Below are 72,089 nucleotides of genomic sequence, written 5' to 3' on the forward strand. Positions count from 1 at the left end.
TGGTGGCTTCTCCTGTTGTGGAGCACAGGCTGTAGGCGCACAGGCTCACTAGCTGTGGCACATGGGCTCGGTAGTGGTGGCTCATAGGCTCTAGAGCGCAGGCCCAGTAGTTGTGGCACACAGTCTTAGTTGCTCCGTGGCAATGTGGGATCTTCCCAGACCAGGGCTCGAACCCATGTCTCCTGCGTTGGCAGGCAGATTCTTAACCACTGCGCCACCAGGGAAGCCCTAGAACATTTTTTAAAAGACATAAAATAAGCTATGGTATTTCAAGTGTGGAAGAAATCCCAAATGTTGGAAACCAGTCACTCACTGAGCACTTACCTGGATATTACTCTGTGTTCAGGCCTGTGTTGGGTATTGTGGCTGACAGAAAAGGAGTTTGCAGCTAACTTCACTGTAACAACTAATGTCATCATTGTAATAACTAATAATTCCTAACATCAATTGAGCATTTATTTTGTGTCAGGCATATAATAGAGTGCCTTAGCCTTTATTAAATCATTTAATCCTCATGGCAATGCCATGAACAGGCCAACCAGAATTTCCAGACAGAAGGAAAAATATGGATCTTATTACAGCAGAAAGTCAAAAATGTTTATACAAAGCTGTTATTTTTGGATGACTTCTGAGGACTCTGTATAATTCAGGTCAGTGAACAATTTATCCCTTAAGGTTATTAAATTTTTCAAAATATCCTAGGGGGAAACACAATTGCTGTACATTAGATTTTCATGTGCACCTGAGTCTATTGCAGGATTTTTAAATTCTGCTCTCTTGAACGCAGACAACACCAAATGCTGGTTAGAATGTGGAACAACAGGAACAGGAATTCATTGCTGATGGGAATGCAAATTGTACAGTCACTTTGGAAGACAGCTTGGAGATTTATTACAAAACTAAATATACTCTTGTAGGATTCAGCAACGCCACTCCTTGGTATTTACCCAAAAGAGTTGAAAACTTAGTCCATACCAACACCAGTACACGGATGTTTATAGCGGATTTAGTCAAAGTTGCCAAAACTTGTAAGTGACCAAGACATCCTTCAGTAGGTGAACAGCTAAATAAACTGGTACACCCAGACAGTGGAATATTATTCAGCACTAAAAAAGAAAATGAGCTATCGAGCCATGAAAAGACATGGAGGAAACTTAAATGCATGTTACTAAGTGAGAGAAGCCAATACAAAAAGGCTACATACTCTATGATTTCTACTATATGACATTCTAGAAAAGGCATGGAGTCAATAAAAAGATCAGTGCTTTCCAGGGGTAGGGGGGTGGGAAACGATGAATAGAGCACAGAGGATTTTTAGGGCAGTGAAAACATTCTGTATGATACCATAATGATGGATACATGTCACTATACATTTGTCCAAATCCATGGAATGTAAAACACAAAGAGTGAACTCTAATATAAACTATGGACTTTGGGTGATTATTATGTGTCAGTGTAGGCTCATTAATTGTAACAAATGTACCACTCTAGTGGGGGATGTTGATAATGGGGGCCATGCATGTGTGGGGGCAGGAAATATATAGAAAATGTGTACCTTCCCCTCAATTTTACTGTGAACCTAAAACTGCTCCAAAAATAAGGTCTTAATTTAAAAACAACAACCTTAGAAATATCTTCAAGACCTTGAGGTAGACACAGATTTCTTAAATAGGACACAAAATGTACTAACATAAAAGAAAATATTGATAAATTGAATGTCATTAAAATTTTAAAAGTCTGTTAATTAAAAGACAAGATTAAGAAAGTGAAAAGGCATACCACAATCTGGGAGGATGTATGTGCAATACATACACCAGAAAAAAAAAAATCTTTTATCCAGAATATATAAAGAACTCCCACAAATTAATAAGAAAAAGACAGAAAACCCAATTTTGAAAAACAAAAGAAAATATTCAAATGACCAATAAGCATATGGAAAGATGCTCACCATATCTTGTCATCAGGAAAATGCAAATTTAAATCATGAGACACTGCTGTAGATCAACCAGAATGGCTAAAATTAAAAGGACTGACAATACCCGCTGATAGGGAGGATGTGGAGCAACTGGAACATTCATACCTTTTTAAAAAAAAAATTTAATTAATTAATTAATTTATTTCTGGCTGTGTTGGGTCTTTGTTGCTGCACATGGGTTTCCTCTGGTTGCTGCAAGCAGGGGATACTCTTCGTTGCAGTGCCCGGGCTTCTCATTGCAGTGGCTTCTCTTGTTGTGGAGCAGGGGCTCTAGGTACACGGACTTCAATTGTTGCGGCATGAAGTCTCAGTAGTTGTGGTGTGTAGGCTCAGTAGTTGTGGTGCACGGGCTTAGTCACTCCGTGGCATGTGGTATCTTCCCGGACCAGGGATCGAACCCGTGTCCCCTGCATTGGCAGGCGGATCCTCAACCACTGCACCACCAGAGAAGCCAACATTCATACCTTCTTTTTTTTTTTTTTAATTTTATTTATTTTTTTAATTTATTTTTGACTGTGTTGGGTCTTCGTTTCTGTGTGAGGGCTTTCTCTAGTTGCAGCAAGTGGGGGCCACTCCTCATCGCGGTGTGTGGGCCTCTCACTATCGCGGCCTCTCTTTTTGCGGAGCACAGGCTCCAGACACGCAGGCTCAGTAATTGTGGCTCATGGGGCCAGCTGCTCCGCGGTATGTGGGATCTTCCCAGACCAGGGCTCGAACCCATGTCCCCTGCATTGGCAGGCAGATTCTCAACCACTGTGCCACCAGGGAAGCCCCCATACCTTCTTGATGGAAGTATAAACTGGTTCAGCCACTTTGGAAAGCTATTTGATAATGTCTACTGAATCTAGACATATATATACTCTGTGACTGAGAAATTCTAATGCTGGGTACCAAACAGAAATGCTTGCTTATGTCCATAAAAGACATGTACAGAAATGTTCTTAGCAATGTCATTTATAATTGCCCTAAACTAGAAACAACTCAATCATCAACAGTAGATGGGGACTTTCCGGGTGGTGCAGCGGTTAAGAATCCACCTGCCAATGCAGGGGACACGGGTTTGACCCCTGGTCTGGGAAGATCCCACATGCTGCAGAGCAACTAAGCCCGTGCGCCACAACTACTGAGCCTGCGCTCTACAGCCCGCGAGCCACAACTACTGAAGCCTGCGCACTCTAGGGCCCGCGTGCTGCAACTACTGAGCCTGCGTGCTGCAACTACAGAAGCCTGAGCGCCTAGAGCCCATGCTCCGCAACAAGAGAAGCCACCGCACCACAACGAAGAATAGCCCCTGCGTGACACAACTAGAGAAAGCCCGCGCGCAAAGACTCAACGCAGCCAAAAAAAAAAAAAGAAGGGGTTTAGTTTGTTAACCTGCAGTTTGGGTAGAACCATTGCAGAAGCAGCAAGCAATTCTGTGCCTGGCCCAGAATCTCTGACCATGAACGAATCACAGTCCTGAGTTTAGATAGAATATCTCACCTTGGTGGGATAAGTGTCAGAATACACACAGAGACTATGGGAAGTGAATCAAATTAATAATATCAGTAATCCATGTCAAACACAGGAATAAGTTTGATTATTGTGATATTTTGTTATTTAAGATATTTGAAATAGTTAACTCATTTAGAGGATTAGAGGATATGGTACTTTGAATTTAATTTGAAATGCTTAAAGGAATTTGAAATTAGGTCTGCAATTTTAGTTTTAAAATGCTAAGAAAATCTAACTAAGTTTGTAAACAACGTTTGATTGATTAAATCTATGAGTTTAGACTTCGAATGTTAGTATTTGAATGCTTAGGAAGATTTCAGCAGATTTTAGGCCTTTCACATTAGCTATTGGAAGTGTTTGTGCAAATCAGACAGATTAAATACGTGGTTTACTTTGAAATTGTCTAAGGAAACTAGATTAAGTATGTGAGCAGTGTTTATGGTTTAACCCATTAAGTTTTGAATTAATTGAGCATCGAAGATTAACCAAAATAAATGTTCAAATTTACATACAAAACCAACCAGTTTGTAGTTATAACAAGATTTGTAGCCACAAGACAAAATAGATTTTTAAACATACAGCTTTTTCCTTTTTTTTATATAAATAAATTTATTTATTTATTCATTTATGGCTGCTTTGGGTCTTCGTTGCTGCGTGCAGGCTTTCTCTAGTTGCAGTGAGCGGGGGCTACTCTTTGTTGCGGTGCATGGGTTTCTCAATGCGGTGGCTTCTCGTTGCAGAGCACGGGCTCTAGGCACACGGGCCAAGTAGTTGTGGCTCAAGGGCTTAGTTGCTCCACGGCATGTGGGATCTTCCTGGACCAGTGCTCGAAGCCGTGTCCCCTGCATTGGCAGGCAGATTCTTAACCACTGTGCCACCAGGGAAATCCCAAAACGTACAGCTTTAATAACTAAGATATTATATAAAACACCCAGAACTCCAAGAATCCCTTTTAGAGCACAAAAGCCCTGGTTACTTGCTAAAATCCAGTGGACAGCATCTGTTTATGTCAGTCTGAGACCAGAAACTCCAAGCACCTGGCCACTAAAGGACACAAGGGCCTTGCCACACACTGTAAGGCAGAGATTGTTCTTCACCCCTCCCTGCTGATGGAAATGGGGATATATAGGAATGAGGTGAGGGGTTGTGCCTAGAGAATCACCCCTTAGCTGGGAGCAAAGATGGAAGACTGCCCAAATGACTGGGGTGCTCAGCTAGCAGATGGAGGACTGCTGAATCCCAGCTCAGTGGTTATATCCAAAGACATCGTTAAAAGAGCCAGTGGCAGGCAGATGAAGCTCCTGCTAATCTGAGAGTGAAGTTCAAAGGGGACTGTGTTGGGACCCTGATGTTATTGTTATTTTTTAAAATTTATTTTTAAACTTAAATACAGGAAAATGTACTCTTTTTGGTATAGTTTTTTTTAAATAAATTTATTTATTTATTATCTATTTTTGGCTGTGTTGGGTCTTCATTGATGCACTCCGGCTTTCTATAGTTGCAGCGAGTACGGGCTACTCTTTGCCGCGGTGTGAGGGCTTCTCATTGCGGTGGCTTCTCTTGTTGCAGAGCACAGGCTCTAGGCGCTTGGGCTTCAGTAGTTGTGGCACACGGGCTCAGTAGTTGTGGCACTCAGGCTCAGTAATTGTGGCTCGCGGGCTCTAGAGTGCAGCATCAGTAGTTGTGGCGCATGGGCTTAGTTGCTCTGCAGCATGTGGGATCTTCCCAGACCAGGGCTCGAACCCGTGTTCCCTACATTGGCAGGCGGATTCTTAACCACTGCGCCACTAGGGAAGTCCCTTTGGTATAGTTTTGAGAAAGGTACCAAGTCATATAACCATTGCCACATTTAGGATACAGAACAGCTCCATCACCCCCAAATTCCCTTATGCTATCCCTTTGTAGTCAAACCCCCCACCCCCCAACCTTAACCCTTGACAACTACGGGTCTGTTCTCTATCCCCATAGCTTTGCCTTTTCCTGAATGTCATATAAATAGGATCATCCAGCCTTTTGAGACTGGCTTCTTCACTTAGCACAATGCACTTGAGATGCACGTTATTTTAAAAGTCTGTAGAATATTCTGCAAAGAGTTGCTCATCCATTCCAACACCCAGACCATTCAGGCCAGGGATATTTTAAAACATTTACCAGCCCTCTGCATGGTTACTTTTGAAGGCATCCCCATAGCATTTCAAACATTAAAAGGCAGCCATTTTTCATATTTAAGATAACTTTTTTTCCCTGTAATTTTTTTGGAATTCTCAGTTCACAGGATCGGAGAGACATTTACTTACATTTATTAAATTTTTATTTTGCAACTTTCTTATGTTAGAGCCAACACCCTTTTTTCAAGTCTCAAATATTCTGTAGGTCCCTGGAAAGCTCATAGACCTTGGACACCATGCCCCAAGTGCCTGTCAGAGCCCCACAAGAATTCCATAGCTAAAGGCATCATGGTGCCAACCTACACCAGTGAGAGAAAGCAATGGAAGACTACTTTCTCTGAATTTCAACAATGCCCTTGCTAAAAAAAGGAAAAAAGAAAAAAAACGTATGGCACAGTAATTCTTTTTTTGAAAAGATTTTATCTCACAAACATACAGACTGTGTAAGAATGTATGTGCAAATTTGTTCATTGCAACAATACTGGTAAGCATCTATCCATAAGGGATTGCTTCAACTGTGGTACATTACACAATGGAATGCTATACAGCCATGAAAAGTGGTGTGAGGTAGATCTATACATGATAACAGTAAAATTTTCCCAACTAAGTGAAAGCACAAGTTGCAGAAAAAGAATGTAAAATCTGACTACCTGTCAAATAAAAATCATTATAATTTTAAAATGTTAGTAAATGCATAGAAAATAGTCGAAAAATACATGCCAAATTTAACTGTGGTTTCCTCCAAGGGAGGAAAGAGTTTTTGGATGTGTGGGTATGTGGTTAGAGTGAGGCTGTCATTATTTATTTTTATGTAACATTTGAATTTTTTGCCATGAACATATATATTACTTTGGTAATCAAGAAAAGTCAATAAATATTACTTTAAACAATCCCAATACAAGCAGGACTACTGAAAGATGTGAATTGATGTTCTGAATTTCCAAGCACATTGTGGATGAGCTTCAGACTGTTCTTGGTTTAGGGGGTTCCTTGTCTCCTTCTCTCAAGGCCAAAACCACCTAAGCAAAAACTCTTCCTTCACCTTCTACCTACAACTGAGCACTCTCCTACCCAACAATTATCATCCACAAAACCCAAGTTTATCTTGGTTGAGAGGTTTCTGGAAAATAAGACTTTCCCACTGGTTGAGAAGGGAAATTGGATAAAGCTAGCGTTTCAGTTCTGCATGGCATCTAAAGAACTCCCAAGCCAATCGACCGTGTATGTGCTCTGAAGAGACCCTCCCTGTCGGGGAAGGCCTTCGAACGCCAGTGGGTCAACATGGTGATAACATACTATGTAGATTAACACACACATATGAAGTACCACGTTCCTAAGAGTTTCAGGGACATGCTCATTAAAACAAGGTATTGAGATGCTGTCTCAGACACGTGGGAGACCAAAAGAAGTTTACAGAGCCTTGGGTCAAAATGGGCCTCATGAGAGAGACCGCTTGAGAATACGAGGCCGGTGATGGAGCTGGAAAGGACCAAGTCCATACGTTCGGTGTCCTGTCACCTGGTTGGGGGCCTGCGGGCCCTCACTCGCTGGTGTCTTGGGGCAGGCACAGTCTTGAGCTCCCACACCTGAGGAATGGCTTGGATACAACAGGAGCTGGTCCAAGGGACACTGACGCCACAGTGGCCCTGAGGGACCTCGTTGCTTTCCCCCTATAATTGCTTCAAAAACTGTGAGCGTCCACACCTGGGTTCCCATAGTCACCTGTTCAGGACAAGCAGCAGAGAAGACAGGAGAAGGGATGTTGGGCAGACCAGTGGCTTTTGTGGAGAACTAGCGGGTGCCCCGTCTAGCTGCCCAGGTATCGGGTCTGCCCACCGCTTCTGCTTTACAGGCGGTGGGAGGACGCAGGCCTCAGCCAGACACAAGGCTGGGCAGCCACCAGGTTGTTGCTTTCACCTCCCTGTGGCACAGCTGTCCTGGGAGAGGACTGAGGGCGCCAGGGAATCTCATTTGTAAAACAGGTTTCGTTTTCTCACTTAACAGACACACCAGGTGCTTCTATTCCACCTTCTTTCACCTGTGAGTGGGCTGCTTCTCCTCCCATTCACGGGAGCTTCGGGATAATCTGAACCCCAGACCCAACCCCTTCCCCTGCCTCGGGGCAGCAGACTCAACCAGCCTCCAACGTAAGATGCTTTTTCGGAAGGGGGCGTGGTGGTGTGGTGAGCAGTATTGGGAGGTGGAATGGAACACGGTGATGCGCAAAGGGAAAGCAAAGAATGGGCTAAGGCAGCTTCCTGAGTTCACTAGAGGTGACATTTACCTACCACCTAAATGTCTGGTTGACTCACCTGCTTTGGAAGGAGGGGTCCAGGGAGACGGACGCGTTCAAGGCGAGGCCGAGGCCTGGCTTTCCTGGCTCACCAAGTCTGCTGGAATCACCTGCGGTCCCCCGTTGCCAGGACTGGTTCACATACCTCTTCAACTTCTCATCTCTGTCAAGAGCGTGCTGGAAATGGCCCTCCTCACCTCTGGGACTGGCCCTCTTCCCTCTGGCTCTAGAACCTGGCTCAAATGTCCTTCTCTCTCTCTGTCCTCTGTGGCCACAGGTCTCGTTTAATGGCCCCTTCCGCACTGAAAACTCTCCATACATTTCTTTTAAAACCTTTTATTCAATAATATATACTTTTAAAATTATAATATGTAACCGCCCATCATGCCATATACGCCCCGTGCCCCCACTGGAGTCTGTGGTCAGGTAGTTAACATGGTCTGCTGGAAAAAACAGGCGGCCACAGGGACGAGCCAGGGGCGCGGGGGAGCAACAGTAACCACCATTTCGCATACCCTTCACATTTCCCATGCTTTCTGGGTCAGGAGGAAGTCAACAGGAAGCCAAAGGCGTGTGAACCTTTTACATTCAGAAGTGAGGTTTGATATACGGTGGTGGGCTGCCCTTCGGTTGGTCTAGTTCGTGCTCGCCAAACCTGCCACCGTTTTGTGTCTGCTCACGGAACGTGATCTCTCTACACACGTTAAGACGTTTGATTTGGTTCTTGTTCTGCTTATGGAAAAGTGGGAGGAACCGCAACAGACCTGGGGAGAGAGATGGGAGGAGGGGAAAGACGGCATTAATCATTCTGACCCGAATGAGGACAGGCCTCCACTGGCGTGTGGCTCCCTTCTCTTGGGGAGCACTGGGAGTGGTATACAAGCCTGACTTTCCCATGGCACTTCGTGGAAAACCAGGTAAGAACTGAGCGGTTTCAGGTTTCAAATAGCACCCTTTTTCTTCCTCTTCTGATCACTCACAGAGGCAGTCTTGGTCCCAGCCTTACTGTGACCGAGTCCCTCCCCTTTTCTCGGGTCCAGGACGCTAATCTAGAAGCACCAAAGCCTCTTGTCTATTCTGTGTAAGCCAAGCTACAGGTTCGGCAGCCCAGCTCCAGATACCCATCAGACCTGAACCAACTTACTTATGTCTTGGGACCAAGAATCAGATGACTGTATTTACAGAGGGAAAGGGCCCAGTTCACTAATAAAGAACAAAAATGGAGCTCAAATATTTTTAACTCCCCCCTGGAAGGAGCTGTCTGGCATGGCCTGAAAACCTCGTTCCTCCTTCCATGTCCAGCACAGCGGAGTGGGTTGTGAGATTCCAGCAGAACTCTAGAAGCAGCAGCTCAGAATGGTGCCACAGCAGGGTACCGAGAGAAAGGACAATGTATCTGGGAAGCTGTCACACAGAAACATTTCATGACCCAAACTTTCTTTGGGTACGGGAAGGGTTCTACCGCTTAGTATTTGAGAAAGGCTGCATGGTACGTAAGGTTAAGAAATGACTCTTCAGCAGATGATTTTCAAGCATCCCACTCCACAGAGGGATCAGTGAGAAGCAAGCGCACTGATGAAAGACTCCACCATCTGCCAAACAATGGCGTGTGCCCACTTGTGTTGCAAGAAATGGGGCTGGGGAGATGTTTTCATAAGTGCAGAACACGCTCCCACAAGGTAAAGTTGTGCAATGAAATGGTCAATCCCAAGCAGGACTGGCAGGTTCTGAGTGATACAATTCAGAAGCAAGTACCAAGAAACAATCCCCACACCACCCTAGTCCCACCACTTCTGCTAAAGTCAAGTCTTCACACCAAGGTGATTAACTGCAACCACCCACCCACACAACTTCACAGTTCAAGGTTTATTCCTCCTCTCCCCCAAGAGACAGGAAATACAAGTTTAAGGTCCTCATAGCAGTGGCTTGTCTCCCACTTGGGAAGGCTGGTGATTCTCAACATGCTGGTGATTATCAACATTTTTATTTATGAAAACAGGATTTAACATGGCATTTTTCTTTCCTCTAAAGGGCAGCAGCACAAAAATCATACATCAGTCATCCAGTGATACAAAGAGGTGGTCAATTGTGTCTGAAGTAGTCATTAGTAAAGGATCACAACCCAGGCAGTGTTGCTTTTCTGCAAACAGAAGAAAATAGTCGGCTCCATGGTTCTTGAAGACTTATCCAAGCTTTCCACTGGGTGTCAAGATTTCTGTCCCAACCTCTTAGTCACCATTTACAGCAAGAAAAGCCAGCAAGTGAAAAACTGTTAATTTATTGATTCAATGAATTTAAAAAAAAAAAAAAACAATCCCCAATACATGCAGTTCAGGATTAAGTATCACATTTGTAGCACATTGTTGATTCTCTACAAAAAAGTATGCATCACCTGTATAATCCCATAACATCACTTCCCCCTGCCTCTACAATACCTGGTTGGGGTCATTTTCACTGACACATCCACATAGCTCCAAAGCATATGTTATTACTGGTTTTCTTAAGCCAGATGTTTCCTCGCCACCTCCCCTCCCCTCATCCCCACCCTGGGGTTAGTTTTAATGGCAAGATGTCACTCAGTCTTAGATTTATTAAGCTCACTGACAAACTTTGGCTTCTTGTGTGCTCATATGGACCCTGCTTTTGCTTTCGGGTTTATACCTCAATGGCCTTGACTCTGATCAGTGACTATCCACTCCTGTTAATTTGTAGGAGGGAAGATTGCTTTTTCCTGTGTGTGCTCATGCAGTAACACAGGTTCCTAAACGAATCATTAATCTGAACTGGCATTAAAGGAGACTGTCAACGGGGCTCTCTCAAATCCATTTCAATGCATATGTAAAAATTCTTCCAATTGTTTGTGTCCCAAAATAATTTTGCTTCCATCCTCATCAAAGCAGCACCTGGGAGAAGCTAAGTCATTTCCCTGAGTAGACGCAGACTGAGATCCACGGCCATGGGCTGGCTCTCTCTGGGACTCAGCATCTGCCTCAAGAGCACCACCTTGCAGTCCCACTGGAACCAATCCTGGGGGCGTTCCAGAACTCAGGGCACGTTCCAGAACTTGAACTTTGTGCTCCCTTGCTTTCTTCCCTCAAGAAGTCACGTTCCCCCACCTCAAGATCTACCTTTCAACTGTTTTTACTGATTCCCTTTCTTCTTTTAACAGCCCCCTCTCCTGTCCTCTCTCCCTGCCCCCAAGGATTATAAGCTCTTCCGTCTCCTCTAATCAATCAGTTGGAAAGCACCTTCCTTCTTTGCAAGGGAATACATATGCTTTGAGCCTCGTGAGTACCAATGTGCTGGAGAATGCCTGTGAGGAGACCCAGCAGTGACTGATGTTCACGTGCCTCACAGAAGTGGCTCTGGCACTCCTCTAAGTGGTAAGATGACCCGGGAATGCTTCGTCTGCGTTATACACTCATTGGCTTCTCCCACCTGGTCACTTACCACGGGGCTAGGATAGGACAGGGGCAGGCCAGATGACAGGATTACGGGGAGAGTGAACTGCAAGCAAACCTGATGAAAATATTTGCACTTCATCAGTTCTGCTCTCGCCATGGGATTTCTCAGCTGAAGCAAAACCTTGCAGTTATGCTCACCTGTGGCCAATAACCTCTGATACACCAATCTGTATTTGGCACGGGAACCTTCCGTTCTCACCATACTGGGTCTATGTTCTTGAACACAGGCAGTACCTGAGATGACAGTGTAACACTACCCTGTTCCCCACATTTTTTTGCTTTTCTTTAGGAAATAATAGGTCCTTATCATAGGCACTTTTAACCTGTTACAAGGTAATGAAGCAAACAAAATGTCTAATGAAAATTACTGAGATGAATTTAAGAAATAATATGCTAACCGAAAAGGATATTGGGTGGGTAAATCTACCGCAGCTTTGTCTAAATATAAGATTAGACTCACTCACACACAAGCACGCTCTCATCCCTCTTTTGGAACTCTCCAAGACTGCCTCCTAACCCAGGTAAATACTCTAAAATCTCAGGGGAGCTAGGTCCATCTGGACACAAAATGGTTTTGGAGATAGGTAAAAGAGGAAAGGTCTGGACGAGACTCAGTTCAGTTTGGGAAAGAACCACCACAGTCAGTCAGCCAGAAGTTGGGTGTCAAGAACAGACTCAGAAAGGAGCATTTTAAACTCAGTTATTCTATATGTCTAAGGCATGAAGAGAGGTAAAAAGTATAGGTGGTGGAAAAGTAAACTGTACGCATAAAATGGAAGAATTACTCCTTTGCCAAGCTGCAGTCACAGAACCCAAGGACAGGCAGGTGAGCTGTGTTTGCACCTACTACATCATGACCAGAGGAGAGACAGAAGTCAGTCACCTGACTCTTCTCCAGCTGCTTTTACTGCCTCTGGGGAGACCCAAGAGAAAGAAACGGGGTTACTACTTCACCAAGACCCTCCAGTAGGCTTCCTCTGCCTGGTCCAGACCGGCAATTTAAAAAAAAAAAAAAAAAAAAAAGAAGGGTGGGGGGAGGGAATGGGTGACAAAGGAGGAAATGGGTGGGGCAGGAAAGACACACAGTGGCACATCTCCCTGATAAATAATAACCAACAGTTCGGTGTTGCCTAGAAGGGCACATTAGAAGGCTTTTGATAATCCCAAACACTGAGTTTTGCTGCCTGACATATCAATATAGGTTCACTCAAGAGCTCCTGTCTTGTTTTTGATTTTCAGGTAGAACAAATGTATACATTAATATACAGAATGTGCAATGAAGGCAGGTAGCATTGGTATGAGAACCTTAACTGAATGCATTTCCTGGCTTTGGGATCTTGTTTTATTTGAAGTTCCCACTGACCAAACGACAAAAATAGAATCTACATTTAGTGATAGGACCCGCTACCAATACCAATACGATTTTATTGGGATATGGAATGTAAACAGATGTTTTCAAACACCCTAACCTTATAAAAATGTACGGCATTATTAAATAGTAATAAAGGAGTCCTGAAGTGTGACGTGGTGGTAGACACCTTGAGCTCCAGCCTAGTGTGAGAGGTCCCCACAGCTGTAGCATGGCCCTGCAGCTGGGGTCAGGGGACTGCTTGCAAACCATGTTGATGACAAGTCCCCAGTGATATCAGCTCTATTTTTTTAAATTTTCTTAAACAAAATATAGCTTCCTTTGCTAACGTGAAGGCTAGCACAATGGATCCCAAGCTTTGATACTTGCCCCAGCAGCTCCACTCCTTTCCCCAAGTCCCTTGTATGCTACTCTCTCCAATCGCTCGGGTTATCGGTGGGTGGCCCTGCCCACACAACTCCAGTCCCTGCACGTGAGAAAGACTTCTCTCTGCCAACACATTCATGTATTACCTATCAGAGCTCAAAAACGCAGATTACCCTGATTACAGAGGGAAACTGTTTCTCATGGGGATAAAAAGGGGTAAAGCATGGGAGGGGAGTACTTGTTTTCTTCCCACCCAATCCGTCTTTCCTGAATAAATTCTAATAAGGATGCTTTTCTTTCTCCCTCCCTGACCTCCCTGAAGACTAACTTTCCAGCTTTATTTATGGTTGTGAACAAAAAGTCTTTGTTTCAGAGACGTGCGTTAAAATAGGTGCACACACAGGGATGTGCTGGGAAATGAAGTTTTCCTTAAGAGGCTGGAAAAAAAAGCTACATGAAAAAAATAGCAACAAGATTTTATGGTTAGGCAAATCAACGAAGGTTACACTGAGCTCCAAGTTATGCACTTAGCATCCAACTTTTGATGAGACAGATGGACCTGTCCATGGCATCAGAAGGTTTAAAGTGATGCCTCCTGACATCAAAGGGGACTCCTGTGAGAGTGACTGCAGTTTGCTCCCAAATGAATCACTTAGAAGAAAACTGCAGGGATGAGGTACATTTCCCAGAGAGCTCATGTCATTAAAAAAAAAAAAATACATAAAACATGAATTTGTAAAAGAGCTTAGAAAAAAAATACTGTCACTGTTTTAGTATCTCCTTTTCGTGAATGAGGCTGGTGTGTCACTATAGACTGCTGACATTTTGCTAAAACTTGAGCCTGAATCTCACCAAAGGAAACCCAGACCACAGTGGAATAGATAGGAAGTCAGATATTCAGAGCTTGTTGACTTGAACAGGTTAATTCAACAGTGGTCTCCTGTTAAATAAAGGTAAATGTACAACAACTCCGAGTCTCTCATCTCCCATGCATTCCAAAGGGAAAGTCCCCTCAGATACCCAACTATGTGCATCGTCAGGCTGCCAAACAGCAGTTCCCTGTAGACTAGTGCTGGGGAGTTTCTTTCTTTTTGACAGACTTTTAGGTCTTTACTCTTCTTTGCGTTTAGAAGGAATGGCTAGAATTTCTTTTTATCACACTGTAGTTTTCCTTCAAGGTTTGTGTTTGGTTGGTTGGTTTTATTGGCAAGCATCAATGCCGCATTACCCGTCGCTTTCCAGTCTTCATCGGGCTGCCGTGAGACCACTGGAAAGTACAGCATTATCTGCACAAGGCTGGGACTGCTCCTTCACCACGGGGTCTGCAAGAAAACAGGAGGACAGTCAGCAGAGGCAGGGCTGGCCAGCGCCAGGGGAGAACACCATAACAGACCCAACCTTCTTCCACAGTGACATAGACACAGGCTACCAGGAAGTCAGGGTCAGGAGGGCAACCAAAATTACAGACACTGAGAAATGATCAGGGGGAAATGCTCTCACAATCAACTTGTATACCTCTTCAGAGTACAAGTTCAACTGCTAAGACTCAGGGAAAAGAGAGGCACAGAAACACCCATTTCCCACTGTTCAAAATTTCTACTGATTTTCTTATGTGTTGTCTTTCCTTGAATACTAACATCATCTCCAACTCCCATTTCTTCAAAGTATGTGCAATAGATAGTAAACACTTCGGAGGAAAGGGTGAATAAAAAGAGCTACTAGAAGAACTATCGATTTTAAGCAACAGTGTAAAAATTTTTTTATAGAAGTATAATATGTATTCAGAAAAGTAGACAGATCATGATTTGCATAATATAAACATCAGTGTTCTTAATTCAGTCAAACTCAGAGTGTAAAAATAGCTTTCTGTGACAGAAAGACAACCATTTCCACTTGTCTGAGGTCTGGAAGAATGAAGGGCAACACCTTTTAAATTTGCTGTCTACTAATGCTTATGGGTGACCAGGCTCAAGACCACAGAGCAATGTATTCTTCAGGCAAGATTTAGTTAATCTCCAGAGAGGAAAAAAAGGAGAAGGAAAGAGCATATTGGTCAAGCAAGAGATAGGCTGAAAGTTCTCATCTCACTTCAGACAGAAAATTGAGACAGATCACTTAATATCCCTCACTCTCAGTCTCCTCTGTGACTGGACTAAATGACGTCACACTGCCCTTAATGAGAGGAAAGTCTGGGACATACTTTATCAGTGGGGAGAACCATACACATGCAGACCGATAAGCAAGCGCATAAACTGAATATACACACATACTTTAAAGTGAGACCTAGGAAGTCTGTAATTCAGACAGGATTTTAGCGAGGTCCTGCCATACCTGCTTTCCTTTCCTCAAATTCCTTGTATTTATTTACCTTATTTCCTTCTTTAAAAATATGCTATGGTCACCTTACTACTTTCAACAAATCACTTTTTTTTTGAGGGGGAAAAAAATCTTTGATTAGGTTTCCACACAAATGTATATATTTGAAAACAAAACTTTAGATATTTGTCATCTATCAACTCAGGGTCATGGGCAATGGTCATACAGATCAGACTGAAGGGAACTACAGCGAACAAGCAAACACCTTTGGGCAACTAGAAACAGATCTGCAGAGCTGTTTCAAGAGTCGAACTAATGAGGCCAAATCCCAAGCATGATTCATCCAAATACCCAGAATTCTCTTGTCTGGCCTCAAAGATAAAGAGTAGAAGAATTTTCCTTTGACAGATCAGGTCCCTGGAAACTCACAGAAGTATGGGTGCTCCATGGCCTCTTTGGCAGTCAGTCTCTGTTGATGGTCATATCGCAGAAGTTTGTCCAGAAGATCTAGGGCCTCAGGGCTGACGAGGTGTCTGTTCTCACTATGGATAAAATTCTCCCAGCGTTTCCGTGAATGTCTGAGAAGAAAAGGAAAGCACTGGTATTCTGAGATTAAATTCAACAAGAATTCTTACATATTAGGGTTAAAGCCAACAAAGTCTTAGAACACTGTGTTGATTACAAGCTCATTAAATCTCATTCTTAATGTTACCTGTCCCACCCCCCTCATAGTTATGATCACAGCATCCTCAAACAAAACAGTGCTCTGTGACTGATACATAGAATTAATTATAATGTCTGCATCTGATTTAAACTTTGTAGAACCTTTCTAGATAGTTTTTTACGCCCCAGACTTTTAGTTAATTCTGGGTGAGGCACGGAGGTAGCTGAGTAATCTTTATTGTTCAGCAGATATATTTAAAGAGCTAGCTTCAGAAACATGGAGGTTCCATAAAATTACTGTCTGAAAATTGTCAACACAACATCTATGTTTCAACTCTATTGTACTGTATCTGAAAATATGCTTTAAAATTTGCTCCCTTACAGAAAATCCATTACACAGAACAAGAAGAAACTACAAATCTCTTATTGAAAGAAGAATCACAGCTTTCTAAGATTTTCCATTAAAATAAGCCATATGCTATTCCAGAAAGTTTTCTGTAGCATGATTTTGTCTTCCATTTTCTATTGATAAACAGGCTATCTCTTAGAGAAGTAAAATGATTAGAACACACATGTAAACAATGCCCAAATTTCTCAAGTTAAAAAATATATATGGGGAAAAAAAAGAATATTTCAATTTTGATATAATTAGAAAGGAGAAAGAGCTTTAGAAAGTGATTTCAGCTAACCTTTTCACTTCTGAATTGGGTAAATTAAGACCCTCTTTCTTTCTCTCTCTTACTTACTGTCCCAGGATATCGTTGAAGTGTGGATCTAGGTCTATGTGATACTTCTTCAGATACCCATACAGCTCATCTGTACCCAGAACCTTGGCAATGCGAACAAGCTGAAACACAAAACAAACTGACCAAATTACTGAGCACAGCCCGCGGGGATGCTGGACCAAAGAATTAGGAGACTTCCACATCACTAAATTTCCAGGGAACAGATACAGATCTGAGCCCGGGGCGGACAGGCAGCAGAGTCACAGATATGAAGTTCACATGAATGCAAATTTCCAAAATGCCTTTAAAATGATAACACAACTTATGACAATAATATTCTAGAGGCTAATGATTATGGGAACATAAAACCTAATGATTAGAATCTTTCTTTTTAAAAAAATAAATTTATTTATTATTTATTTTTGGCTGCGTTGGGTCTTTGTCGCTGTGCTCGGGCTTTCTCTAGTTGCGGCGAGCGGGGGCTACTCTTCATTGCAGTGCGTGAGCTTCTCATTGTGGTGGCTTCTCTTGTTGCGGAGCACGGGCTCTAGGCACGTGGGCTTCAGTAGTTGTGGCTCTCGGGCTCTAGAGCACAGGCTCAGTAGTTGTGGCGCATGGGCTTAGTTGCTCCACAGCATGTGGGATCTTCCCGGACCAGGGCTAAAACCCGTGTCCCCTGTATTGGCAGGCGAATTCTTAACCACTGCACCACCAGTGAAGTCCCTAATGACTAGAATCTTGTTTTATTAGACAAGGAGGTACCTGACTTCCTCATAGACACAATTTGGAAGTTGGGCAGAACACAGCACACTACCTGTCTCTATCTTTGGGGACCACAGACAAGATTTTGTGAAACTCTCTACCCTGAAGAAAAGCTTATATACAGATACTGGATGATATTTAGTGGCTCAACAACAGCATCCCTATCGAGATGCTATTTTCTTGGCATCTGCCCCCAAATGGATAGGAGCCAGATGATGTTTGCTTACCTGGTCATAGTTATCCTGTCCATGAAAGAAGGGCTCCTTTCGAAAGATCATGCTCGCTAACATACAGCCCAAACTCCACATATCCAGGCTATAATCATACATCTGAGGAAATAAAGACAACCAGTCAGTCAAGGGTGTTACAAATGTCATTTTTCTGACCTGAGTTTCTAGGTTTCTAGTCTTCAGTTGACCTCTTCAGATATTTTAAAATTCAAAGCCAAAAAAAAAAAAGTAGCTGAGAAAAGTCCATAATTATCATTTTGGGGTAGAATAAAGACTGGATTTTATTTTATTTTATTTATTTATTGGTTGCATTGGGTCTTTGTTGCTGTGTGCGGACTTTCTCTAGCTGCAGCGAGTGGGGGCTACTCTTCGTTTTCATACGTGGGCCTCTCACTGTGGTGGCTTCTCTTGTTGCGGAGCATAGGCTCTAGGTGTGCGGGCTTCAGTAGTTGTGGCATGTGGGCTCAGTAGTTGTGGCTCATGAGCTCTAGAGCGCAGGCTCAGTGGTTGTGGCACACGGGCTTAGTTGCTTCGCGGCATGTGGGATCTTCATGGACCAGGGATGGAACCCTTGTCTCCTGCATTGGCAGGTGAATTCTTAACCACTGTGCCACCAGGGAAGTCCCAAGTCTAACTTCTTGAGCCAGGTGACAGATTCCTGGGAATGGTACCCAAAAGGTGGCAAGCCTTTCCCCCAAAAGTAGTGAGGTCGTGGATGGAATGTAGGCCCAGTTCTGTAGCTGTTTTTTCCTAAATTGTCTCCCCGGGAACCAAGATCATCTACAATGATCCTGGATACATACCTTTTGTATCCAAGACTGGCTTTTAGATGTATCCAAATTGACTAAATAAAAACCAGGAAAAAGAAAAAGCCAAGAAAAGCCCTAGCAAAGGTAAAAAGAACCCAGAGGTGCTTCACTAACATTTTACCTGATAGTCCACAAGGAGCTCTGGTCCCTTGAAGTACCTGGAGGCTACGCGGACATTGTACTCCTGGGCGGGATGATAAAATTCCGCCAGACCCCAGTCTATCAGTCGCAGCTATAAATACGACAGAAACAAAACATTTGAAAGGAGTGTCTCCAGATGCCTGTGTCTTACAACAAGGCCACATCTAATTAGATAACAATTATTTGGCCACATAAAAAATGTTAGCAAGTGCACTGGCTAAAAAGATACACTTTTCAGCAACTGCTAAGAGGTCATTTCTAGAGCAGAGCACTTGGAATCTTATTTGCTTTTTCTTTTTTAAAATTTAAATTATCCTGGCTTATCATTCTCTCTAGATCAATAAAGCTTAAGCTTGTCTTCTGCCTCCATACCAGCTGCATGTGTTAACATACCCCCTCATTACTGATAGCTTTCATTATAAGCTCTAGTCATTAACAGAAAAGGTTGGGGACATGTGCCCCACTCCAGGACTGAAGCATTGCTCTAGCTTTTCATTAATCTAACACTAGCTGATTCATTTACTCACCAGTCAGGGACAATCAGAACTGAGAATAGAAAATAGGAGGGACCCAAGTATACTTTTTAAGGCCAGGCAGGTTGGTCTGAGGGTCATTAAGAAAGGAAGTAAAAATCACCAGCTGTAGTTTCTGTCTTGAGGCCCTCCAGAAAATCATGACCAAAGTAAACAAGGGACTACAGTCAGGGTCAGCTGTCTACTCTTCTTGTGTACTATGCTTATGTGAAGTAGAAACCAACACTGGAGACTAGAGAAATAACAATATCACAAGTCTGCCAAAGAAAACAGCATGGGTCTTCAGAAACTACCTAGGTACTGGCCAGAGTTTTGATTGGCTCTAAGCCTTCCAATGAAAGGCTTTTCACTGCCTGGCTGTAATGGTACCTTTTTCTGTTGGTGATCTATCATGACATTGTGAGGTTTCACATCCCTGTGCATGATTCCCTTGCTGTGGCAGTAATCCAGAGCCTATTAGATAAGAAAGCACAGAGAAAAGTAAGCAAACCCTCTACCACCCCCCCAATGCAAGCATATTCTTTTTATTTTCTTTGATTCTGAAAGCTTTTATTGAGCATTGTCAAATTTGTAAGCTTCGTAGGTATGGACATCATATTTATAAATGCCCTTCTGTAAGTGCTACCATAGATGTGAACTTCTTGCCTTTAATATCATCTTTGAAAATGTTAAATTGAGAATTGTTAACATTTTAAGAATTGGCATATTGTATTACTGCAAGAGATCTGATTTTCAGCATCTGCAAGCATATTCTTATTTGTTTGTGACAGCTTGATCTGAATACAGCCTCTCAAGGGGCAGCCTTACTGTCTGTAACAAAAGAGAAAAAACATGCTTCAGAAGGCACCCCTTGCTCTCTGAGCACACTATGCTGGCAGCTGGTAGAAAGGGGGCTGTGGAGAGGACACCACGGGCTATGATGAGGGTTTCTTAAAAAGGGGGAATGATATACTTCTTTAGGTGCTCCTCTCCTACTTGTAGCTGGTAGCAATAAATCAGCCACCTCGATTTAGAAATCATACATTAATCTGTTGGTCTAATTTGATGAGTTTAAAACCAGATGTAGGAACCACACTGGAGTCACTTCTGAGTTCAACGACATGAAAAGAGTACATGTGGACATGAAGGATGACATCCAAATATATCTGCAATATGACTTGTCTTTTAGTTAAGTGTCCCATGTGGGTTTTCTAGATTAACATATATTCTAATATTAGTATTTTCCTTAAAAATAATCCCTGAGCCAGTTGGTCTTTAAGAATTATGTTATGACTCTACAAGTCAATGATTTTTTAGTAAATTCCTCAAGCTGTGCCACCATTACCACAATTCATTTTTAGAAGTTTTTCATCATCCCAAGAATTTCCCTTAAACCTGCCTGCAGTCAACCCCCAATCCCATCTACCTCCTACCTCCTTCCTTCCTTCCCCTCTCCTCCCAACCACTGCTCTACTACCACCTGTTGCTACAGATCTGCCTCTTCTGGACAGTCATCAAATGAAATAACACAATACACAGTACTTTATCTTCTTTTGCGCAGCATACTGTTTCTAAGATTCATCCATGTTGCTTTTTTCATTGCTGAGTAGTATTCCATTGTATAAGTATACTAGTTGATAGACATTTGGTTTGTTTTAACTTTTTGGCTATTGTGACTAATGCTACTTATGAACATTCATGTACAAGTCTTTAAGAGGACACACATTTTCATTTCTCTTGGGTAGATTCCTACGGGTAAAGTGCTAGGTTGTATGTACGTTTACATTAAACTTTTAAAGAATCTGCCTAATTGTTTTCCAAAGTGGCTGCACCATTTTACATTCCCATCAGCACCATATGACAGGGTTCCAGTTTCTCTACATTCTTTTTTTTTCTCGGTACGCGGGCCTCCCACTGCTGTGGCCTCACCCGCTGCGGAGCACAGGCTCCGGACGCGCAAGCTCAGCAGCCATGGTTCACGGGCCCAGCCGCTCCACGGCATGTGGGATCCTCCCAGACTGGGGCACGAACCGCGTCCCCTGCATTGGCAGGCGGACTCTCAACCACTGCGCCACCAGGGAAGCCCTCTCTACATTCTTGCTAACACTTGTTATTATCTTTCTGATTACAGCTGTTCTAGTGGGTTTGATGAGGAATATCATTGTGGTTTTGATTTGTATTTCCCTAATGAGTGATCAAGTTGCATATCTCTTCATATACTTTTGGGCTATCTCATATCTTCTTTGGACAAATGTTGATTCAGATCTTTCACCCATTTCTTATTTGGGTTAAGTTTGTTTTTTGTTTTAAACAATATAAAACTTTGCTCCTAAATCTCCCTTTTCTAACACAGTAACTATTTTCATAAATTTCAATGTTGGGCCCTTTGGCTTGTCTTAAAAAGCACTTGAAGCCTACATGAGGCCCATAATATACTCTTTGAATAATGATAGCAACCCATAATCGTATGGTACCTACTATGTGCTTGACACTGAGAGCTCTTGCAAGGTGGAGTTTTCCATGGGACAAGATTAGGGTTTCTCGACGTCAGCACTGTTTACATCTGGGACCAGATAATTCTTTGTTGTGGGGAGCGGTTCTGTGTATTATAGGATGTTTAGCAGAATCCCCAGCCTCCACCCATGAGATGCCAGTAGTGTCCCTCCAACTGTGACAACCAAAAATGGTTCCAGACATTGCCAAATGTCCCCTGAGGGACAAAGTTAACCTGGTGGAAAATCACTGGACTAGACTAGCAAGGGCACTGTACCAGGCATCTTTAAGTGGGAGGGAATATATAATCCAGAGAATGATCCATAGAACCAACAATCCAAGAATAAGCAAATTTTGCTTTCCCCAGACACAAAAGAGTATACAGTGTACAATGCTTTTCATATGAAGGTCAAGAACAGGGAAAACTAAGAGATATGGGAACATATGTATAACTGATTCACTTTGTTATAAAGCAGAAACTAACACACCATTGTAAAGCAATTATACCCCAATAAAGATGTTAAAAAAAAAAAAAAAAAGAACAGGGAAAACTAAACTATGGTGGTAGAGGTGAGAATATAATCTATGCAAGGAGAGAAACAGTCTATTTTTTGCACTATATGGTAGCCACCAGCCACATGAGGCCATTGAATGCTTGGAATGTGACTAGTGTGACTAAGGAACTGAATTTTTTAATTTTACTTAATTTAAATAGCTACCTCCGGACAGTAGCTACTGTAATGGACAGCATAGTTCTGTGTCAATGTGGGTGAAGGTTTCACACTTAAGTAAAATCAAAAAACTATACCCTTAGGATTTATTCATTTCATCTATGTAGGTTCTACTTCAATTTAATTTTTCTCTTTGTCTTATTTTATACCAACAGTTGTAACAAGATTCCACAGTGGCTCTGTGGCAGTGCTGTAGAGAACCACGGCTCCTGAGGACACACCTCCCTAAATCTGAATCAGGAGCTCAGACCTGGTGGGAAGCCTCAGTGAGTCACTGAGCAATCACTCTGCAACCCTCAGCCTAGTTCCTTCTGCATTTTCTACATTCCACCTACATTTCCTCTCTCCCATCCCCGTTTTTTTTTTTTTTTTCTTTTCTATAAGAAAATTTAGCAAGTGTTGATTCTGTTATTTTGCCTGGTCTTTGTCCAAAGGAATAAACTAATTAGGACCACAGTACCTGAGGTGTGAAAAATACCTGATGAAAGCAGAGGCTGAACAAATACAGTAAGGGAATAAATTCTTTTGCCACTAGTCAGATTCCCTGTGGAGTTATTAACTGCTTTTAAATTCCTTGGGGGAATTATTTCAATTTAAAAATCTGATCGTTTCTGACCATTAAGCATGAAAGAGGTTTTTCAAGTTTCATCTGGGGCTCTGCCTCATTAGCACAAAGTATGACCCACCGCATAGCTGCTACCCCCAGAAGGCAGAGAGGACATCAGACACTGCCATCGGAACGACCAGCCTGTATCACTGCTATGCTGTTACCTGATCTAAGGACAACTGCACTAGGTTATATATCTTACCTTTGGTGTGCTAGTTAACCACAAAATCTTAATACCTTACTTAAAAAAAATAACCAACTGTGAGATTTGGATTGCTGCTCTCACGGAGTGAATGCCTGGGATTTTCTGAGAAGCCCTAGGAAACAGACTAGCCTGACAGTTCACAGCACTGCAAACCTCTGCCCACCAAGGCCTTCCATTCTAGCCCGGAGGGGATATGAAGAAAGGTAGAAAGGTGTGATAAACCAAGCTCAACTTTCTTCATCTTTCTGATCTTAATGACAAAGACTCATTCGCCATAGGAGTGAATCCACCACCTTGGCTCGAATGATTAGGTTGTGTAAGTGCTTGTAAGAAAACACATTCACTTCACATAAAGCTAGTCCTTCAAATTCCCATTCCTTAAAGGACTAAGCCTTGATTTAACTTGTATTTTCTTCGAGCAGCTGTTCATAATCCCATCAAAACTCCATCTTGACAATTTTCTTCAATAATACCAATACCTTAGACACCTCTATATTCTTTTAGAGGTTCTTAAATTGAGACCCATCCATTCCACCCTATAACTTTATGTAATGATGTATATTTTTACATGCATTGGTGGCGCGGGGGGCGGGGTGGGGTTCATAGCTTTCATTAGATTCTTAGTGATCCATGACCCTAAAAAAACACTGTATTCCATTTTACAAACCTTTTTAGAATTCTTTACTTAAGCGTTTACCTAACCAAATTAAAAAAGATCATTCCTCTGTCAATCAATAACACTTGAAAATTTCAGTCTCCTAGAAGGTCCACCCATCACCTCTTCTTGCATGTTAAGGTTAACAAGCCGGGGCTAAACGGGTGGGTTATCTCATACAAGAAGGGGACTATGAGAAATGGCAAGAAGAGGATGTAAAATGCCGTAAAATGCCCACCATCCTTGTATGCATGTCCTTCCACGATGTGACTTCAATGCTCTGCCCATGAAAAGTGGAGTTTACTTCTCCACCCTTTGATTCTAGGTTTGGCCACATGACTTGCTTTGGCCAACAGGGCATTAGCAAACGTGACACAAGCAGAGGCTTGAAAAGTGCTTACATATATCGCGGTTTGCCCTCTCTTGCTCTTAGGACCTGATGAGACCACCATGGGAAGCAGCCCAGACCATCCTTCTGGAGAATGAGACCTCAGCTATTCCAGCTGCCATCCCAGATACGTGAATGAGGCCATCCTGGACCATCTTGCCCTAGTCAAGTTGACCCAGACCAAAAGACTCACTCAGCCAATTCACTGAATTATGGGAAATAATAAATCATTTTTAAAAAGTCACTAAGTTTGGGGTAATTTGTTATGTAATGAAAACTAGTAGTAAGTATTAATTAAGCAGCAAAAACAAAACAAAATGGAAAAGAGTAAACAAAAAACCAAGGACCAACAAGAGTTATGTTCTAACCTCTGGTATACTGTCCCCAGTACCACTAACTTAACCATTCTCAGTTCCACTGAAGTTTCTATGTAAAGAGTCCACAATGGAGGCCTCATTGTAAGTTAGCCCCCCATCCCAAACCAAAAAACACCACTAAATTCTCTGGGTATCAAGAAATATTCTTGAGGTCTCTGTGTCCTCTTGAAAACTTCTTTAATGAATAATCCTGAAAAATTTCACAGTTTATGTCACTTACTTTAAGTAGTTCATACATATAAAACCGGATATCAAAGTCTGTCAGGATCTGGTAGAGTTGCTGAAACAGATTGCAGAAAACATTAAGTTAATTTGGTCTTATTGCATCTTGTTATCCAAAGTTGGTCATTATTCTCTGTAAACTTAGTGCTTAAGTCACTGAAGAATCCCACCACTTTTTACTACCTGATCTGGAACAAATGAGGACAAAGACTAAAGACAAGGGTCTAACACTTTGGTTTTCAGAAGAAAAAACGAAAGGAATTCCAAGGGGAGAAGAAAAAAAACCATTTACACCAACTTGGATCTTTTAAAAACCTGTGTAATGCTCCATGATATCAACACCCACAATTACATTATTATGAAGTCCAAGTCGTCCAATTGTCCTCATATTCTTACTGAACTTCAAACAAACTATCCCCACTGCAGCACCACAGTTTACTTTAGAGAACCAAGTTCCGAGCAGATAGCAGAATCCGAAAAACTTCATCAGCCCACATGGTAAAATGACGGCAAGATAGTCTGTTCATGAAACGCAAGGAAAATGAACTGCTATAGCATTTGGAGATGGCAAGAGACTTTTAAAAAAATCTATAACCTCCACTCCCTCAAAACCACTTCCAGGCTGGAAAAAAGAACACTTCATAGGCAAAAACTGATGGGAGCTAAAGACGTAAAATGTTTAGGGGGGAAAAAAAGGAGTGGTGGAGTGAGATGTTTAAAAAAAAGGAAGGAAGGAAGGAAAAAAGGGAGGGAGGGATGGATGGATGGATACCAGTTCTGAAAATGATTCCAGGCCTAAATGACATACCAGTGTAAGTTTTCGTAATTGGTAATCCAAAGACCCACTCACTGGGAGTTTTGTCCGTTTGTTTAATTTCAATTTCTAAGAGACGGAGTAGAATTTACGCATCCAGGTTCATTTAAATCATCACAAACCCCCATCTGAAACTATATTATTATTTTAGACAATCAATTCCAAGTAAATCTCTTTCCCCATCAGTCCAAGCAGCACCTTCCGTAAAATTAATCAGTACACCTTTATTAAACCTATTTTGCTTCTCTCTTTACTGGAAGACTCAAGCCATGTAGGGAATCTCTCCAAGGAGCACAGAGCAGCGTATAAAATGCGTTTGTGTAAAAAAGGAGGGGAAACTAACACTACACATGCATATTTGTATCTGCAAGAATGACTTTACACTGTGTACCACTTTATATTTTAGATCCATGCAAACATACTACCTGTTCAAAAAAATTTTTTTATGAAAAACAACAGATTTACCAAGAATCGAATCCAACATTTTCGAACACCAGGACTTAGCCTCTTTCTCAAATTTCCCCTTTTAAGTAAGAGTAATTCTCCCTCCAGCTTAGTAAGAGTGTCTGATTTCACTCATGGCACTGTAGAAAATGAACACATACTTTCCAGTATACTGGTGGTGGCTTGGAGCTGCTCCACTACTGAAGGCTGACCCTGCTTGGGACTGAATTGCATTTAGGCCCAATGGCATGAACGTGCCACCACTTCTGCTCCCGAGAGACTCAACTGCATAACAGCTAAACACCCAAGTGTTTTGTTCTCCCCCAGCTCTGCATAGCAAGAAAGGCTTCTCTGCAGCACACTGACAGTCTGTATGTACAGACACAGGCCGAAGATAACATCTCTTCGGGTGCCAAATCAGCTCTTCCTCTGAGAGTTAAGGAGATCACTCCCAGAGACTGTGCCAAGTTGCACCTCAAGTCAATAAACAGACAATGAAAGTGAAAAGGGCATTTTCTAATAACCCTCAGAGGGCTAGAATATTCTATTTCCAGAAAACAAACATGGGCTATTTTATTATTTGGACCTTTATCCACGGAAGGCTTTCCTCTCATACCATGCGGTATCTATCCCAAGCATCCATGCGAGTATTAAGGGATAAAAACAAATGTCCTTGGGCTGCCAACACAGTATTTCTAGCTACTCTAACCAATATCAATTTTATGTAACACAAAAACACTAGCTGACTATAGGGTTTAGGCCTAATACATTACAAAGTCTTGAGTGACAGGCTGATATTCACTTTCGGTTTTCAGGAGCTCTGGGAAGGAGGAGACCAAACTACACCTGTAACATTTTACCACCCGGGCCTGAAATTTAGGACTCACCAGAGTCCAGGGAGTACCTTCCTCCAACTTTTGTAGCTGTTTCTCCACTGCAGCCCCCAGGAGTTCCCCACTCTGACCAAAGAAACCTGTCTTTGCCACCTCTGTTCTTCCCTCCCCCATATCTAGAATGCCTGCCCCTCCCCCTTAAGCTGGTAAAGTCATAACCATCCCATCCGGGTGCCACAGAGCCTACCTACAGTGGTCTCTTCCTTCTCTGAACCCCCAGGCTATTCACTGTTCTCTGGGGCGCTCACAGGACACCTACAGCAGCAGCGTGCCTAGAGTTAATGTTCTGCACTCAGGTACTGACGGTGACCCGAAGTTCTCAGGATACTTTCTCACTCCGCTGTGAACAACAAGAGGCTTCTTCACCTTGCCCACACGCCAAGAGCCCCACACCACCACCCCTGCGTATCGAGGCATATGCATGCTGGGGAGGAACGGATGCCACAGCTGCTGGCAGTCACTGATTTGGTGATTAAAGATCTCTGAACTTTCCCTCCCTCAGGCATGTCAAGGGTCCACCGTACAACTCTGTCTGTGGACAGCAACTCTGTCCTTGCACAGCAGAATAACATGTTTTATATAGCCCACACCACGTGTGGCAATTCTGTGCTTGTACACAGAAGGCAGTCAATAAATGTCTTTGACGATGCTCACTAGTCAATGGGACAAAATTAAAACTGTCTTCAAGAAACAGAAGTACTAAGATTCCATGACAAATTAGGAAGGGAAATTTCACAAGAAGCACGCTTCTCCTCCATTTTTCTTAGCTACGTGGAGAACATCCTTAACCAACCAACTGCAAAATGTTGTCAGGAAGTTAGTTTTATTTACATTTTCATAAAGTAATTGACTTACCAAAAACAAAACAAGCCTATACTTCCCGAAGATCACAAAGGTGCTGAGAAAGAAACTATTCACCAATCCTAGTTTGGTTCCAAAGCCTCAAACACACTGGCATTTCCCTAGAAATCAGTTATACTCCAGGACTATTCCAAGGGCCCAAGGTAGAAATCTCCTGGAACTTTTAATTAACCTCAGAAGGTCTGAGAAGAAGAATGGGAAAAATGCAATTTGACCAAGAGAATCAGTGCCTTCTTGGTCTAAAATCAACATCCAGAAAGGAATGGCCACAAGTGGGCCTCACTCACGCTGTCTACACACAGTTCTTCAGGCTCCAGTCGTGGTGCAGCTAGATTCCAAGGCCCCATCCCTAACGACTGTCATTCAGGAGGACTTCTCACTTCAAGAAGGTTCCCAGCCAGATGTGGGAATCACCAGCACAGCAAATTCTCACGCTGCACACACAGCTTGCATATTCCTTGCCATACACAGCTCAGTCTACGTCCAGAAACCAGTGGTCCCCACGTAAAAGGAGAAGAAAAAGTGGGGGGAGTGCGAAATAAAGTAAAAGTGAAAGGTGCTGAATGCAGGAGGCACCCATTTTAGCACTGTTCACACATAACCCCAAGATCCAGAATGAAACCAAGGGCAACATTTTTAGAAACTTATGGAAGCAGAAAAAATCATTAATCAAGGACATCAAAGTTACTACAAATCACCCAAAAATGTCTTACAAAGAAATGACAAAATAATGTCAGTGATCTATAATAAAAGTAAATTTTGTTCCCCCAATTAAGGAAACTTTATTTAGTCTGTGAATGCACCATCTCCACATCAGACCCTAACAGCATTAACAGGTAGTTAATCAGGTAGTCAAGGCCTAATTCTATGTGAAAGATATAAAATTTTCTACAGAATAATATGGGTCTACCATCTTCTCAAGATGGAGCCCATTTGGGATGTCTTAAACATTTTTTAAATGCCCAAATTATATACATTTTACTTAAAATATATACTTATTTTTATTGATACTTTTCCAAAGGCATAGAAAACTGAGAAGCATGTCTCAACAAAAACTCTTTCTACCTCAAAACAGTACCTTAGCTTCCTTGAGACAATTCTGAGTTTGGGAGTTTTCTGTAACTATTCATTCCAACTTTTAGAAACTGGCTTTTCCTATTCATTTGCTTTCAAATTTTGTCTTTTGTTCTAAGTATCACCATGTATCTTTTATTATCACTTTGACATATATGAAGCATAACTGATGATTTTTAAGGAGAAACTGACCAAACCAGTACCCCTACCACAAAATAAAATATCAAGGGAAAAAATTATCGAGGCCATAGAAGATCTGAACAAGATTTAAATTAACAAGCTTGATATAAAAAAATGACTGTGTACCAAAGCCACAAAGCAACCATCAACAAATTCCAAATAACCAACATTATACAGATCATGTTTTCTGGACACAGTGCAATCAAATTAGGAACCAACTAAAAGAATCATTAAAAAAAATAAACAAAAAAATACCAAGTGGATCCTGAATGGACATTCCCAGGACAATAATTACTGGGAAACTTTTGAATATAAACTCTATACTATATATTAGATGGCATCATAATATAAATATTAAATTTCTTAAGTGTACTAACAGTATTGTGGTTATACAGGAAAATGTCACCTAGTTCCAGTGATGGCATATTTAAAAGTGAAGTATCATGATGACTACAACTTACTTTAAGATGACTTCAACAAAAAGAAAGACAAAGAGGGGAGGGTGAGGAAGAGGTGAGAAATAACTACAAATGTGGCAAAATAATAACAGCTAGTAAATCTAGGTAATGTAAGGGTATTAACTGTGCTACTCTTTCCAATTTTCAGTAGATTTAAAAATTTTCAAAGTAAAAGATTGGGGAGAAAAACCCAAATCCACAAGTTTGGAATCTGTACTTGTAATTTGAAAACTATACAGAAGTGAGTTACATAACCATGGAATGTAGCTACAATGGTGCTTAGGGTTGTACAGACTTAAAGCACACTTACTACCAATTAAGAAAGACAGAAACAAATCAAATGAGCTGACTTCAACTCAAGAAGTTAACAGGAAAAAACAGTGAAAACCCAAGAAAGAAAATAATTAAGGAAGAAAGAAAAAAAGTTGGAACAAAATAATTAAGACACGAGCAGAAACAGAATGAAATAGAAAACCTAACATAAACTCTCTGAGCACAAAACCAAAAGGCAATTCTTTGAAAGCATTAATTAAGAGATCTCTAGCAACACTGATTTAAGAAAAAAAAAAGAGAGAAAAGAGAGTAAAGGTACAAATAATATTACAAATGTAAAGGAAAGCATAATTACAGACATATTAAGTTTTTAAGTCCTAAGAGAATTCTATTAACAGCTTTATGTGAATATAATTTAAAGTAGACAACTTTAGAAATAATTATCCAAATAGACTCAGGAAGAGATAGAAAACCAGGATAAAACTTTAACCAACAGTATGTTTTAAAAAGGAAAGTGTAGTTCAAAGTCTACCTTGCTCACCTCAGAAGATACCTACTACCTAGGTCATCCCTATTTTATATAAACTTTCAGAGAATAGAAAGGAAAAGCTATCTAACTTATGTTATGAAGTTAGTATAACCTTGATACCAAAATCAGAAAGACTCTACAATAAAAAGAAATTATAGATCAAAATTTATTATCAATTGTATCAATAAAAAATACTGAAAAGAACAGGCTGTGTCACTGTTGATTCACCCCTGATATTTAAACCAAGGACAAACCTTCTCTGGATGATACCTTAAAAAGTTATTAATACACTTAACAGTAAAATTTAAAAAATACATAAAAACATCTTTTCCTAATAAGATGGACACAGGACAAAATAGCCTGAAGGACACTGGACACTAAATCAACTGATTTCCCCACTTATGGCCTGTCATACTATCTGGAAAAAATAGTAATTTTCCTGTTATGATTTGCTCTTCCAAAACACACATCTACTACCTGATATTTAAGATATTTTAAGTTAACTAAAATGGCATCGTTTGAACATTCAAAGGGGACCTACAGTTTAATAACATGGCAGAACCAACCCATCCTACCTGTTTCTTCCCAAAGCTCCTCTAAAATAACTGTAAGATGGACTTCCCTGTTGGTCCAGTGGTTAAGAATCTGCCTTCCAATGCAGGGGAGGCAGGTTTGATCTCTGGTTGGGGAACTAAGATCCCACATGCCAAGGGCAACTAAGCCCACGTGCCGCAACTACTGAGCCCGTGCGCCACAACTAGAGAGAAGCCCAGGCGCTGCAACGAAAGATCCCGCACGCCACAACTAAGAAGCGACGCAGCCAAATAAATAAATATTAAAAAAACAAAAACAAAAACCGTAAGAGGAACGGGGGGATTTACTCACAATGCTAAGAGAATGGAAGAGACAACAAACTTTGAAGCTATAAAACAGATGTCCAGTTGACTTAGCAGACAAAAAAAGCTGAGAATTCTCTCAACATTCTGCCAGTGGAGGGGGCCCAGTAGCAAACACTTCACAATGAAAAACTACAGAAAGGCTCAGGAATTATTGACCCCAGGTATCACTGAAAAAGGGCAAAGAGATTGAGCTGAAGACAGGAAAATGAGTTTAAAAACACGACACTGAAAAGGGGGAATTAAGTGAAAGTCTACATGGCACTCCCTACAGCTCTCCTCAACTTGAGGCTACTAGGGATGCCGGCAGCCAGGCTTGCACTCTTGAGATGGGAGCTGACAATCAGTAATCAGTAATTTCATTACTCTACAGAGGGAGCAGACATTCAATAACTGTGACATTTCAGACAACTGTAGCAGAGACAAAACCCAAAAACACCCCCCAAAAAGGAATTTGGAAGGAAAACAGAAAAAGACATGAAGAAGAAAACATAATGGGAAAAAAACCCCACATATTCTCAGTGAGAAAATAGAAGATATTACATAAAACATAAAAGAACAGGATACTATTTTTAAAATTCAGAGAAGAAAATAGAACGCCAATATATGAAGTCTAACATTCGAATGAGTTCTAGAAAGTGAGAACAAGGAAGAAAGGGAAAAAAATAAAAGAACATTAAAAATATTTTTTCAAAATGGAAGGACATGGGTTTCTATACTGAAAAAGCCCAGTAAGTCCCCAGAACAAAGGATGAAAGCAACCTGTATGAAAGCACATCACTGTGAAATTTCAGAGACTGAGAATAAAGAGAAAATACTAAAAGCTTTCAGAAGAAAGAAAACAAAAAACCCAGATTACATATAAGATGAAACCAGAATGGCTTCAGTGGTAATAGTGGTAACAATCTCTTCAAAATTCTGAGGAAATTATTAATTACAACCTAGAATTCTATATCACGGCAAATGTATTAATTGGGAGGATAAAATAAAGATGTTTTCAGCTATGCAAGCCTCAAAAAACATCAATTTCCCATGACCCTTTTAAAGGAAGCTCCTAGAGAATATATGCCACCAAAACATCCTCTTTGTAAGAAGTAAGATTTCTCTAGGAATTAAAAACTGATCCTCTGTATGTTATTAAATCAACAGAACAGCTGTCAACTTAAAAAACACAAAAATACTGAAGTGAGGGACTTCCCTGGTGGCGCAGTGGTTAAGAATCCGCCTGCTAATACAGGGGACACGGGTTCCAGCCCTGGTCCAGGAAGAGCTCACATGCTGCGAAGCAACTAAGCCCATGTGCCACAACTACTGAGCCTGCACTCTAGAGCCTGCGAGCCACAACTACTGAGCCCACGTGCCACAACTACTGAAGCCTGTGCACCTAGAGCCCGTGCTCCGCAACAAGAGAAGCCACTGCAATGAGAAGCCCGTGCGCCGCAATGAAGAGTAGCCCCCGCTTGCCATAACTGGAGAGAAAAGCCCGTGCACAGCAACGAAGACCAAATGCAGCCAAAAATAAATAAATAAATAAAAAATTAAAAAAAAATTACTGAAGTGAAATTTTTACATCTGTGGCTAGATAACTGGTAAAAATTCATTAAGGAAGCAGAAGCACTGAAACCTGAGGGATTTCACTATGAAGTTCCATTGAGACCAGCTTTTAAACTTTTGCATTAGGAAAATGTTTGGTTTAATTAAAGCCTATTAAGAAACACATTCGCAATCATGTACATCTTGATAAACCTCAGTTGTTCATAGCAAAAGTGTGATCAGTTACGTGTATCAGCACAGTACTCTACCAGCTAAGCACTGCTCTGCTAGTTAATGAAAAAATTTACATCCCACTTTTTAGAGTTCACCTTTAAGGAGTCACATCAACAAGGAAACTTGTTACAAGTGGGAAAAGCCATCCAATTGTCCCTCCATATTTGAGGATTCAACAAACTGCGGATTGAAAAAAAAAAAATTCCAGAAAGTTGAATTTGCTGTGCTCCACCAACTATTTACATACCACTTACATATTAGGTATTACAAGTAATCTAGAGATGATTTAAAGTATACAGGATGACATGCATATGTTACATGCAAATACTATGCCATTTTTATTAATATATAAGGGACTCGAGCATCCTCGGGTTTTGGTATTCCTGGGGCTCCTAGAACCAATCACCAATCCCCTATGGATACCAAGGGATGACTGCACTGAATATAAAACTTGCTTATTGTTTTATAAGTCATAATATCCACTTCTGCTTATTTTCACTAATTATTTTAGAGTGATTACCAAAGAAAAAGTAAATGCGAGGATAAGATTCTTTCATTTTCACCCCAAAGCATCACTCCCCATAGCATCAACTTTCAACTGCTGATTTGGTTTTGTCCTAACTTCCATCAAAACAAAACCACAAGCCTTTCAAACACTGACAGAGAATTATATTCACCTAAAAGTTCTCTAAATGCCCCTAAAAATCAACACCACTATTTGTTTTTATATTGGTTTTCATATTATGCTCTACCATGTCCAGTATGCCTGGCTCCTTATCAGAAGGTTGCAGTGTTTGAACAAAAATAAAAACAAATTCACAAAAAAACAGCTTAAAACCACGCTTTTGGAACACTTTAAAGTCTAAATTAACACACCTTATAAACAGAAGAAATGTAAATAGCCCAAAATAGGGCTTTTCTAAAGCACCGTGACTCTGTCATCTGCTTTGTACAGTGTGAATGAATATACATGCCATCTGACAGCTTGAATCCAAGGTACTATACTGACTTGTTTTCCATACAAGTCCCGTATCCATTTATCACTTCCTATCAGTAATATAAGATTTGTATGAAAATTAAAGTTAACACCTACCTAAAACTACGTTGTCTACAACAGGAGCGTTATAAATGAGGCATTAACTTAGACCCAGCCCAGCAGCTCTCCCCAGAGTACGCAAGGCAAAGAGTGATGAGTAATTCCACCTGTGCAAGAACCTAACCACTTTCTGCATTCTGTAGTAATGCTTTAAGGAATCCAATGTTATTTCCTGCTCTCACCAATAACCTTTCCCGGCTGCTCTCACCAATAACCTTTCCCGCCCCCCTTGTGTTCTAGAGTATCAAGAGTGCTTATCACCACCTCCCCACTCCCCATTAACCCCATGTCAGAAAGAAAAAGTATATACGCACCTTAAAATCTGTATTATTGATATATTCAAATACCAAAGCTGGTGTCTTTGACTGCAAGAGAGAATATTAATGCTTTGTAAGTTTCAAACAATAAATGTAATTTGCTTCTGTTGTACTGGCCCACCCCCAAATCCCACTTAGATGAAAGAGATTCACTCATCAGGGAGAGCCTATTAAGAAAGAATCCTCTTGAAATTTTAAGTTTAGAATTTGCTTCAAAACAACTGGGGATGGTGGTTGTTGGGAAGTGGGTGGAGTATAGATGGAACAAAGTTGGCCACAAGCTGCTTAATGTGAGTTGAAGCTGGGTGATGTGTGCAGGGAGGTTTATTATACTATTCATTTTATTTTGTAAATGGTTGCAAAAGTTCATAATAAAGGTTTTGTTTTTGTTTTTTAAGAAGAGTTGTATTCTCTGACCAACCTGTCAGTGGGCCTGGCACATTATGTGAAGATTTATACTCTGCAGTGTTCCAGGTTGCCAACTACAAAAGGAGTGTTACGTTTTCATCTTGGGTTAATGAGCCAGATGCATTTTACAGAATTATCATAGGTCTTGGGAATTTATTACTGGTCTTTTTAGGATCCAGAAAAGTCTATAATTATCAGTAAGGCAGAATGTGAAATTATTGCCTTGGCTAGGGACAATTAGAGAATGTCTCACTTTACAAAGATGTGTTTCCTCCACAAATCATATAAAATCAAGTATTTTTGAGTACTATAATCTTTAATGCAATGAGTACAAAATGTTCAATATTTCCTTGTGTAAATACAGATGTTCAAAAGTCACATCTACCTAAGTAAGGTAAAATAATGCTAACTGGCAGTAACAAGCTTTCAAAATTGAGAGAAAAGCAGGGGCTTAAAGGGTTATAGGAAGAAATAAAATCATCTTGGAAATCTTTACAGCTGTGAAGTTTTGCTCAAGGAAGCAAGTAAAAGTTACCTAGGAAATAGGCCACAGTGCATGCATGCAAGTCTTTGAGCAAGCAGCAGACCTGGTGCAAGGATTCCTCACTGGCCCAACGCTGAAAGTTTCAACAAGACCACCAGATCTCTCTATAGGCTGGGAGCAAGCCTGTCCCCCTACAAGTTAGGGGATGAGGGTTCCCTATTGGTTTTCGTTCACCTTGATTTACTTGCGTTACATATCATGTAAAACACATACATGCTTTGAGTAACAAATTACAAAAACAGTAAGACAGGAATCATTAAGTTCTGTTAACTTAAAAAAAAAAAAAAAGCAAAATGAAGATGCTCTAAGTATAAAACTACATACTGGCCCACACTGCAGGCCATTTTCAAGGATTATGTAGTCCAGAGTTAGTCAATGTAAAATCAACCTGAGCTGATAAGGTTGGGATACATTTTTAATGCCTCAGATAGAATCCAGCACACAACCATCCTTCTCAATCTTTTCAGGGTCCAAAAGGAAAAACTTTTCTTTTTTTCAATTCAATGATACTGTGTAATCTTGGCAAATTACTTAACCTCTGCAGACTTCAGTTTTCTTATCTATACAATGTGACAATAATGTTACCCACCCCACTGAACTGTTGTGGGGATTAAAAGACATGATACCATTAAACACTCAGAACAGTACCTGGCACACAGTAAGCATTCAATGCATGTTAGCTACATTTTTATGTGGATGTCTTTAGCAGATAGAAGCAAAGACCTACTTCTTAAAAAGCTATCATGGGAGAACAGGGAAATATTCGAGGTAGAACAGGTAAAGAACAGAAATTGAATGGGAAGCTTGGCTAATCATAAACACTTAAGGTTACGTTACTCCCGAGGGAGAGAGAAAACAAAATTAAACAGCACATCTAAAATGGCTAAAAATTAAGCATTTTAACAAAAATATTTAAATTGCATCTGCATATACAATGTGAGCCCCAATGGTGGATGCAGAATTAAAGACCAGTATGAGAAACAGCAAGATAGTGACCTCAAGGGGTCTGTGGGGCTGTTCAGCTCTCTATGGCAAGTGTCCACATGGAGACACTTCTTATTTCCTTCTATAAACCCAGATTTTCAAATGTCAGGCTTACTTAAGTGAGGTAAAATAATGTTAATTGGCAGTAACAAGCTTTCAAAGTTGGGAGAAAAGCAGGGCCATAAGGAAATATTCAGCAAACGTTTGTGGGCCAAATCAAAATAATGAGGTAATAAACCTGGGACAGGGATTTTTTTCTACATAAACTTTTAGGTTCCATAAAAGTGGTGGTGGCTATTTTATCATTGGGCCACCATGACTTTTTCTGGTTTTCAAAATCAGTTAGTAGTAAAGACAAACACAATCATTCCCACTATATTATAATGATGTTTCCCATTATTTTCAGGTTTTGTGACTTGACATACACAAACACACAAACACACACACACTCTCTCCCGCAAGCACCAGGCACCTACCACAGGGTCCTTCACGGTGTCGATCAGCTTTATGATATTTGTTCCACCACGAAGGTTCTCCAGAATCTTAACCTCTCGTTTTATCTTCTTTTTCTTCACTGGCTTAAATACACAAGAGTAATCAGAAGTAAGACTCCTTTTGAAGTTAATAAATAAAACTTTAAAACAATGTTTATATCAAATGGATATTGTACTATCTTGCACACTGTGTTATGCTAAAGGGCATGTCTAAATTAGAAGAAAAAAAGAAAAGAAAGAAGAGATAAAATGGGCCTTCTCATAAGAATCAAATAATTCATGGACTCATATAGCTTATGTGTCAAATCTTTAAGTAGTTACATTTGGGGCACATAAAATTTTGAATACCCATGTCATACTTTAAAAATAAAATGCTTACTAGATAACTAACTGCCAAATGGAAACTGTTATAGCTCTGAACAGCTGTCTATCATGCACTCACAAATGGAAAAACTGAAACAAAATGGTGAGACACCTGCTCTTCCAATGGGTTGCATGTAATTTTGTCTTCTAGGAGCGAAGACCAGTTCACTGACATCAAGTTACAAACTTGTTTCCCAGCTGCTGGCTCCCGTGTCCTGTCTCCACTCCCATTCCCTTAATATCTAGAATCTGAAATCAGTTCAGAGCTAGTAAAACTAACTTCCCAAGAGATCCCATTCCTAAAGAAAGAGATGATGGGTCAGCAAAGGAGAAAACTGACCTCTGACACAGCAGAGACTGAAAACTCCCACTACCTACAAACCTTTCAATCTGCTGGATAGAAAAATCAAAAACCTTAATCAGAAATACTAGCCTTACGTATGTTATTTCTTGTCTTAAATGGGCTAAAGAGTTTGAAGAAGAATAAAAGTAGTTATGGAAAAATAAGCATTATCATAATCAATCATGCTTTATAAAGTACTTATCAAGTACTTAAACAGTGACTGGCATATAGGAAGCAGTCAATAAATGTTAGCTTTATTATTTTCAAAATTTTAGTTAGTAATAAATCATATTTCATCCTCACAAAATTCCTATGCAGTAGACTCAGGCAAGTTGAGCTATTTGCCCAAGGTCGCACAGCTAATTCTAAAAAGTGGGGGCAGGCTTCTAATCTAGACAATCTGACTGTAGGCCTCACTCTTAGCCACTGCGCTTTCATTTCCCAAGTGTGGCTATGGAAGAAACATAACTGAGGAAAAGGAGTATTCCACCACTGAGACACTGTTATAAAAGCACAGGCAAAGAGAGTCCAATGGATTAGCCATGAAACAAGACTGAAAAAGCCTGTGTGTATGTGGTGCTGGTGGGATGGGGGGAGATGTAATATACACACATGCCAGAGAAACCTCTTGTTGGTCACCAAGCTACAGCTTGAACACACAAGAAAACAGAGGAATTATGAAATACAGAACACCTGTATCACCTGTAAGAGGGTGCTCAATTGAGAGACTGGAATCTGGCTGCAACCTTCCAAGCCAGCCGCCATAATCATGTCCACTCCACTTTGTCAGGATTTTCAGTAGAATGGATCTGGCTACTGTGGTTCTTCCCCACGTCCACTTAGGAATTTTACTCCTTACTTCCCTTTTTCATAATTACAGAGCTCAATACTTTGGGAAAATGAAGCACTTGAATATGAAGTACAACTTGGTCAGAAAACAGCCAGAGAAGGATATACTATGAAATAAGTAGCCTATAAGCTTCAAAAATGTCAATGTCATGAAACACACAGACTGAACAACTATTCCAGTTTAAAAAGATATGACAACTGAATATAACACACGGTCTGGGATTTTCCTTTGCTATAAAGAACACTGTAAGGACAACTGGCAAATGAGAATGAGAGCTGTAGATTAACAGCGCTGCGTCAATGTTAGTTTCTGATTTTTGATCATGGCATTGTGGGTTATGTAAGCAATTGTTCTTGTATTTAGGAAATAGAGGAAATTAGGGATGACTGCAATTTCCTCTCAGGCACTTAAGACATGTAAAAGAAATATAATTATTTATATGCACACACATACACATCTATGTGTGTGTGTGTATATATATATATATATATACACGTGTGTATATATATATGAAAGAGTGAGAGAAAAGGATGAAACAAATGTCAGTATTTGAGAAATCTGGGTGAGAGATATGGCAATTTTTGCAATTTTTCTGTAAGTCTGAAATTTTGTTAGTAAGTTAAAAGAAAAATAAAAGCTGGCTATCATATCTAAAAATTTAGCCGATACCAGTATATTCAATGTAAGAAAATTCTAGAGTCAATAGTGTAGAATTCTAGAGTCACTATTGGAAAGCAGTTACACATCTGTGGGAGTGGCAACAGAGGGAGAAAAACACAACAGCCAGAAGAAGCCTGTGTTCACCAAAATCCCTCTTCTCCCTCTAACAGGGAATTAGTACAGGGGTAATCCATTAAATAAGTTGCTCCTATGACAATGCCCCATATAAAGCCTTGCTTTGTTCTCCCGTTATTCAGCAACAGATCAGGCAGGCACCCAGTTCCTAGACAACCCAGTTAAGATGAACATATTTTTCATTATGTCTAAAGGCAACCTATAGAGCATGTGAAGCATATTTTGTTACCCAATTGACACCTGTCCAATAACTTCCCAAACTAGAGACTGGGGACAGCAGGACAATTCTGAAGTGGCACAATGGAGTCACACTGCAGCTGGAGTTCTCACATACTTGCAAAAGACCAAGAGACTGTAAGAAAAAGGAGAGTGATGTACAGCTCAGGACACTCCCCTCCAAAGCAGGGGCACCAGGTCTCTACAGGACCCAGGCTACGGGTAACTCCCTTTACCCTCAAGCTCACTCCTCTGAACCTAAGAGATGCTCCAGAAGCTGAAAAACCAATGAGCTCCTAGGGAGTGAAAGCAAAGATTTAAATTCTATAAAAAGAATTGAAGAGAAAAAGTTAGGATTTATAAGGGAGGATCATTGCATCCGAAGGAAAATAAACCATGAATTTTTACAGAAATAAGGATGCTCTGACCCTCTAGCCCACTGTCTGCATTCATTCACCATCACTAAAGTGGAGAATACATTTCTATCACAATCTCATCATTTCACATTTCATCCTGCATGCTAGAAAAAGCCTCTGTCTCACCTAAGGTTCATTTATTCCAATTCAGAGAATATCTGGTTCTAACTGAATCAGTTTAGCTGTTTAACAAAACAAAAAAAATTTAAACTCCAAGTCTAGTAGATAAAATGGCAAAAAAGCTAAAAAAGAAATTAAAGTATTAAATCAAGTTTCAATAATAAATTAATTTTGGCACACACCTAGAGAGAATATTTAAAGGGGAAAAACTCATTTAAAATGTTCTGTGGGGCTTCCCTGGTGGCGCAGTGGTTGAGAGTCCGCCTGCCGATGCAGGGAACACAGGTTTGTGCCCCAGTCCGGGAAGATCCCACATGCCGCGGAGCTGGGCCCGTGGGCCATGGCCACTGAGCCTGCGCGTCCGGAGCCTGTTCTCCGCAACGGGAGAGGCCACAACAGTGAGAGGCCCGCGTACCGCAAAAAAAAAAAAAAAAAAGTGTTCTGTGCACGAGCTCTGAAAACAAAGAAAAACAGATTTTTTTCAGAAGGTCTCTGCTCACAGGCAAAGACTCCCAGCTATTCAGGAGAACCTTGTTCAATGTAATCCAAGAGTAAGGTCCTTTTTCTCTTTCCCTATTCACCAACATTAAACATTTTAAAACAAAAGACCAATTTAGTACTGGCTGCTTAGAAAGACAAAAGTTGATAAGGCCAGTAATCTGTCCTATTTACTTACAGCAGATTTTTAAGAAGCCAGATCTGAGAATGATTTCAATTACTAGCATTTAATTGTGACTGAATTTGCAAAGTAATGTCTACCAAAGGCATAAGAATTATGACCTCAATAAATGCCAGCAAATGTTAATAGGCAAAGTCCTGTTTTAATTTCTTTCCAAGCATAACTGAACTAATAAATTCAAGGAAGGCAGGAATATAGCTCAGAACTTTCAAATCTGGGATTACTTTTATTCCACTACCAAAGCAACAACTGCTCCACTAAGATTAATTTCATCACCTGCAATAAACAATTACAATGAACAATGGTTGTCAGGAATGTAGGATAGAGGAGAAAGAAAGCTCAGTCTGGATGATGGCTTTTATTTTATTACCCTGGTAGCATCTCTAAAATCCATCATGACTGACCTAAATATAAACATTATCTGAGCAGTGTTTATTTCTTCACAGCAAATTTGCCCCTATCTTTCAACTCTCATCTTCTCAATTACATTATCAACGTCTTGAACTGTTTATTCTAGATTAAAAAAAATTTTTTTATGTAAAAATGTGAGGCACATAGCAGGACTTTTGAATCTCATGGAGAGGATGGTACAGTCCTTTCTACTACTGGTTCTGCTCTCTGAGCAAGTGATCAGGATGAGACTTGGAAGAACTGTATGGGTTAAAAAAGTATAAAAACACTGGTTCTTGTGGTATCAAACAAGAAAAGAAAGTAACATTTCACTTACACATTAAACATGCTGCTGTGGATACACACCAGAGAACGCAAGTCTGGGTCCCTATAGCTCTCTGGGCTTTAACCTATCCCACACTTCAACCAGTAACCCTCTGATGTCAAATATTTCCCTTCAGAAGAATAACTCCCAAAATCATTGGAAACAAATTAATTCCATTTGACTTCCAGTGAGTGCTTGGCCATCTTTCCAGTACAGTTCAGAACATCCAGCAAATGTCCTACTTGTTTTCCTCACATCTACCAAGACTCCATGGGAGGGACCAAAGGTCGTGAACCTAGTGCTTCTGCCCCCACCAGCCATGGTATCCCGAGCAAACTGCAGGTTCCCCTGGATCCGTAAAAAAGAGGCTGGGTTCTAGTAATATCCATGCTCCCCTATCCTGTGACTCTGTTTCACAGGTTAACCACACTCTCAATGTCTGACCCCACAACCACAATATTAGAAACAGCACTGACTAGTTCACAATTTTTAATATTTTTATTTTTTTTAAAAAAATACTTTTTCATTTATTTATTTGGCTGTGCCAGGTCTTAGTTGCAGCACGCGGGATCTCTGTTGCTGTATGCAGGATCTAGCTCCCTGACCAGGGATCGAACCCAGACCCCCTGCATTAGGATCGCAGAGTCTTAGCCACTGGACCACCAGGGAAGTCCCCAAATTTTTATTTTTAATACTTTAATAATACTCTTTTTAACACTTTTTATACCATGAGACATGTGTAGAAACTAGAAATCACCAAAATATTTAGATAAATTAGTATCAATGTCTTGTTTCAGAACAATGATGTCTTGGCACACTTGCCTAATAAAGTAAATGGAGGTAAAAAACCTAGCAGCTGATGAAGTAGAAATAAATGAGAAAGCACAGAGCAAACACCATTTTGATATAACCTAAACAGCCACCAGCCCACTATGAAGTAACTAAAAAAATCTGTAATCAACAGTCATCTCATCCTTCTTTTAACACTACCTCCTGCAAGTACAAAAATTTAAATATACCTACAAACAAGTAGGCTAAACATGCTGAAAAAATAAACTTGTATTACCATCATTCTTTGTCTGAAGCTTGATAATTAATTTCTGGAGGGAAAAAATGGACAGCCAAGCTCTTTGTATAAAATAAGACTACCAACAGGAAACCTAATATGAGGATTTCCAGTCCTTGCAGCATGGGTCCAAAAGCCTGCACATTTGTTTTTTAAAAACTGGTATTGCAAAAAAAAAAAAAAAAAAACTGGTATTGCTCTTAACTTCTACTTAGAAAACAGCAGTTGAATTCGAAGGATCCCAAGGACTCTAAGAAGAGATGAAATCCATACATAGGTGATACTCATAAAGTGCTAAAAGTTGTCCAAAATGGCCAAATGTTTTTGTCTATACCTTCCTGAGAGGTACTAAAAAGGAACTGAAAAGTTGACTTTTCAAAATCAAGATGAAACCTCAGGCACAAAAGTGGTTTTCTGCCCTGCTATATTAACCCTTACCATCCACCCCCTCCCCACCTCGGCCTTTTCTCCTCAAAACAATTTCTGTCAAAAAAAGATATAACCTCCCTATTGATTGGAAAGTTTTCTTTGAAGATTTCCAACTCAGGATCTCACTTCAGCATAGACAGAAACATTTTGCTCACCAATTTCTAAATTCCTAAAACCTCTTAATAGCCCCAATATCTTTTGATCACCAAAATATTGAGAAATCTACTGATGTAAATTAAATGATATAAAATCCCTCTGTGGTCATTCATCATCCAACCATTGTCATATATTGAAAAGGACTGGACGGAATGTTTGCCAAAAAAGCAGGCAGCCCCTGGCCTCAAGGAATGTACCCTCTGTCTCAGTCACAATGTGCACATCAATATATAATTCCTTCCTGAAGTTGAAATACAGTACGCCTAGATGAAAAGGAAGCTTTTTCTGGATTCCTTCAAATTATGAGCAACTGGCACTCTGTTAAGGAACTAATTTCCTGTGGCCAAGCACCACAACAGTAGGTATTAGTCATAACTTTGACTTATCTGAATAGGGGCACTTTACTGAGTAAAGACCCTATTCTTTTTAAAAAACAATACTTTTAATCTACTTTAATTCAGCCCGTCCGAACAAGAAAACCTGACAATACCATTAGTACTTTCTTACCCCATCCTTCAGACAGAACAAAATCTGGAGAGAAATGTCACAGGGCTTTGAAAGACAGAAAGTGAGTGTAGTTTTCACCAGTGGAAACAAGGTGGTTCAGGCTGCACTCTGAGAAGAACTTGTGTGGAAAAGATACAAGAAACAACACTTCATTAGCCAGAGCATCAAGGGGGCCTCCCAAGTCTTATTCGAGAACACTGGAACTTACTCTGTGCTCAACGTTAAGATCTTATAGTCCAGTGCTAAAATGAGCAGTAAGAGACAGGAAGAATGGGAAACAGGAGTTCTGGCTAAGGGTTATTTCAACATAGTGATGTTAGATATGTTTCTTTGTGCCTACATTTCTTGTCGGTTAAAAATAACCTTCAGCTTCCATATTGGGTTCCCTAAACATATCCTCCGAATCTTTAGAGCAGGGGAAAAGCTATCCAGCAACTGAGGCTATGAAGCTCTCTACAAGGATGACTAAAGGGCAACGGGATGCTTCCCTAAATGAACGTACTGTTATTTACATGTACACCTGAATGCTGTTCCTTCTCAAAAAAGACACTACAGGAAGTTGCACACTTACCCTAAAAATGCTACCATCGCACAAATGTTTAGACATTTTTCTGGAATTGCTTTAGAGTCAGCAGTTCATTCTTCTGAATGTACAGCAATGGAATGTGGATATTCCTAATTTCAACTTATGCCTTGCTTAAAATTTCCTAAAGAGATTTTAAGCAGCTTATATTAAAAATATTTATGCTAATGTATAAAGAAAAAAATTGTATGCCTTTGCCAGGTGATTTCTCTGAAGAGAACATTTCTTTCAATATTTATGCTTGTGAAGAAAAACAAACAAAAAAGATCACATGACTCTGTAGGTACAATTCATATTTAGGGAAGAGGAGAGTTAAAAACTCCACGTCTTCAGTATCAGTTCCTCACTTCTTACCCCAGTGTTTCTGACAGCACAAATAATTTGCCTATTTCTCTCAACTGCAATCCTGCCTCTTCATCACTAGGCCAGGATGGTACTGCGTAATAGAGATGATCACTTTTCGGAAAGGTGATTTTCAGACAGTCTAAGCCTGACCCCTCTTTCTAAATAGGGACACAGCTGCCCTAACTCTACTTAAGATACAAAAACAGCTTTTCAATCCCACATTCTTATTCACAAAGCCTCTTCAAAATGGCCACAATGTAACTCTTGTATATATAAAAGTGTTTATATTAACACTCTGGTCATCTCAAGATTTCACTAAATGACATGCACACATATTAAATAATCTAGCAATGATATGAATACCCTTCACAGATTCTAAGAAGTACTTTTTAGTACACCCTATAAAACATTATCAAAGCTACACAATCAGTCACCTGGAAGATAATTTAGCCAAACTTCATGCTCATTAAGATCATGCCTTCATTCAAGAGATGACAAAGGTGTATGTTTAACAAACTTAGGCTGCTAAACCAGATTCAGGCTGTTTTGTTCCCATTATTATTTGTGATTACAAGTGTATCCCCCACTGCTCCCAACTTCACTTTTACTAGCTGATAAGCAACAATGAAGCTTCCTGACACTATTGGCTCACTATATCCACCCCACCTGAAACTTTTATCACCAAAGGAGAAAAAACAATGATTATCCACTGAGGTGTTTCCCTCCGCTCAGGCTTCAAGCTCATCTTCGAAGAAGCTACTCTAATTGTTTCCAACTTCCTCTCTGGAATAAGCAGCTCAATACTCAGGGAGCTCCTGGAGTGACAGGATCTTCACGAAAAGGCTCTTCTTGCTCCCGAATACCTATTTATTTTGTAACAAATGGAGACCCTTTGGAATTTTCACTTTGGGACCCTATAATTACATTTCAGAACAAGAACGTTCCTGAACTATCATGATTTGAAACAGGTCTGTGTATTTTCTTGAAAGTTCACAGGAAAACGGGGTGGGAGGAGTAACAGAGAGACATCAGGCAGAAGATATGTAAAATGAGAGCTTGTACTACTCATTCTAGTATGTGGCTGGAGTAGTTTATATCCTCCTGACCTGTGAAAAAGAAATTTTAACGCCACTCATAAGACACTCACCTTGAGAATTTTGACAACCACTCTCTCATTGTTGGTGATGTTAATGGCCTCAAATACTTCACTATACTTTCCCCGACCAAGTTTCCGAACCAGCTGGTAATCGTCTTGATTACTGTGAAAGGCAAGAAAGAGCGACACATAAATGCCAGGACTTGGGATTAACTGAGCCTATGCCCACTACACACCCCCATCCAGCCACTTCCATTAATCAAGAACTTGGAACTGTCTATATACATCATGCCACGACTCATTACCTAAATGAAAGCCACAACATAAACTTGGCTCCCTTCACTGGATGCAGCTCCTAACCTAACTGGTCCCTCATTAACTTGGGGGAGATGAGGTAGGAAGGCAAGGGTCTGAGCCAATCTAGAGAGGTGAGCAAAGCATCACCATCCTGGAGGCTCAGAAGTGCCCCTCTGCCCACAGCACCTGCCTTATACTTCACACGCCAAAGGTAGACAGCCCCTCCTTTGAGAGTCTGGACGTCTTTAAAAAATTTCCTCCCACCCAGCCTCATTTCAAAAAACGAAAAAGGCAGAGAATTTTAATAGCTCAAGAATACAGCTGCTGACTTCCCACCCCAATAGAAACCCCAAAGCGTGAGAAGGGCCGCTCCCTCACTTCCACCAGGCTCTGGTCCCTGGACCCCTACACTTGTCAGTAAGAAAGCATTCCCTGGGGTGAGCGGGAGAGAGGGGTGCGCACGGCGGAGAGAAAGGAACGAGAAGGGGGGAGAGGGAGACGAGAACATAGTGTGTGTGTGTGTGTGTGTGTGTGTGTGTGTGTGTGTGTGTGTGTGTGTGTGTGTGTGTGTGTGTGTGTGTGTGTGTGTGTGTGTATCTGCCGCCCACCCCAGACCCGAGGAAGCACGGGCCCAGCGGGGAGACAGATCGCTGGGGGACAGATCGCGGGGAGCGAGTGCGGTCTGCGTCGGGGGGCGGCCGGGCGGGGGTGGGGGTGAGAGGGCCCGGCGGGGGACGGCGGCGGCTTTACCCCCAGCTCGGGACGTGAGCCTCATAGTCCCAGTACTCGCGGCTTCTCAGGCTGTTCACCTCGGCGTAGACCCGGGCCCTGCTGCCCGCGGCCGGGCCGGGCATGGCGGGCGGGACCGGGGGGCGCCGCGGGGCGCCGAAGGCGGCGGCGGCGCGGCGGGGGTCGCGGGGCGGCGGGCGGAGGAGGCGGCGGGCCGCGGACCGACGGAGGAGGAGGAGGAGCGCGGCTGCGGGCGGCCGCGCCAGGCCGGGCCCGCGGGGGCGGGCGGGCTGGGGGCGCGGGGGGCGCCGGCCGAGCCGGCCCGGCCCTGGAGCGACCGGCGGGGCGGCGGGGCGGGAGGCTCTCGCGCTCCGCGGCGGCCTCCGCTTGGCTCGCAGCCCCGCGGCGGCGGCGGCGGCGGCGGCGATGGCTGCACCAGCAGCGGCAGCCGCCGGCCGGGGAAAGGGTAGCGGCGGCGGCGGTGGCGAAGAAGGAGGAGGAGGAGGAGGACACCCGGAAAAGGGGCCGCGCTCACTAGGAGCGGCCGCCGCCCGGCCCGGGGCCTCCCGAGTTCACAGCGCCCCCTGCTGCGCAGGGGGACCCGCCCGGCGGCCCGGCCCCACCCCCCGGCCCCGCCCTTCAAGGCTACCTTCCAAGTCTCCCCATCCTCGGTCTGGCCTAACGCCCTCATCACGGAGTCTCGTCCACCCACAGGTTACTGCCCTAGAGGCTTACCCCTCGTATACCCTTTTAGGACTCTCCTAGAGACCCCTACCTAAAGCTCTCTACTCTCTCGTCATCCAGAGTTTACCCATCCCAACCTCCCAAACGGAGCCTGTTGTGACCTTTTTGTCACACAAAGTTTCCATCAAGTCCTTCCCTAATGACTTGATCTTCTCTCAGAACCTCTCCAACTCAAGGGAGTTCCCCATCCCTCCCAGAGACACCCCATCTTCCCCCAATGGACCCTGCCGTGTCACCCAGAGACTCTTGAACCTCAAGACTTCCCCTTCTCTCCTCATCCAGAGCCTTCCTCACGAAACCCTTCTTTTACGCTTTCCCCCAAATTTCCTTCCAGAACCTTCCCTAAGAACCCTCTGTATGTTCACTTCTGTCACTTGGTTAAGTTGGAGTCAGCCGGGTTTCTCACTGTAAAGTTCCTATTTTTCCCTTTGTAATTAATAAGCAATTTGTGGGGAGATACTTTAGGACCATGTAAGTACCCTGGTTTTGTTTGGGACCACAGAGAGCAGGAGAAGAATTGTGAGAGTCCTGCCGGCCGGGACAGGCTAGGGGCATGGACTGAGGGTGGGGTAGCCAACCAAACTTTGGCCTATTTTACTATGTTGTTTTCTAGCCCTGAACACTTTTTTTTTTTTTTTCAGTACGCGGGCCTCTCACCGTTGTGGCCTCTCCCGTTGCGGAGAACAGGCTCCGGACGCGCAGGCTCAGCAGCCATGGCTCACGGGCCCAGCCGCTCCGCGGCATGTGGGATCTTCCCGGACTGGGGCACGAACCCGTATCCCCTGCATCGGCAGGCAGCCTCTCAACCACTGCGCCACCGGGGAAGCCCCACTCTTCTCTCTTTGATCTTCTGGGCCTTTCTTTTCTCTTGCTTTCCCATCCCACATTTTTTTTTTTTTTTTTTTTGTCAACAGAACTTCCTCACTCAGCCCAGGTTGCTCTGACTCCAATCCTTTTTCATATTCTGTTTTCCAGGTGAGACCCTGTTTCCTCCTTTTTGATATAGGTAAGGGCACAGACTGTGGAGTCAGATCCATCCCAGGTCTGAATCCCAGCCCTGCTACTTACAAGCTGTGTGACCTTGGGTCAATAACTTAATCTCTCTGTGTTGTAGATTTTACAGGATAAAAATAGTAGTGGCACCTACTTCACAGGGCTATGGGGAAAATTAGACAAGGTAAGCCATGTAATACACTTAGAACAGTGTCTAGCAGATACTACATGCTCAATATTATTATTATCAGACCAGGGCCTTCCTCCTATCACTTTTCTGTGCTTGAGATCACCACATGCCCATCTTTCAGTTCTTCTCTACCCTCCAAGCTTGGCCAGGGCCACCTCCACCCCCTCCACTCCCATCTTCCTATGCCTGACTCCTTTTTCCTCTTCAAGTCTCACCTTTAAGTTCACTTTAAATGTTAGAGTTGATACTGCTCTATCCCAGCACCCATCCATATTCTTCAGAAAACTGCATATTTTCTAATTATTTGTTTCCTAGGTTTTTGTCTGTTTCCTCTACGGTAGAAACAGCGTGAGAACAAAAGCTGAGTCTGGTTGCTCACCACTGTCTCCTCCAGCATCTGCCACAGCTCAAGGCTTTCAATGAATACAGTGTTACCCTACAGAGCGTGTATTAATTACAAAGGGCAGCCTGGAGGTCATCACGCTAATCATGAATCAAACTTAACATCATCAGTAAGGAACTAACTGACCCTCTGATGTGATGCATCAAGAAGGGACACAGCATTTGCCCCCAGATTTTAACTTTAACCAGGCAAATCCAGACTGGGGAGCATTCTGCAAAACAACTAGCCTGGACTCTTCAAAAAGATGTGTCACAAGAGAAAACAAAACAAAAAACCAAAACTCTGGAGTAGTGCTCTTGATTAAAGAGCCTGAGAGATATAACTAAATGAAGTGTATCATTCTGGATTCGATCCTGAATGAAAAAGGTAGGAAGGAAAGAGAGACGGAGGGAGGAAGGGAAGGAGAAAGAATACAGCTAAAAGGACCCTACGTATTGGGACTACTGAGGAAATTTGAATATAGGATGTATATTACATAAAAGTATTGTATCAATGTTAAATTTTATGTGTGAGGATTACGTTGTGGTTAGGCAGGAGACTCTCTTGATCTTAGGAGTTATATGCCAAGTGTTTAGGGATGAAGTATCATAATATCTGCAACTTACTCTCAAATGGTTCCCCAGAAAAACATGGGTTCCTGAAAGCACAAGCATGCAAGGAAGAGGGGAGAGATTAGAGAGAAATGTTGACATTTGGAGGATGTGATTGGACTACACGAGCTCGCAATTTTTTGGTACTTTGAAAATTTTCAAAATAAAAACTGGAAAAAAATAAATAAAGCATTTATGGAATAAGTGGGCTTTGGAATTTAATTCCCAAACCTGCAAACCTCCCTAAATCTCTGTTGCATGAGAAGATACAAACGTTCTCAAATTCTTAATGCAGCCTTAGGATTTCTTTCTGACAAGTCCCTGTGAACTAGTCTAGACCGGAGGTTTTCAATTCTGAGCCCTGGATGAGCTTCCTAGGTTCAAGGAAACCTTGACACTGTGCAAATTTGTGGGTCAGTGTGTGTGTGTGTGTGTGTGTGTGTGTGTGTGTGTTTATGCATATGGGTGTGTGTGCATTCTGTCCTTAGCATCCATCAGATTCTCAAAGGAGCCCATTGCCCAAAAAGGGTTCCAAACTACTGGTCTAACTACTAGGTCCAGTCCCAGCTGGGGTTCCATTCCTTACCTCCACCCTCACCCACCTCTGACCCCACCTACCCTCCCTGCACCTTTCTCTCATCCCTCACCACCTAACCCACACCCATCTCACGTAACCTGCTCCCACACCTGCCGGGATGCCTGAGGATTTGCCCACACACTCTGGTGAAAAATGCCGTTGGATTTGGCTGACACTTGGCTAACTCAGCCCTGAAACCTGCAGTCAGTCCTCCCACAGCCAAATGGAGTATGCTTTTGTGGTTTCTTGGTAGGTAGGTTAGGCACTCCATGGACTTTGTAGAGACCCACCTCCTCTCCTTCCTGCCAGTTTGCCATGCAGTGTACTTGGTGTGAATTAAGATGGGCGATTGGAGATGGTACCAATGCAGCTTTCACTGAAGGAGTAAGATTCACTTGGATATGGAGAAGGACAGGCCAGTGGCTTGGCAGGGATGGCAGACAGGGTAGGGACATTCAGTGAACCAGAATCAACCTCCTCTAATTACTCTGTGTGGGTGGGTTTGAGGATGAGCATAATTCAGGGTTACACAAGGGAGAATGAAAGAGGGCATCTTGAGTCAACTGGCTCAAGAATTTAATACCAGCTCCTCCTGTGCCCCCAAATTCTATCCAAATACTAAAAAATAACCCCCAACCCCCCTCCGAAATTAAAAAACCCTCACAAGAACACCTTCTATCTTTCCAAGCCCTATTTCCAAAACATTTGAGAGGTTTACAGGCTTTTATGCTATATTGCTGATTCTTAGAACCTAGCCCAAGAAAATGATGACAATTATGATCAAAGAATTATTAATGGTAGTGACAATTTGTGTGTTCAATATCATTGAATCCTGCAAAAACCCTGAGGCTAAAAACCATTGAATTTACCCCTTAACTGGGTGGATTATATAGTATGTGAATTATATCTCAAGAAAGCTGTTTAAAACTCCAGTGAGGTTGGAGCTATTGTAAGGATCTCCTTTTTGCAGTTGTGGAAACCAAGACTCCAATGACATGGATAACTGAAGCAGAGCCTGGATTTGAACTCTGGTCTTTCTGACCACCAAGTCCGTTTCTGATTCAGTATATTCCCCCAAAGACCTAAAGATGTTCATCATGAAAATCATCATCTTTAAAATCATGAAAATGTAAAACAACCTAACTATCCCCAATTGGGGGACCAGTTAAATAAATCGTGTATCCCTACAGTGAAATATTAGGTATCATTAGAAATTATGATTATCAGGAATTTTTAGTGATGAGAAAAATTTTATTATATGAGGTTTCTTAATAGGTTTTTAAAAAACTACACAAGTAATTGTGGTAAGCAGAATAATTCCGCAGTCTCCACCTTGTTCCCCAGAGATCTCTACTTTCTAATCTCTGTGACCTGTGAATATATTACTTTACATGGAAAAAGAGGCTTTGCAGATGCAATTAAGTTAAGGATTTTGAGTTGGGGAGATTATCCAGGATTAGCCAAGTGGGCTTAATGTGATCACGAGGGTCCTGATAAAGGAAAGAGAGGCAGGAGAGCCAATGAAGTAGATGTGAAGACAGAAGCAGAGGTCAGCATGATGCAATTGCTGGCTCTACAGGTGGAAGGGGGCCGTGAGCCAAGAATTGTAGTCAGCCTCCAGAAACTGGAAAAGGCAAGGACACATTCTCACCTAGCAACTCCAGAAGGAATGCAGCCCTGCCCACACCTTGATTTTAGTCCAATGACACCCATTTCGAACTTCTGACTTCTTGAACTATAAGATAATAAACCTGTGTTGTTTTAAGCCACCAAGTTTGTGGTAATTTGTTATAACAGCAACAAGAAACTCATACAGTAGAATATAGTTACTAAACATTCTTCAAGAAACTCAGTCAGTGAGGTTAAAAGTGAAGAGTGTTCTTCTTTCCCTTCAACATTCCCACAGTTTGGTGTGTATCCTTCCAGGCCTTTTCCTCTGCAATAAGAACATATAATACAATAACATACAATACAATGTATGTTCTTTTGCTTTGCTTTGCTTTGTACCAAAGTGTATATATATACTTAGTAGATAAGTTCTCAGGCTTGTAACAAATGTATAGAAAAAGAACTGCAAGGAGATACAAGTGCCTTTGAGTCTGGGAATCACTTGATTTTTCTTTTGTAGTCAGAAAAAATAACCAATGTTTACATGCTGTTTACTATCTTGGCCCTTCTCCCAACAACCTATGAGTTAGTGGGGGCTTTTCACCAGTTGGGAGGTTGTAGAGGGTTGGGGAGTAAGGTCTTAAATCCTCTCTGTAATCAGAGGAATCCACAGGGAATGCTGGACTCTCATTTCTGTGTGTCTTTGAGGCTCCAGACAGGTGAATAAAGTGTGTTCATTAGGGCCGCACTGGCGGCACTCCACCTAGGTCCATTCCCACAACTTGCTTAGGGATAACACACTTTGATTCTTTTTTTCTTAATCATCCTTAAAGTGTGACCCACTCCACCCTCCACCCAGCAGGTGTCCCCACAGAGGGGCAGGAGCAGATGTGGCACAGCCTGCCCAGACTAGAAACAGAAAATTTCTGCTGGTGCTCCAGTGGGGTCCTTCTTTATTCAGCCTTTTTTTAAAAAAATTAATTAATTTTATTTTATTTATTTTTTATTTTTGGCTGCGTTGGGTCTTCGTTGCTGCATGCAGGCTTTCTCTAGTTGCGGCGAGCGGGGGCTACTCTTCGTTGCAGTGCACAGGCCTCTCACTGCGGTGGCTTCTCTTGTTGCGGAGCATGGGCTCTAGGCACACGGGCCTCAGTAGTTGTGGCACACGGACTCAGTAGTTGTGGCTTGTGGGCTCTAGAGCGCAGGCTCAGTAGTTGTGGCGCACAGGCTTAGTTGCTCCGCGGCATGTGGGATCTTCCTGGACCAAGGCTCGAACCTGTGTCCTCTGCATTGGCAGGCGGACTCTTAACCACTGCACTACCGGGGAAGCCCTGTTCAGCCTTGTTTGACTGCAAAAGGGGGCACACTTTTCACCCCTGTCCCCCATCACCCATCTTTTCTGAGAAGCTTAGTGAACTCAAACTCTCCTATTATTCACAGGGAAAGAGATAAACTCATTCAGACTAAAATGTCAATAACATCTCTCTAAAGGGGATTTGCATTTGAAGGAGGGTCTGGACTCAGAAGTCCTAAAGAATGGATCCTTCATCACGCAGTTGTGAGTGGTAGGTGGAGGGGTTATTTTGAAGGGCAGGCAGTACCTCCCTGAGAGCTGCACCCACCCCGAGAGACTGAGGTGGGCATTTGGAGGGGTGTGGGCTGAACTCTACAGTAACAGGCACCACAGCCCCTGGCAAGGCCACTGTACTTCGCAAACATTTATCCTCTTCCGGGCAGACCAATTGCTCTTCCAAATTGTCCACAATCACCATCAACTCCCACCTCCCATCCATCACCAAGTCCAGCTGGTTTTCTGTCCAGCTGGCAGCTCACTTCCACCCTCCTGTCTTGATGCCTATAGAGTTGGCCCTGACTTAAGCCTGAATCATTTCCTCCTTGGCTTTTCTGCAGGTCCTTTTCTGCAGCCATTTCTGGGCTGTCAGACTCACCACGTACTAACCCAGGGGTCCTTAACCTGGCTGGGTCAGTGGCTAGAACTCATTGGGTTCATAACCTTGGGTGAAAAAAAATTACATCTTTATTCACTAACCTCTAAATAAAATTGAGTATTTCCTTCCATTATGGATGTAGTAAATAAATAAATAAATAAAAATGAAAACAAACAAAGCCCAGTAGTATTAGTGGCCCCTGCGAGTATGTCACTAGTAGAAATCCCAGATATTTGCTTGTCACTTTACAGTTGGTGTTATTATTTATTTTTTAAAGATTTTTTTGTTTTTTTGATATGGACCATTTTTTTTAAAGTCTTTACTGAATTTGTTACAATAGTGCTTCTGTTTTATGTTTTGGTTTTATGGCCCCGAGGCATATGGGATCTTAGCTCCCTGACCAGGGATCGAACCTGCACCCCCTGCATTGGCAGGTGAAGTCTTAACCACTGGACCGCCAGGGAAGTCCCTGGTGTTCTGTTTTGTTTTGTTTTCAGATTCTCATGTTTTATTGCCATATCTTCATAAACATTTAAAAGGGGAAAATATCATCACTGCAGTCTTGACAAGTAAGATTTAATTCTTAACTAGATTGTAATGGATCCTCTCAGAATTGAAGGAAATGGTTGATAGAAGCATAAGGTGGCATTTGGTGCTGGTCATTCAGTTCATGAGGCTGCAGACGGGAGCGTGTGGTCAAGTGTGAAAGCTTGGCAGCTGGATCTTTCTGCTTGGTCCATTTCCCAGCCAGGTTAAACCCTTGTTCAAACTTACTAGCTGTGTTTCTGATTATAAACTGCTTAATCTCACTTTACCTCAATATATTCCTGGCACATGATAAATATTCAATGAATGTTAGTTCTTACTGTTAGTGATCCAGAAGAATTTCAGCACAAACCCAAATATTAAGATGTTGTTTTAGGGCTTCCCTGGTGGCGCAGTGGTTGGGAGTCCGCCTGCCGATGCAGGGGACGCGGGTTCGTGTCCCGGTCCGGGAGGATCCCACGTGTCGCGGAGCGGCTGGGCCCGTGAGCCATGGCCGCTGAGCCTGCGCGTCCGAAGCCTGTGCTCCGCAATGGGAGAGGCCACAACAGTGAGACGCCCGCGTACTGCAAAAAAAAAAAAAAAAAAAAAAAAGATGTTGTTTTAGATCTGCTTCTTTGGGTCACTTCTGATGAGCTTTCTAGTTAGTTAGGCTCATGATAGATGATGGTTGACCAGAAAAGATCCAACTGATTCATAAGATAGTTCCAAACCTTGTCTGTAGATTTTCCTGGAGGTCTCAGTTTTCGTCAGAACTTTGGAGATCATCTCAATACATCAGAAGGATGCCAATGCACAAAAGGAAAAATGTTCCGTACTATACTAAAAGCCATTGCTGTCCAGAAGGACCAGCTGCTCTGATTGCCGGAGGCAAAACGAAACAGTGGGACTGTCCCTCCTCCGGAGGATACAGTGGGACTGTCCCTTCTCCGGACCCTAAGGCATCTGTTTAGAAGGCTGTGAGGCTGACATTTGATACTTTTTATTTCCCCCAACAGATACTAGGGGATATACCTTGAGGAATAACAAAAAAAACATAAAAAATAACAACAAAGAACCAACTAAACTAAAAGATGTTGCACTTGCAAGCTCTTTTTGTTTTAGGAAGTGCATCATTTCTGGATGCTTGCAGAAGACTTCCTGTTTGACTGGAAGATGACATGGAAAGCCCAAGTGCCAGCGATGGGCCGGCCCTATGACTGCAGGGGCCTGCCAGCTCCGCTGCTCACAAGAGCACAAAGTACAACAGAATTTCCTGTGGATGATCTGCCAGCCCCAGAAAGCACAATCTAAGCCCAAGAAGAAAATGAAAACTCCACAACCCTAAGTGGGGACCAATCCCTTCACTGCGAAAATGGAGGAGGAGACATAGACCACAGTGAGAGAGATGGTTGGAAGAAGATAGCCCTGGTAGCAAGCACAGTAGACACCGGTGGCATTATTGGACTCACCCTAATTAGTGCAAGAATCATGTCATTCTGCTGACCCTGTAATCCTTAGACCCTGTTCTAATTTTGCCATTTGCCCAGTAATGTCCTTTAGAGCAAAAGGATCCCTTCCAGAACCACAAGTGGCATTTAGTTGTCATGTTTCATTTTTTTTTTTAAATAAATTTATTTATTTAGGGCTGTGTTGGGTCTTCTTTTCTGTGCGAGGGCTTTCTCTAGTTGCGGCGAGCGGGGGCCACTCTTCATCGCGGTGCGCGGGCCTCTCACTATCGTGGCCCCCCCGTTGCGGAGCACAGGCTCCAGACGCGCACGCTCAGTAGCTGTGGCTCACGGGCCTAGTTGCTCCGTGGCACGTGGGATCCTCCCAGACCAGGGCTCAAACCCGTGTCCCCTGCATTGGCAGGCAGATTCTCAACCACTGCGCCACCAGGGAAGCCCTCATTTTTTAAAAATTGAGATACGATTGACATGTATTAGTTTCAGGTGTACAACATAATGATTCCATACATGTATATGTTGTGAAGTGATCACCACACTGAGTCGTGGTAACATCCATCGCCACACAGTGTTAGTTGTGGCTCTTTACTCTCTGTTTAGAACAGTTCCTCAGTTTCTTTTAGAAAATTATAGGCCAGTACTTTTGTAGCCTGATCCTCAGTTTGAGGTTATCTCATATCTCTTCATGATTTGATTCAGATTATGTATCCTTGGCAGAAATATTACAGAAATAATTCCATGTTCTCATAGCGTCCTGTCAGGTGACATACAATTTCTATCATCCTGTTACCCAAAGTTTTGATATCAACTTCAATCACTTGATTATCAAGGTAGTGTCTGCCAGATTTCTCCACTGTAAAGTCACTCTTTTTACCTTTTTAAGGAATAGATCTTTTATGGAGAAGTGTTCTGAAAACTGTGTACTTAACCCGGTCTTCATCAAATTCTCTATTTCTTTATGTTGGTATGAACTCATAGATTACTATTTTATTCAATGAGTTATAATCAATTCTTGTCATTAGTTATTTTGATGTTCAAACTGTCCCTTACGTGGCTAGTGGGAACTCCTTCAAGCTGGCTCCTGTATCCTCCCAATGTTCCATCATCCTTTGAGCACTTTCTTATTTTTTGGCACAAAAAAAAATGTTCCTAGTTCGTCTTGTACTTTCGCTTCCCCAGTCCTGGAATCAACCATTTCTCCAAAGTGTCCTGATTCCTTTTAGTGGAGAAGAGTATTTAGAAACCAAGATCTGAACACAAGATATGCTCACTCTTTCTTATTTCTTATTGCTGTTCCCAAGCCTTCTCCAGTCAACTGAGCTAGAGAATATGTATATATGTACGTACAGACACACACACACACACACACACACACACACACACACTTTATTTTCCTTCTATATTTATTTCTCTATCTGTGTTTATTGGAAACCGTGAGTTCACTGCATATCTCCAATTCCAATCTAACACCATAGAATTCATTCTAGTTTTCTCCCTCTCTATATTTGTAACCCTCTTTTCTGACAGTGGGAAATCCGGCATACGCAGACTCTTTTAGGTGGTGGAGGGAGTGGTCAGAAAGGCCTCTCTGAGGAGGTGACCTTTTAAGCTGAGACTTGAAGCAAGTGAGGGCATAAGCCAGGCAGATTCTGGGAGAAGAGTGTTCTAGGCAGAACGCTGCAGTCCTTGAAGTGGCCCCAGCAGAGGCATGCAGGTGTGTCTGAGGAACAGCAGGAGTCCTGTGGCTGAGCCAGTAGGCAGATGGCGTCAGCTAGGTAAGAGGGGCTAGTTCAGGTAGCGCCTTGCATTGTAAAGACTTCGGTTTTTATAGTGACCGAGATAGGAAGCCACTGGAGCATTTCGAATACAGGAAAGACATCGTTTTAAAAGGGTTGCTCTGACTGCAAGTATGGAAGCCGGGAGACCAGAGGGAGAGACCTACAGTAAACCAGTGGGTGAGCACCCCGGCTAGGAAGGTGGTGAGAAAGGGTCAGATTCCAAAATCATTTTTCAGGGAGAGTCAATGGAATCTGTAATAAATTAGATGTAGCGGGTGGAGTGTGAGAGATCCGTGGTGGCACACAGTGCTACATAAGTGTTTGTTAATAAATGAATAAATAAATAAAATAGAATACTTATAGAAAAAAATAAAAAAGAATACTTATGTAGTGTACGACATGGGGCATATAATACACTAATCATGATCACTGTTTATCAGTTGATGAATGGAGGTGAAACCTTTCCCAGCAGGCTCCTTATCCCAACTCTGGCCCTGTCCTAGCCTCCTGCAATGTTACCCCTTGAGCAGAGCTACCCCTTTTCAATCCATCCCTCCCCCATCCTTCCCAGTGAGTCAAAACTCCCACTTCCTCTGTCTCTGCCCTGTCTCTGCAGGATGTGGGTGACCATCTGATAAGCTAATTCACAATAAGGTATTGACTTCTTGCAAGATGCCTGCTCGTCCCAGAAGCATTCACATTTTTGAAAAGGCAGCAACTTATTTACTTAGCTCTGGGAAAGTGGTGGAATCTCTGATGGTGTGGCAGGGTGTTGAAGGAGGTCATTTTGTTCTGGCCAGTCAAAAGACAGCTTACAGAAGTCTGGGACCTCCTGGAAGCGGTCCAGCCCAGGGCCAGGCTGCATTCCTCCCCTCCCTTGCCTCACACAACCTGGGTATTTACATGATCCACACTTGGCCAGAAGAGCACGCATTCTAGATGCTTTCCCCAAGATGGCAGGGCTTGGTTTAGCTGCCCTGCCCCTCTGGGGGCCCCCAACTGTGGGATGGCTCAGCAGGGCAGTCTTCACTCATCCATCAGGCTCAACTCACCAAGAGAGACTTAAACCTTGAGGCCACTGGACTGAGGACCTTGACTGTGTGCAAAATTCATTTCTGTGCAAGACTGGTTTAAGAAGCAAAGCCACAAAAATACAATGAGATACCGTTTCACACCCACTGGTGAAACTGTGGGTAATCAGGAGTTAAATCCATTACACCTGTAACCTGCCTTAACTAATCAAGGTAGTTTTAACTGTTGCTACAAAATACCTTGCATGTCCTTCAAGTTGCACATAGCCTAAACAATAGGAAGCTTGCCAGAGCTTGTTTCCCAGGAACTCGGAGTCAGCTATGTCTAATTAGAGCTGAGCAGGTTAAGACTGGATAGGACCACTGACCCTCCAACTGGGCATGCGTGAGTGTCTGCTTGGTGACCTTTTGATATGAGAGGGCCGAAAACTCCACCCTCAGGTCACGTTAAATGCCTCCATTTTTTCTTTTTCTTTTATTTTTTTCTTTTCCATTATGGTTTATTACAGGATATCGAATATAGTTCCCTGTGCTATACAATAGGATCTTGTTGTTTATCCATCCTATATATAATAGCTTGCATCTGCTAAGCCCAAACTCCGGATCCAATCCTCTTCCATCCCCTCTAAGCACCTCCATTTTTGAACATGCATCCCGTGAAGAGGCATGTAACTCAGATATGCCTGAGCAGCATACCGATTACCTCACCTTTTCCCTGCCTCCTTTCCCCATTCCTAAGACCAACCTACTTCCTTATCCTATAAATATCCCAAGCCCCTCGCCTTCGAGGAGGCAGATTTGAGACTTGTTCTCCCATCTCCTCACTTGGCTGCCTCTTAAATAAACCCTTTCTTTGCTGCAAAACTTGGCGTCTCAGTGTTTTGCACGTCGGGCAAATGAACTTGGTTAGGTAATATTAGGATGGCTTTAAATGAACTTGGTTAGGTAATACTAGGATGGCTTTAATCAAAAAGACGGATAATAACAAGTGTTGACAGGATGTGGAGAAATCAGAACACTCCTACCCTGCTGATGGGAATGTAAAATGGTGCAGCCACTTTAGAAAACAGCTTGGCAGCTCCTAAAAAGTCAGATATAAAGTTACCATATGCTGCAGAAATTCCACTTCCAGGCATATACCCAAGAGAAACCGAAACATATGTCCACACAAAACTTGTAACTAATGTTTATAGCAGCATTTTTCATAAGATCCAAAAAGTGGAAACAACTCATATGTTCATCAACTGATTAAAATGTGATATGTCTACCCAAGGAAATGCAATTTGGCAATAAAAAGGAATGAAGTTCTGATACATGGTACAACATGGATGGACCTTGAAAATATTATGCTAAATGAAAGAAACCAGACACAAAAGATTCACATGTTGTATGATTCCATTTATAGAAAATGTCCAGAACAGGCAAATACCTAGAGATAGAATGTAAGTTACTGTTTGCCAGGAGCTGGGAGGTAATAGAGAGTGACTGCTAATGGGAATAGGGTTTCTTTTTGGGGTGATGAAAATGTTTTAAAACTTAGTTCACAACTCTGTGAACAAACCAAAAAACATGGAATTGTACACTTTAAATGAGTGTATGGTAAGTGAGTTAGATCTCAGTAAAGCAGTTATATATTTCTTAAAATGAAAGTAAGTAAGAAAGGAAGAAGAGGGAATTCCTCGGTGGACCAGTGGTTAGGACTCCACGCTTTCACTGCTGGAGCCTGGGTTCGATCCCTGTTTGGGGAACTAAGATCCCACATGCCATGCAGCGCAGCCCAAAAAAAATAAAAGCAGCATATTAAATCAAAGTATAGGATGATACGTTTTTAAAAAAAGAGAGGAAGGGAAGAGAGAGAGAGAGAAAGGAAGGAGCAGGGCCATATTGAATAAGAGACCTTGCCAGGTATAACAGCTCATTGGAAATACCCAGGTCCCTGGGGACTGATCTCACCTTCCTAGAATGTGGGTAGAGGGAAGGAAGATGAGAAGATGAGAGATTCCAAGGGGACCACAGAAACCATGGCCACTTTCCCTTAAGGAAATACTGTGCAGAATTTTCTTGGGGAACCAGAGTAAAGAATAGGGATATTAAGAAAAATTATCCCAAACTTGGAAATAAAGCAAAAGGAGGAATGCATCTCCTTTCAGCTTATGCTGGAGCATTGTCTAACAGACCACCTCTGAATTATTATTTCATTATCTGGGGGATGTACCTTTGTTCAACTTAAACTTTCCTATTGCTTGGGTCCCAGATTCTGTAAAGTTGTGTGTTAGCTTGTAGAACTTTGCTCGGTATAGATGCAAATGATTTTTGTCTGGTAGAAAAGATAACCCCAAAGATTACAGTTTTATTGCCCTGCAGAATAGTAATTAGTGTTGTCTCTAAAGAAGCAAACTGATTTAAGCATGTCTTTTCTGATGGACTATATAATCCCTTTTCCTCTAATTCTCCTTTGCACCATCTTTCACTGTCCTGCTGGTTCCCTCATTAACAAATTAAATATATCTTGGGTGCATTCTCATTTGTATGAGTCATGTTTTTTTTAAATTTAATTTATTTTTTTTATACAGCAGGTTCTTATTAGTCATCAATTTTATACACATCAGTGTATACATGTCAGTCCCAATCGCCCAATTCATCACACCACCATCCCCACCACCCCGCAGCTTTCCCCCTTTGGTGTCCATACGTTTGTTCTCTACATCTGTGTCTCAACTTCTGCCCTACATACTGGTTCATCTGTACCATTTTTCTAGGTTCCACGTACATGTGTTAATATATGATATTTGTTTTTCTCTTTCTGACTTACTTCACTCTGTATGACAGTCTCTAGATCCATCCACGTCTCAACAAATGACCCAATTTCGTTCCTTTTTATGGCTGAGTAATATTCCATTGTATATATGTACCACATCTTCTTTATCCATTCGTCTGTAGATGGGCATTTAGGATGCTTCCATGACCTGGCTATTGTAAATAGTGCTGCAATGAACATTGGGGTGCATGTGACTTTTTTTTTTAAACATCCTTATTGGAGTATAATTGCTTTACAATGGTGTGTTAGTTTCTGCTTTATAACAAAGTGAATCAGTTATACATATACATATGTTCCCATATCTCTTCCCTCTTGCGTTTCCCTCCCTCACACCCTCCCTATCCCACCCCTCTAGGTGGTCACAACGCACCGAGCTGATCTCCCTGTGCTACGCGGCTGCTTCCCACTAGCTATCTGTTTTACATTTGGTAGTGTATATATGTCCATGCCACTCTCTCACTTTGTCACAGCTTACTCTTCCCCATCCCCATATCCTCAAGTCCATGCTCTACTAGGTCTGTGTCTTTATTCTCATTGTACACCTAGGTTCTTCATGACTTTTTTTTCCCCTAGATTCCATATATATGTGTTAGCATATGGTATTTGTGGTTTTTTTTGACTTACTTCACTCTGTATGATAGACTCTAGGTCCATCCACCTCACTACAAATAACTCAATTTCATTTCTTTTAATAGCTGAGTAATATTCCATTGTATATATGTGCCACATCTTCTTTATCCATTCATCTGTTGATGGACACTTAGGTTGCTTCCATGTCCTGGCTATTGTAAATAGAGCTGCAATGAACATTTTGGTACATGACTCATTTTGAATTATGGTTTTCTCAGGGTACATGTCCAGTAGTGGGATTGCTGGGTCATATGGTAGTTCTATTTGTAGTTTTTAAGGAACCTCCATACTATTCTCCATAGTGGATGAATCAATTTACATTCCCACCAACAGTGCACAACACTCCACACCCTCTCCAGCATTTATTGTTTCTAGAGTTTTTGATGATGGACATTCTGACCAATGTGAGATGATATCTCATTGTAGTTTTGATTTGCATTTCTCTAATGATTAATGATGTTGAGCATTCTTTCATGTGTTTGTTGGCAGTCTGTATATCTTCTTTGGAGAAATGTCTATTTAGGTCTTCTGCCCATTTTTGGATTGAGTTGTTTGTTTTTTTCTTATTGAACTGCATGAGCTGCTTGTAAATTTTGGAGATTAATCCTTTGTCAGTTGCTTCATTTGCAAATATTTTCTCCCATTCTGAGGGCTGTCTTTTCGTCTTGTTTATGGTTTCCTTTGCTGTGCAAAAGCTTTTAAGTCTCATTAGGTCCCATTTGTTTATTTATGCTTTTAATTCCATTTCTCTATGAGGTGGGTCAAAAAGGATCTTGCTGTGATTTATGTCATAGAGTGTTCTGCCTATGTTTTCCTCTAAGAGTTTGATAGTGTCTGGCCTTACATTTAGGTCTTTAATCCATTTTGAGTTTATTTTTGTGTATGGTGTTAGGGAGTGTTCTAATTTCATACTTTTACATGTACCTGTCCAGTTTTCCCAGCACCACTTATTGAAGAGGCTGTCTTTTCTCCCCTGTATAGTCTTGCCTCCTTTATCAAAGATAAGGTGACCATATGTGCGTGGGGTTATCTCTGGGCTTTCTCTCCTGTTCCATTGATCTATATTTCTGTTTTTGTGCCAGTACCATACTGTCTTGATTACTGTAGCTTTGTAGTATAGTCTGAAGTCAGGGAGCTGGATTCCTCCAGCTCCATTTTTCGTTCTCAAGATGCCTTTGGTATTTGGGGTCTTTTGTGTTTCCATATAAATTGTGAAATTTTTTGCTCTAGTTCTGTCAAAAATGCCAGTGGTAGTTTGATAGGGATTGCATTGAATCTGTAGATTGCTTTGGGTAGTAGAGTCATTTTCACAATGTTGATTCTTCCAATCCTAGAACATGGTATATGTCTCCATCTATTTGTATCATCTTTAATTTATTTCATCAGTGTCTTATAATTTTCTGCATACAGGTCTTTTGTCTCCTTAGGTAGGTTTATTCCTAGATATTTTATGCTTTTTGTTGCAATGGTAAATGGGAGTGTTTTCTTAATTTCACTTTCAGATTTTTCATCACTAGTGTATAAGAATGCCAGAGATTTCAGTGCATTAATTTTGTATCCTGCTACTTTACCAAATTCATTGATTAGCTCTAGTAGTTTTCTGGTAGCATCTTTAGGATTCTCTATGTATAGTATCATGTCATCTGCAAACAGTGACAGCTTTACTTCTTCTTTTCCGATTTGGATTCCTTTTATTTCTTTTTCTTCTCCGATTGCTGTGGCTAAAACTTCCAAAACTATGTTGAATAAGAGTGGTGAGAGTGGGCAACCTTGTCTTGTTCCTGATCTTAGTGGGAATGGCTTCAGTTTTTCACCATTGAGGATGATGTTGGCTGTCAGTTTGTCATATATGGCCTTTATTATGTTGAGGAAAGTTCCCTCTATGCCTACTTTCTGCAGAGTTTTTATCATAAATGGGTGTTGAATTTTGTCGAAAGCTTTCTCTTCATCTATTGAGATGATCATATGGTTTTTCTCCTTCAATTTTTTTAATATGGTGTATCACGTTGATTGATTTGCGTATATTGAAGAATCCTTGCATTCCTGGAATAAACCCCACTTGATCATGGTGTATGATCCTTTTCATGTGCTGTTGGATCCTGTTTGCTGGTATTTTGTTGAGGATTTTTGCATCTATGTTCATCAGTGATATTGGCCTGTAGTTTTCTTTCTTTGTGACATCTTTGTCTGGTTTTGGTATCACGGTGATGGTGGCGTCATAGAATGAGTTTGGGAGTGTTCCTCCCTCTGCTATATTTTGGAGGAGTTTGAGAAGGATAGGTGTTAGCTCTTCTCTAAATGTTTGATAGAATTCGCCTGTGAAGCCATCTGATCCTGGACTTCTGTTTGTTGGAAGATTTTTAATCACCGTTTCAATTTCAGTGCTTGTGATTGGTCTGTTCATATTTTCTATTTCTTCCTGGTTCAGTTTCAGCAGGTTGTGCATTTCTAAGAATTTGTCCATTTCTCCCAGGTTGTCCATTTTATTGGCATAGATTTGCCAATCTCTAATGATCCTTTGTATTTCTGCAGTGTCAGTTGTTACTTCTCCTTTTTCAATTCTAATTCTATTGATTTGAGTCTTCTCCCTTTTTTTCTTGATGAGTGTGGCTAATGGTTTATCAATTTTGTTTATCGTCTCAAAGAACCAGCTTTTAGTTTTATTGATCTTTGCTATCATTTCCTTCATTTCTTTTTCATTTATTTCTGATCTGATTTTTATGATTTCTTTCCTTCTGCTAACTGGGTTTTGTTTGTTCTTCTTTCTCTAGTTCCTTTAGGTGTAGATTAGGTTAGATTGTTTATCTGAGATTTTTCTTGTTTCTTGAGGTAGGCTCGTATAGCTATAAACTTCCCTCTTAGAACTGCTTTTGCTGCATCCCATAGGTTTTGGGTTGTTGTGTCTCCGTTGTCATTTGTTTCTAGGTATTTTTTGATTTCCTCTTTGATTTCTTCACTGATCTCTTGGTTATTTAATAATGTATTGTTTAGCCTCCATGTGTTTGTGTTTTTTAAGTTTTTTCCTCCTGTAATTGATTTCTAATCTCATAGCATTGTGGTCAGAAAAGATGCTTGATATGATTTCAGTTTTCTTAAATTTACTGAGGCTTGGTTTGTGACCCAAGATGTGATCTATTCTGGAGAATGTTCTGTGCGCACTTGAGAAGAAAGTGTAATCTGCTGGTTTTGGATGGAATGTCCTATAAATATCAATTAAATCTATCTGGTCTAGTGTCATTTAAAGCTTCTGTTTCCTTATGTATTTTCATTTTGGGTGATCTGTCCATTGAGGTGAGGTGTTAAAGTCCCCCACTATTATTGTGTTACTGTCGATTTCCCTTTTAGAGCTGTTAGCAGTTGACTTATGTATTGAGGTTCTCCTATGTTGGGTTCATATATATTTATAATTGTTATATCTTTTTCTTGGATTGATCCCTTGATCATTATGTAGTGTCCTTCCTTGTCTCTTGTAACATTCTTTATTTTACAGTCCATTTTTTCTGATATGAGTATTGCTACTCCAGCTTTCGTTTTTTTTTTTTTTTTTTTTTTTTTTTTTTGCCGTATGCGGGCCTCTCACTGCTGTGGCCTCTCCCGTTGCAGAGCACAGGCTCTGGACGTGCAGGCTCCATGGCCATGGCTCATAGGCCTAGCTGCTCCGCGGCATGTGGGATCCTCCCGGACCGGGGCACGAACCCGTGTCCCCTGCATTAGCAGGCGGACTCTCAACCACTGCGCTACCAGGGAAGCCCTCTGTGCTTCCTGGACTTGGGTGGCTATTTCCCTTCCCAAGCTAGGGAAGTTTTTGATGATAATCTCTTCAAATATTTTCTAGGGTCCTTTCTCTCTCTCTTCTCCTTCTGGGACCTTAGGCTGTCTTAATTTCTTTTCATTCTTTTTTTTTTATTCTGTTCTGCAGCAGTGAATTCCACCCGTCTGCCTTCCAGGTCATTTATCTATTCTTCTGCCTCAGTTATTCTGCTATTTATTCCTTCTAGTGTAGTCTTCATTTCAGTTATTGTATTACTCATCTCTGTTTGTCTGTTCTTTAATTCTTCCAAGTCTTTGTTAAACATTTCTTGCAACTTCTCGATCTTTGCCTCCATTGTTTTTCCGAGGTCCTGGATCATCTTCTCTATCATTATTCTGAATTCTTTTTCTGGAAGGTTGCCTATCTATCTCCACTTCATTTAGTTGTTTTTATGGGGCTTTATCTTGTTCCTTCATCTGGTACATAGCCGTCTGCCTTTTCATCTTGTATATCTTTCTGTGAATGTGGTTTTTGTTCCACAGGCTGCAGGATTGTAGTTCTTCTTGCTTCTGCTGTCCGCCCTCTGGTGGATGAGGCTATCTCAGAGGCTTGTGTAAGTTTCCTGATGGGAGGGACTGGTGGTGGGTAGAGCTGACTGTTGCTCTGGTGGGCAGAGCTCAGTAAAACTTTAATCTGCTTGACTGCTGATGGGTGCGGCTGGGTTCCCTCCTTGTTGGTTGTTTGGCCTGAGGCAACCCAACACTGGAGCCTACCTGGGCTCTTTGGTAGGGCTAATGGCAGACTCTGGGAGGGCTCACACCAAGGAGTACTTCCCAGAACTTCTGCTGCCAGTGTTCTTGTCCCCAAGGTGAGCCACAGCCACCCCCCGTCTCTGCAGGAGACCTCCAACACTAGGAGGTAGGTCTGGTTCAGTCTCCCCTGGGGTCACTGCTCCTTCCCCTGGGCTCTTATACGCACACTACTTTGTGTGTGCCCTCCAAGAGTGGAGTCTCTGTTTCCCCCAGTCCTGTCAAAGTCCTGTAATCAAATCCCACTAGGCTTCAAAGTCTAATTCTCTAGGAATTCCTCCTCCCGTTGCCAGACCCCCAGGTTGGGAAGCCTGGCGTGGGGCTCAGAACCTTCACTCCAGTGGGTGGACTTCTGTGGTATAAGTGTTCTCTGGTCTGTGAGTCACTCACCCAGCAGTTATGGGATTTGATTTTACTGTGATTGCGCCCCTCCTTCCATCTCATTGTGGCTTCTCCTTTGTCTTTGGATGTGGGGTATCTTTTTTGGTGAGTTCCAGTGTCTTCCTGTCGATGATTGTCCAGCAGCTAGTTGAGATTCTGGTGTTCTCGCAAGAGGGAGTGAGAGGACGTCCTTCTACTCTGCCATCTTGGTTCCCGACCCAGTCATGTTTTTAATGTTCTTAAAGTTGTGCTTTAACAGGGAGCAGAGGTCATTTGCTATATTTCAAAAATGGTATGGACAAGTGATCACCTTAATCAGTATAAACAATCAGAACTTGAACAGTAAGGAGTAGCTCTCCAGATGCAAGAGAATGATTGCAAAGGACTCTGGGGCTTAAAGCAAGAAGAGATATTACAATGTTATATGAAAAAGAGGGGTTTGCCCAAAATGTTATACATACATGTATATATACATACACACATTCTACACAGAGGTAGAGAGAGAAAAAAGACTGGAAGGCTATAAGAGTAATCACCAAAATTATATTATCAGTGATTATCTGGAGGGAGCCTAAAGGGAAGATTTAAATGTTCTTTCCTGTGCCTTTTTGTATTTTTCAACTTTTAACCAGAAATATGTATTACATTTGAAAGTTCCTCAAAGTTATTTAAAAGAAAACCAGCAGATAAAAAATCTGAGAGTAAATTAAGAGAAATTCACCCCCTATTTGGCACACAGGGGAATGGCATGGTGGGAATATACGTCCTCTCCTAGAAAATCATAAATACCTAGTTTTACCAGAAACAAAGGAAGCAAAAACAGCTACCTGGGTCACTTGTTGCTAACAGAACTTCAGATCAGTTTTCAACTGAGGGTGATTTTGCCACAGAGAACATTAGGCAAAGCCTGGAGACATTTTTATTTGTCACAACTGGGTGGGGGGTGGGTGGAGAAATGCTACTGGCATCTAGTGGGTGGAGGCCAAGGATGCTGTGACACATCCTCCAATGCACAGACCAGCCCACAGCAAATATTTCTCTGGTCACAATGTGAATTGTGCCAAAGTTGAGAAATCCTGGTTTTTAACAAAAAGCCAGGAGAGGAAAAAACAGGATCTCAAGTGTCCACACTATGGTTATGATTACGTACATAGAGTCAAGGATATAGTTAAAACTATGTACACCCCATCCCCCCCGACCAGACCCTCTGCCTGACCTGGGGGCACTCCTCTGGGGACTCATCCCTCCACCTGGGGGATAAGGAGTGATGAAAAGGTGTTTTTCCTTCCTTTGTTCTCCTCTGAAATAAAGTTCCTGTCCCTACCATGGAACATTACATGGCTAACATAATGAAAAATGTTGAACTACATAAACTGACCTTGAAAGATGCCCAGAATATATTAAGTGAAAACAGTAAATTGCCCAACAACGTGTATAGCATGATCCATTTTTGTAAAAGTAAACTATACAAGGAGATATTAACATTTGCTATGTGCACAATGAGGTGTTATTGCAGCAATTTATATTAGGGAAAAGTTGGAAACATTTCAGTTAAAATAATAGATTGAGGACATGTATTTGCCCACTCCCAAAGCCCTACCAAAATCAGAGTAACTAACCGAAAGATATCAACCCAAAAAAGAACAGATGAGAGGACAGTAGCAGATGAAAGGGGCTACATTTTGAGGAGGTGGGGAGCAGGTGAGTTAAAGCGGAAAGTACCTGCAGAAGGGGGTGCCAACAAGCAGCCAGGCTACCTGCTAGCCTTACAGCCTCTTTGTATGAAGAGGAAGTAGCGCTAGATACTTGACTTCCATCTGGTGGGAAATTAACAGAATATGCTCTTTCCCACCCCCACCCCTCTTTACTGCCATCTGCTGGAAAATGATCTTAATAGACAAAGTGGCAGTGTTTACAAGGTGAATGGCACCCCTAAGGTGTGGTTCCACTGTGTGCTGCCCAGCTTGCAGATCTGTACGTGGGGCCCCCCCATGAGAAGCAGGAAGATTTACGGACTAAATCCAAAAATGCCAGGAATTGAGTCAGAACGATGTGTCAGAGGTGGAGAGGGATTACCAACAGAAGCATGGCTCGGAACCGTGTATGAGAAGCAGTGGGACCACGGTGGCACATTGTATTTTCCAAAGATGGTCACAGCGGTATCTCTCATTCCACATGGATTCCGCAACGTGACCAAGGTCTGTCCCCTCGCCTTGAGTTGGGACAGGCTTGTAACAGCAGAATGCAGTGGAAGTGATGCTGTGTAATTTCCGAAGCTGGAACTCTGGTGCTGGAATCCTAAGCCCCCATGTAAGCACTGTGACTGTCCTGAGACCACCATGCTGTGAGGAAGCTCAAAGTAGCCTCCAAACCCCATGGAGTGGACCTGAGACTAAGGAGAGAGAGAAGGAAAAACAGATAGAGACAGAGACAGAGAGAGAGAGAGAGAGAGAGAGATGCCTGGCCTCCTGCTATTCCAGCCTCAATCACCTTCTGGTTGTAACCTCGTGAGAGATCTCAAGCCAGAAGGCCTTTCCCAAATTCTTTAGTCACAGAAATTATGACAGAGGTTAAAATACCTATTGTTTTGATTAGTTTTGGGTGACTTTTTACTTAGCAATTGTAACTGGAATAATAACCACCTAGGGCCCCTTTCAGATCTGATACAGCCAGGCAACTACCCCTTCCCATCCTTGACAGAAGTTCGTTCTACAGAAAAATAGAACCAGGGAGGCTCCGGACCTAAGGACACCAGACAGAGCGGAAGGTAGGCAGAATCACTATACTACAAACAGGAATGTAATAGGGAAGTCCAGATGCTGACTAGGAAGAACCCTGGTCTCTCCTGCCACTTGGCTCTAATGATGCTGCTAGCAGGGCACATATCCTCATCACAGTGGGAAACTGGAGTGTTATCTCTGGAGAAACCCAAGAAAATCAACCTGCAGATATTACGGGCCAAGCTAAGTCTCTATGTAGCAGCAAGAGTGAAATTTTTTAAACAAATGTTATATCTCACTTATAATTAATATCCTCAGAGAGACAACAAGGTATTGCATCCATGAAACATGAATAAGATTCTATTAAATTGAGAAGAAGGAGTGTCTTGGTTGGATTTCCCTAGAAGCAGAATCTGAGACAATGATTCCAATGCAAGTGATTTTTGGCAGGTAATCCCAGAAAAACTGGTTGAGGAGTTGGGAAGTGAGACAGGAGGAGAAAGGAAGACAATAACAGGTGTGTTATTCCAGCCAGTTACTACTGTGGGCATCTATCTTGCTGGGGACCTATTGGAGATGGTGTAGAACATCCCTCAGAAATAACCCAACAAGTGCATAAGAACACACTGCTTCCGAGGGAAGTGACCTTCATTACTTCTAACTTGTCCTGCTCTCAGGCTGAGGATGCTACTTGGAAGAAAACAGCCCTTGGGCAGGCATCATAGATATTTGCAGCAAACAGCTTTGGGCAGCACATAGGGTTGAATGCCAAGGGCTTATGGCAGCAGTGTCTGCTACAAGAAGCAATCAGAAAACAAGAAAGAGTTCTTGAAAATTAAAAGCATGAGAGCAGGACTTCCCTGGTGGCGCAGTGGTTAAGAATCCTCCTGCCAGTGCAGGGGACAGGGGTTCGAGCCCTGGTCCGGGAGGATCCCACATGCAGGGGAGCAACTAAGCCCATGCACCACAACTACTGAGCCTGCACTCTAGAGCCCGTGAGCCACAACTACGGAGCCCGTGTGACACAACTACTGAAGCCTGTGTACCTAGAGCCTGTGCTCCAGGCTCAATGAGAAACCCCACGCACCGCAACGAAGAGTAGCCCCTGAGTAGCCCCCGCTCGCTGCAACTAGGGAAAGCCCACGTGCAGCAACAAAGACACAATGCAGCCATAAATAAATAAATAAAATTTAAAAACGAAAACATAAGAGCAGAAATAAAACATTTGATGGAAGGTTGAGAAGGAAAAAGCTGAAGGTAGCCTGACTTAATCGATCTGGGGTGCAGGTTGGGCTTCAGGATTTTTTAAATCTCCCTGGGTGATTTTAAAGCTCCCTGAGTACAGTTAGCATTGAGAACCACAGCTCGGCAGGAAAAAAATACTTCCACAGTCACAATAATGTAAACAGAGAATACGATTTAACCAGAAAGTTGTCATGTAACTATATAAGAAGGAAAAAAGAGAGGAGGCAAGTAAGTGGGTGGCAAGAAATTTGCATCTACTACAAGAGGAAGGCAGCAGATCATGCCTCAGGTTGATAAATCAAGAAATAGCACATAAGCATCTTATTCAGAAATTTGGAGGTAAATATCAGAAGAAACAGCTGAAAGAGTAGTAAGTCATTTTCTTGAAGGAGCAGGACTCCGGAGGGATGCGTGTGTGTATATATGTATGTGAGGGAGTGGGGTGGGGGAATGCATCACTGACTTTTGCTATAAACATCATAATATTATTTAATTTTTAATATTATGAATGTACATGAATTTGATCAAAAATTTAAAAAATAATTTTTATAAAGGGACGAAAGAAAAAATTGGGAGCAACCCAAGTATCCATCAACAAGAAAAGGCTAAATGAATTGTGATATACCATTTAACGGAGTACACTGCTATGCTTAGAACAAGATAGCTGTGTAGGTCCTGACACGGCTGGATCTTCAAGACACAGCATGGCTGTGACGGGCAAAGAATAAGTATGATATGCCAGCATTTATGTAAACCACATGCACACAAAATAGAGCTATATATTTCCCATAGGAATAGAAATATGTACAAATAAAAGCACAAAGAGAAAAGTGGGGAAGAATACACTTGGGAGAGGTAACAGGCATAACACATGGGTCATGGTGAGAGTGGACTCAGATGGGGGGTAAAAGTCAAGGCAGATTTTGTTCTGTGTCTTTTTTTTTCCCCCATAGAAGGTAAGATTTTGTATTACCTTTAAAATTAAATTAAATCTTAAAAGTTGAATATACACCGAGAGACTGAGAAGACAAGCCACAGATTGGGAGAAAATATTTACAAACGACACATCTGATAAAGCACTGTTATCCAAAATCTGCAAAGAGCTCTTAAAACTCAACAATAAGAAAACAAACAATGCAATTGAAAAATGGGCCAAAGACCTTAACAGGCATCTCACCAAAG

General features: G+C 41.9%; 1 protein-coding gene across 1 annotated transcript; it reads right to left on the minus strand.

Moving 5' to 3' along the window:
- Window positions 1-8,250: 8,250 nt before the first annotated feature.
- Window positions 8,251-46,832, minus strand: CSNK2A2 (casein kinase 2 alpha 2). Its single transcript, XM_065898739.1, has 12 exons — window positions 46,724-46,832; window positions 45,728-45,839; window positions 36,980-37,081; window positions 34,565-34,615; window positions 24,964-25,023; window positions 19,678-19,761; window positions 18,756-18,866; window positions 17,823-17,924; window positions 16,855-16,955; window positions 15,875-16,023; window positions 14,358-14,451; window positions 8,251-8,694 (listed from the first exon to the last, which is right to left on the minus strand). The coding sequence occupies exons 1-11, from the start codon at window positions 46,825-46,827 to the stop codon at window positions 14,375-14,377; spliced, it is 1,053 nt and encodes a 350-aa protein (XP_065754811.1). The 5' UTR covers window positions 46,828-46,832; the 3' UTR covers window positions 8,251-8,694; window positions 14,358-14,374.
- Between the last annotated feature and the right edge of the window lie 25,257 nt (window positions 46,833-72,089).

The sequence above is a fragment of the Phocoena phocoena genome, chromosome 20 (assembly GCF_963924675.1).
Source record: "Phocoena phocoena chromosome 20, mPhoPho1.1, whole genome shotgun sequence".
NCBI lineage: Eukaryota > Metazoa > Chordata > Mammalia > Artiodactyla > Phocoenidae > Phocoena > Phocoena phocoena.

What these genes read in the sequence shown, in the direction of transcription:
- CSNK2A2 (XM_065898739.1), bottom strand. Translation starts at nt 46,827, where the DNA reads ATGCCCGGCCCGGCCGCGGGCAGCAGGGCCCGGGTCTACGCCGAGGTG. An exon ending in AGCTCCTTGTGGACTATCAG is followed by an intron (nt 17,925 to 18,755) that starts GTAAAATGTTAG and finishes TTATTTCCTCAG; the next exon opens with ATGTATGATTATAGCCTGGA. An exon ending in CATGGAGCACCCATACTTCT is followed by an intron (nt 14,452 to 15,874) that starts GTGAGTTTCCAG and finishes GTTTTCTTGCAG; the next exon opens with ACCCCGTGGTGAAGGAGCAG.